Genomic DNA, 72,089 nt, shown 5'->3' with positions numbered 1-72,089 from the left:
CCCCAAACATCGAACCATGGTCGAAGCGAATCATGAAATACTATGGGAGTATTTCTCGAGCCAATCCTTTGTAGAAATCCTCATTCAAGCGTTGTTCCTTGATCATTCCTTTAGCGATAATTTATCTGTTTTGATAACTCTTTCCTGCTTTATCGCTTATTCGGAATATATATCTGTCATATCTCTTGATTCAATTCGGAGGACTTATCATCCTCTCTTTCCTGATCTTATTAGATCAAGATGCCTCCAAGAAAGAGACCCAGCACAAAGACCAACAACCCTCCGCAACCACCTTCTCCTCAAATTGATCTTGTAATGCTTCAGGCAGCTGTTACTGCTGCAGTGATAGCCGCCATGTCACAAATGAACCCCGGTAGTTCAGGAAGTGGTCCCCAGCCTCAAAACCAGGAAGGTAGTCAGGGATACCGAAAGGATGGTTCTTATAAAGATTTCATGAGCGCAAAACCCACGTCCTTTGACGGCACTGGAAGTGTCATTTCCCTCACCCGATGGTTCGAGAAAATCGAATCCATTTTTGAAATCTATGCCTGTTCGGACTCCGACAAAGTAAAGTTTGCCGCCTGCACCTTTATCGATAAGGCACTGACTTGGTGGAATGGTCGAGTCAAATCCTTGACCTTACCTGTAGCCAATGACATGGGGTGGGAAGCCATGAAAGAACTGCTTCTAGCTGAGTACTTCCCTCGGGGCGAAATAAAGAAGTTGGAGCACGAGCTCTGGAACCTAAAGATGAAGGGTTCCGATATTGCCGCATACACTTCGAGATTTGATGACCTGGCACTGCTCTGTCCGGGATTGGTTACCCCGGAGAGTAAGAAGATAGAGAGATTTATTTGGGGGCTGACTCAACCGATAAAAGGAAATGTCTTAGCTGCGAGGCCGGATACATATGACAGCACCAAAAGTTTAGCCCAGACCTTGATTGACCACAGTGATGATGTTGAGGAAACAACCGCCACCCCTGAACCGACCAAGAGGAGTGGTGAGAAAAGAAAATTTTGGAAGAAGAAGAAAGGCCAACCATCTAAAGGATCCTCAAAGAAACAGCAAACTGTAGCAGTCCATGCTGTTACTACCCCTGTTGCTGATGCTTCTGTTGTGGGATCTACAGCTCAAACACCTACTAGTAGGTATGCTGGTAACCTTCCCCAATGTGAAAAGTGCAAATACCACCATAACCCTGGCCCTTGTCGTGATCTGTCATGCACCAACTGTGGTAAAAAGGGCACACAGTCCGATTCTGCAAGGCACCAGCCCAATCCGCAAACCAATCTTCTGGAGCAGGTGTTGGTCAAGCCTGCTATAATTGTGGAGAAGTTGGGCATTTCAAGAGGAACTGCCCCAAGAAGGCGACAGCTGATAATACCGGAAGAGTCCTAGCCATGGGACGGGAAGAGGCAGTCGCCGATCCCACTGTTGTTTTGGGTACGTTCCTTCTCGATAACTCTTATGCTAGTATTCTTTTCGATTCGGGTGTTGAAAGAAGCTTTGTTAGTAATTCGTTCAAACATAATCTAAAACCTAATCCCCACCCATTAACCGAAACGTTTACCGTCGAGATGGCTAACGGTGAGAAAGAAAGCACTCGCGATATATTCATAGGTTGTACTCTTACCTTGAACGATCATTCATTTCCCATCAATCTTATGCCAGTCTCCATAAAGAGCTTTGATGTTATCATTGGCATGGATTGGTTGAGTCCCAATCATGCTGATATCCTTTGCTACGAAAAAGCTATCCGCCTCAATCTTCCTGCGGGTCAAACTCTCATGATCTATGGCGATAAACTTAGCTCCAACCTTCGCATCATTTCCTGCATCAAAGCTCAGAAACTCATGCGAAAGGAATGCCAAGCATTCCTAGCCCATGTAATTAACGAGAAACAGGAAGTTAAAGACCTCGCGAGCATCCCCGAAGTCTGCAACTTTCCTGACGTCTTTCCCGAAGAGCTCCCAAGAATTCCTCCCGAACGTCAGGTCGAATTTTGCATTGACCTAATTCTTGGAGCTACCCCCATAGCCAAGTCTCCATATCGTTTAGCTCCAGCAGAAATGCAAGAGTTATCTAGCCAACTCAACGAGTTACTCAGCAAAGGGTTCATCAGACCGAGTTCCTCACCCTGGGGAGCCCCGGTTTTATTTGTAAAGAAGAAAGATGGATCCTTCCGGATGTGTATCAACTACCGTGAGCTGAACAAGTTGACCGTCAAAAACCGATATCCTCTCCCGCGAATAGATGACCTCTTCGATCAACTTCAAGGATCCAACTATTTCTCGAAGATAAACCTTAGTTCAGGGTACCATCAGCTACGAGTTCATGAGAGTGATGTTTCCAAAACAGTTTTCAGGACTCGATATGGACACTACGAGTTGGTAGTGATGCCCTTTGGTCTAACCAATGCACCGGCAGTGTTCATGGACCTGATGAACCGGGTGTGTCTCCCTTTTCTGGACAAGTTCTTCATTGTATTCATTGATGACATACTTGTCTACTCCAGAAGCGAAGAAGATCATAAACAACACTTGAGGTTAGTGTTGGAAACCCTTAGATCCGAGAAGTTGTACGCGAAATTTTTCCAAGTGTGAATTCTGGATTCGGAAGGTGACTTTCCTCGGTCACGTGGTAAGCGAGGAGGGTATTCATGTGGATCCTTCCAAGATTAAAGCAATAGAGAATTGGTCGGCACCGAAAACACCCACATAAATCCGTCAATTCTTGGGTCTCGCCGGCTATTATCGGAGATTCATCCAGAATTTTTCCACAATCGCCAAACCCCTAACCACTCTAACACAGAAAGGTGTACCCTTTTGTTGGAGTGAAAAGCATGAAACAACGTTCCAGACATTAAAGCAAGCCTTGTGTAGCGCACCTGTTCTGTCCCTACCCGAAGGGATAGAAGACTTCGTGGTCTATTGTGATGCGTCTAATCAGGGCTTAGGTTGTGTGCTTATGCAAAGAGGAAAGGTAATTGCTTATGCCTCGAGACAGCTAAAGGCACATGAGGTCAACTACACCACACACGACTTGGAGTTAGGAGCCGTAGTCTTTGCACTGAAGATTTGGAGACATTATCTCTATGGAACCAAGTGTACGATCTTCACTGACCATAAGAGTCTGCATCACATCCTCAATCAGAAAGACTTAAACATGAGGCAATGGCGATGGGTAGAGCTGCTCAGCGATTATGAGTGCGAGATTCGCTACCATCCCGGCAAGGCCAATGTGGTAGCAGATGCCCTTAGCCGAAAGGAAAGTTCAAACCGTAAAGTAAGGACACTGACAATGACTATCCATTCCCATTTATCCATGCAAATCCGAGATGCCCAGATAGAAGCCCTCAAAACCAAGAACAAATCAAGCGAAGCCTTGAGGGGAATGGATAACAAACTTGAGATCAGAGATGACGGAGTCTATTGTTTCATGGACCGAATTTGGACCCCAAAGTTCGGAGGATTTAGGGAAGTTGTCATGGAGGAAGCACACAAGACTAGATACTCTGTTCACCCAGGTTCGTATAAGATGTACCTAGATCTCAAGAACAATACTGGTGGCCGAACATGAAAGTCGAGATCGCTACATTTGTGGGCAAGTGTCTGACTTGCGCCGAAGTGAAAGTCGAATACCAGAAACCCTCGGGTCTGCTCCAGCAACCCGAGATACCTGAGTGGAAATGTGAGATGATTACTATGGATTTCATCACCAAGTTACCCAAGTGTCCGAGTGGGTACGACACCATATGGGTAATTGTCGATCGTTTGACAAAATCCGCTCACTTCATCCCAATTAAAGAATCGTTCAAGATGGAAAGACTTGGGCGGATCTACATCTAGGAGGTAGTCCGACTGCATGGTGTACCTGTGTCCATTATCTCTGATCGAGATAGCAGGTTTACCTCCAGATTTTGGCAGTCTCTTCAGAAGTCTCTTGGAACCAAACTAGACATGAGCACGGCCTATCACCCTCAGACCGACGGATATAGTGAGAGAACTATCCAAACCCTAGAAGATATGCTTAGGGCATGTGTCATCAATTTCGGAAAGTCGTGGGACGTACATTTGCCTTTGATCGAGCTCTCGTACAACAATAGTTACCACACCAGAATCAAGGCTACTCCATTTGAAGCCCTCTACGGTCGCAAGTGCAGATCCCCTCTATGATGGGCCGAGGTAAGGGACACGCAACTAGCCAAGAGTTGATTCCCCGACAGTGCTCTCACTGGTCCTGAAATTATTCGCGAAACCACCGAAAAGACCATCCAAATCCGGGAACGATTGAAAGCTTCACGATATTGCCAAAAGAGTTACGCTGATATACGACGGAAACCTCTGGAGTTCCAGGTTGGAGACCGTGTCCTGTTGCAGGTCTCGTCCTGGAAAGGCATGGTACGCTTCGGAAAGTGTGGGAAACTTAATCCGAGGTACATTGGACCCTTCGAGAACCTCACTAGGATCGGTCCGGTAGCCTATAAACTTCGATTACCTCACGAGCTTAGCAACATCCATCCTGTCTTCCACGTCTCGGACCTTAAAAATTGCTTATCCGATGAAACCCTCTTGATTCCCCTAAATGAGATCGAGATCAATGAAAACTTGAACTTCGTGGAGGAACCAATCGAAATCATGGATCGAGAGATCAAACGCACGAAACAAAGTCGCATCCCGATAGTGAAGGTTCGCTGGAATGCCAAGCGGGGACCGGAATTCACATGGGAGTGTCAAGACTCGATGAAACAGAAGTATCCGCATCTCTTCCCAGATCCATGAATTGTATCTTAATTCTGAATTTCGGGAAGAAATTCCCTCTAACAGGGGGATAATGTGACAACCCGAATTTCGTTCCATCATTTGTAACTCTTTCCGTTAACACATTCGTCATTTTCAATTTCATTTCCGTTTACGTTATTTAATTTAAGTCATAAATTTGAGATTTCTATTATGACTTAATGGGTGTCTAAACATGTTTAGAACTCATAATAACACTCCATATTAGTAATCGGAAAAATTTTAGAATCGACCATATCGAGTTACAGCAACTTAATCGGGTGCGACCAAAAGCCACGTCTAACATCGGTATCGAGTAGAATTCCACCGTGTCCCGAACTTGGAACATATTTAAAGTGGTTTAAGCTTCCATTTGAAGCTTTTGCTCTCTCTCACTACTCTCTCTCTCTAACCTCTCTCCTCAATCCAAACTTAAGGTCCAAAATCATCAAATTTAAGCTCCATTTCATCAAGGAACCTCGCGCGTTATCAAGCCCCGAACCAACACATCGCATCCAAACCGACACGTTTTCTCGTCTGGTGAATTCATACCCCTACCATTCAGGGGGAATACAAGCAAAGTACAAGGAATACTTGTACTCAAAACTTGTTTTATATGTGTTGTGTTTCATATTACATATGCTTTTAACACTGACAATCGTAACAAACAATCATTTGAACTTGCAGAACACATTATCATATTATTTGTGAATAACATTATAAATTATTGTATTTTATATTTTCACAAATGGTTTCCCACATCATAACAGTTGAAAGCATAACATTTGAACTTTGAACATGAAACTTAGTATATTGTTTTGTCCTCGGTAACACTCCACAGAGATACGTGAGTGGAGGATCGTCATTTGATCTTTCTGTATTATTAATAGTAAATTTGTTATTCCTATAAATTGGAGACACGTCCTCGGAGAACACTCCACAGAGATATGCGAGTGGAGGACTGCCCCTGTAACCAGAATCTCTTAGATAGGGAGCGTGACTTGAGTGTATAGATCTATACGGGGCTGACTACCCCGCACCTGGCTGCTAGCTACAGCCGAACCGAAAGGTTCAAGGGTGACGAAAGTCATAAAGTGTGATGGACTACTTATTGCCATATCTAGTCTATCGTATGGTTATGGAACTCGCAATTTGGATAACAAATATTTACTATTTAGTAATAATGGATTCAGTAACTAGTTTACTTTGTAGTTATTAGTTTTATATACGTGTTAAAACTAATACATTTCAGTATACATCTTTACATTTTATTTCGGATTTGTAAACTAACATACACTCTACAAGGATAACCAGGTTTTCAGTATACATCTTTTACACTACATTTCGGATCGGTAACCAACTTTTAGGAAAATATGGGATTTTCCTAGGATAACAATTGAACATAACCAGAACTGTGTAACATAACAGATAACTAAACTTTACATAAAAAAATATGGGATTTTCTTGGGTCGTAACTTTTTCAGAAACCGAAAGGAACTCGTACATTTTTAGAAAACAAAACCGCTTATGAACTCACCAGCTTTATGCTGATTTTCAAACTGCTTGTATTATTAGGTCCGCATTAGACAGGTACCCGATGATCCTTTTGGCGAAGACGGAGTGCGTTGAAAACACGTCTTGCTCTTGTTCATATATATACATATGTATCACACTTGTACAACTTTACTTCTGAACAAATGTAAAATTTCATATGTAATGTAATGGTTGTTTACTTTGTTTACTATGTGCATTGGCTTTGATACTCAACGTGGCATCCGCCCCGAAAATGTTTCCGCCTTGGTTTTCGGGGTGTGACAGGTAGGGACTGGTGATGTATTATTTTAATTGGTTTTATATTGGAAAAAAAATAAAAAAGAAAAAAGAAAAAGATTTTAGCAAATAAAAACCCACCAATGAAGTTTCTCTCTCTTCTTTCGTCTCGTTATGTCTACGACGAGACATCCTTAGCAAGTGTTTTAACATTTTAATGGGAGTGGAGCTAACACTTTTAGCGAGTATGGAGGAGACAAGGGTGGCGAGACCACTCCCTCAAGCCTAAGAAATTAAAAGTAAGAGACTTGAAAGAGGCTAAGACTTACCATAAGTTTTATGTGTTACACTACCACCCATCTATCAATTTCCACATGCTCAAGATCTCTATATAAAATAAAATATACTTTAATATGTAAACTACTAAGTCATAGTGTGATAACTTACAAACATTTTACCACTAATCCAAAATAGAGTCTTATAACCGATCATATAATTGTATTTCTCTTAGACATTTTATCAAAAATCTTTAGACATGCATGGATGGTCAAAAAAGACTTAAGTTACCGACCCCTTTTTCCTACTCACATAAAGTGATTAATTACATATGAAGAAGAAAAATATCATTAAAGGTTCTAGTTTGAAGAACTAAGTGAGGTTACCAACCCCCTTTAACTAATGATAATTAGATTTAACAAATGCCTAAATCAACTTTATATGTAAAAAATAAAATGATTATTTCTTTTACAAAATCTTCAAACCTACAACTAAAAATCAAAATAAAAATATAATATTCATTCAAATATGGTTTCCAGATGTGATATAAAACCCGTTACCTTAATAAAACTGATATCGATAATAACATCAACACTTCGATTCTGAGCATTGATTGAAGCGTAACTGCTAAACATGCCTAAAAATCAAGAAAAAAACATAAAAATTCAACTATTTTAAAGAGTTCTATCCAAATTCAACCAATTCAAACAAAAAGATTACGAATTAAAATGATTTCAAATCAAATGTATGGGAAAATATGAATAAAAGAATGTCTCGTCTCCTTTTTCTTCCACTTTGTGTGTCTATGGGTTGAAGTTGTTTCCACCCCTTATTCATCCTTATGAAGAAAAAGACTTATGTAACTGATAACTCTGGTGCAACGATAGTTGGGAAAGAATGGCCTAAAAAGAAGCACGCACAATCGATGAACATTTACAAACATAATAATCGAGACTGAGAAATTAAAAAAAAAAAGGAAAAAAAAAACATAAAACAGATCGACATTTGCAGATTTAAACATAACATACCTAATATTCGAATATGGGAAATCAAATAAAATCATAAAATCGATGAGAAGGCGTCCACCTATCGGTTGAAAGGAGTACCGTTAAAACTCCTTTTGATATCACTACCATCCGTAAGAATCCCTAAGCTATCGACTGAACCCCGAAAAATATGGTATAACTCTGCAATTCACTTGTTTGGCCTAGCTAACTGATATGTTGCTTCCGGTAGAATGAAAAAACACAATTTCAAATTTCAAACAAAATTGAGAAGCACAGGAAATGAAGAACGGGGAGCAGTGTGTAGGTGTGCATATATCACCAAGAAAAAACACCACCATCACGATCTACACAACCAAATTAATTAATCGATATTAGAAAACCCTAATTTACTTACTTGGAGCGAAGAAATCCACAGATGAAAGAGACGAAGACGAAGAAGTAAAAAGGAGTCGGTGTAAGAAACTTCAAAGGCTTATTAGGAGACGGGAGGGGATTGATTTATGTAATCAACAAATCAGTGCGAGATTGTCGTGATATGCCAGCTTCTAAGGTTTTTAGAAAGAAGTGGTGACAGCCTTGCGAATACTCAGAATGATTTGGAATTGATTTCAAAATTTGAAGGGGGGGGGGTAAAAACGATATTTAACTTTGGAAGAAATGAGTGTTTTTGAAGGGACACATGGCAAATTAGTTTTGTTTATTAGATAGGGAGATATTTTTAAAAGCTTAGGACGAACAACAAAAAAAATGATCATTATTTTTATTATAGTTTTGTATTTTTAGATAAAAAAAAATTAGGCCCCTCCTCAACGCCCCATGTATTCATATGTAATTATGTAATTACATAAACCTTTTAAATGATTATTAAATGGTAGTAGTACCAATAAAACTTTAGTTAGATGTTAGCAACATAAGTCGTGAAGCAGAGAGGGGTTGGTACTATTCTTAATGTAATTTTATAGGGAAATTGCCATTAATAGACATTTTTTGGGGGTAATTTTAGAAAACAAACACAAAAAATCAAAATTTCAGGTATAGACATGGATTCCGCACAGATAAGCTCTGAGGGTTCTGCATAATCAATTTAATCTCTGAGAAATCGAGTGGCAAAAAAAATCTCAAGATCCATTCCGTGGAGCTACCTTTGATGAATGAAGTCATTCCGCAGAGGTAGCTCCGAGAAATTGATATATAGATTTTTTTTTTTCACATCAAATCTTCAGGGCTTATACTCATTCTCCAACTAATTATTAAAAATTATTATTGATAGTATGAAATTTTATTAACAATATTTATAATGAATGTAAGGTGGAAAAAAATTATATTTCAATCACAGATCTTTGCATAAAAGAATGATAGGTGGAAAAAAAATTGTGAAGATCAATTCTTCAGAGATACTTCCGCGGAATGGGTTCATTCCTCGAAGGTAGCTCCTCGGAATGGATCTTCAACTTCTTCTTTTTTTACCACATCGATTCGTCGAAGATCAAGTTGATTCTGCAGAGCCCTCAGAGCTCACCTCCCTGAAATCCATGTCTATATCCAAAATTTTGATTATTTTATCTATTTTTTGAAATTCTCTACCAAAAAATGGCTATTAATGGTAATTTCCCAATTTCATAAGCTCATATGATTGAATTTACATTTAGTGCATTCGTTGAATTTTGGACCTAATCATGCTACTAACTCTATTTAATCAACTTTTATTAATGTTGGTTATTAAAATTTAAAAGTATGACTCTCTTCATGAACTTTGATACAATAGTATACTATACCAAGGCATGTTTATCACGAATGGTCCTTATAGTATACTCATTATAATAAAACAAGTAAAGTGTTATACACTTGTATCTCATAATTTATAAAGGTGTTTTTACACGTTTTTTTTTTCTGATAAAACAACACCTTTATTACAACTTTATTCTCTTGTAATTTCATAATTTCATACCATGAAATTTAGGCCTTGATTAGATCGGTTTTTAATCTAAGTTTAAATTGGTTTAAGACTTATTAATTCTTACCGTTTAAATAAAAACACATATAAACAATTTCCTTTATTGTGGAAGAATTTAGAAAAATGAATTTATACTAAGAAGTTATTCTAAGTAAACAATAGAAAAAGAAGACCATACAACATTTTCTCTAGTTTTAGTCGAGCAAAATTAGTGGAAAAACACTCGAAGTTAAATAGTTTTCAAGAGGCCCTATTTGAAAAACAAAAATCCTTGAGGTTCATATTGTCAATCATTAAAAATTAAGGGACTCTGTGTGATAAAAACAGAAAAGTTTATTTGTTTTTCATCAGCTTTTGTTGACAAAATGGGCCCACGTCAGATCCAACATACACTCTCTTCCCTCGACCTTCCTCCCTCAATTTTAGCGGCAATCACTCGCCGGAGATTCTCCCCCCTCCGATCACCGGCTTAACTTTCTCATATACGGTGCTTCTTTCTTCGTATTTATAAATTAGTCGGCTTATTTATGTTGATAACAAATATCTTGACTATTAGTTGAGAATTAGGGTTTAAAATGTGCTGCACAGTTCTGAGTTTACTCTGTGAAAAGCTATAAACGAACTAAACTGATCACATTCATATCAATCTCTCTTCAGACAAACACATCCATATAAAAAATATGCCGGCGTGGAGGAGGAGAAAGGGCGGCGGTGTCGGCAATTCCAATAGAGCAACAACTTCAGAGCAGCAACTTTCCCCTAAAATTGACGGTGAATTCGAAGATCAGAAGAGCGAGAAAGAGAATATAACGAAGAACTCCAATAATAAAAGTATCAAAATTTTGAAAAAAGAGAGAAGTAAACGTTCTTGTATAAATAGTTGTTGTTGGTTGATCGGATTTATATGTTCAACTTGGTGGTTTTTGTTGTTTCTATACAATGCTATGCCGGCATCGTTCCCGCAATACGTGACGCAGGCGATAAGGGGGCCAACGCCGGATCCGCCGGGTGTAAAGTTGCATAAAGAAGGGCTAACGGCGAAGCATCCGGTTGTTTTTGTCCCCGGAATAGTCACCGGTGGACTTGAATTGTGGGAAGGTCACCCCTGTATGGATGGCTTGTTTCGAAAGCGACTTTGGGGTGGCACATTTGGTGAAGTATATAAAAGGTAATGTACTGAATTTTTCTCGTTTCTTTGATAATTTTCAATTTATTCAACGCAATTGGGGTTTCATCATTGCATTTAATGCATCTTTAAGCTCTAATCAAGTATCCCTCTTGATTCTTTTTTTCACAAGCTTCATGTTACTTTCTATATCATTTTCAGGCCATTATGCTGGATTGAGCATATGTCACTGGATAATGAAACTGGGTTGGATCCTCCTGGTATTCGGGTCAGACCCGTATCTGGACTTGTGGCAGCGGATTACTTCGCTGCAGGCTATTTTGTATGGGCAGTTTTGATCGCCAATTTAGCCAGAATAGGATACGAGGAGAAAAACATGTATATGGCTGCTTATGATTGGAGACTCTCATTTCAAAACACAGAGGTAAATAAATCAACAAATTTTCAAGCTTTAACCCATTTATATGAAAACGGGTCAATTACTAATATGATAAACAAAACAGGTTCGAGATCAAAGTCTAAGCAGGATGAAAAGCAATATCGAGCTCATGGTAGCAACAACCGGTGAAAAAGTGGTGGTGATTCCACATTCCATGGGTGCTTTGTACTTTTTACATTTCATGAAATGGGTAGAAGCGCCACCTCCGATGGGTGGTGGTGGTGGGTCGGATTGGTGTGATAAGCATATAAAGGCTGTGATGAATATAGGTGGACCATTTTTAGGGCTTCCAAAAATAGTCGCAGGGCTCTTTTCTGCTGAAGCTAAAGACATTGCTGTAGCCAGGTAATTGTTTACATTACAAAAATATTGGCAAATCCAAAATCCAAAATATAAATTTATTGATACAGGGCTGTGGCACCTGGTGTTCTTGATTTGGATATATTTGGATTTCAAACTTTACAACATGCAATGAAAATGACAAGAACATGGGATTCAACAATGTCGTTAATACCAAAAGGTGGAGACGCGATATGGGGTACACTTGATTGGGCTCCTGAAGCAGATCATGATTGTGTTGCTAAAAACCTTAAAAAAATGAACAATACTCAAACAAGAAGTGAAAATGGTTTCATGTCTTTGAATTATGGGAGAATAATCTCTTTTGGGAAAGATGTTGCTCAATTGCATTCATCAAAAATCGAGAGGGTGGATTTCAAGGTAATCTTTTTTATCTTTTATCCTGTTTCTTTTTTTATATTTGTATTTTAATTTTTTTTTTTTTTTTGGATGTGTAGGGTGCTATTGAGGGTGGTAATTATGTAAATAGATCGTGTGGGGATGTATGGAATGAATACCATGAAATGGGATTTGGAGGGATTAAAGCTGTTGTAGATTACAAGGCTTTTACTGTTGAATCTGTTTTAGAACTTTTGCAATATGTGGCTCCAAGGATGATGAAGCGTGGTAGTGCTCATTATTCATATGGAATAGCTGATAATCTAGAGGATAAAGAATATCAACACTATAAATATTGGTCAAATCCCTTAGAATCTAGGTTTGACTCTTTGACTCTCTTTACTCTTTACTTCCATGTCGCAAGAAATTAAACTACATTTCTATAATTGTTCTTTTCATCTATACACAGATTACCAAACGCACCCGAAATGGAAATCTTTTCAATGTATGGAGTCGGTCTCCCAACCGAAAGATCCTATATTTACAAATTCAGTCCGTCATCCGAATGCTATATTCCTTTCCAAATTGACACGTCAGCAGAGGGTGGGACCCACCAGACTTGTTTGCGGGGCGGGGTTTATTCGGTTGATGGAGATGAAACGGTCCCGGTTTTAAGTGCCGGGTACATGTGTGCAAAAGGTTGGAGGGGGAAAACACGTTTTAATCCCTCGGGGATTAAAACGTATGTAAGGGAATATAACCACGCCCCTCCGGCAACATTGCTGGAGGGACGTGGGACCCAGAGTGGAAACCATGTGGATATAATGGGGAATTTTGCTTTAATTGAAGATATTATACGGGTGGCAAGTGGAGCTACGGGAAATGATTTGGGAGGTGATCGAGTTTACTCTGATATTTTTAGATGGTCTGAAAGGATTAAGGTGCGGTTGTAGATGATGATGTGGAAATGAGGTTTTTGTGTTTGTTAATGTGTGTTATAATGTATTGTAGCTCTTAAGTTGGTTTAGATTGTAATTAGGTACAGTTTGAAGTGTTATTGTGAAAAAGGAATAGGTCATTAGTTTTGGTGTAGTTACATTTTTTTTTGGTTATTTTATGAATTAGTTATGGATACCTCATGCCTTAGTGTCATGAAGGAGTTGTTTTTTTTATTTAACCACATTTAATGTGACAACTGTATTGTTTATGTTTTACTTAATTGGAAATAGATCGACCGTTAAAAAAAAAAACAAAAAACAAAAAAACAAAACAAAAAAAAAAGGTAATTTCTACAAAAGTCATGAAAATTCAATTTTGACAATTTGTTATTTTTTATCTCAAATTGGATAGTGTGTTTTTCATTTTGTTACAATTCTGATCATTTGACCGTTTAACCCGGTTGTCTGTTGATGTGTCATAATAGCTTGTTGCTGATGTAGCATGCTGACGTGTCAAAATAAAAAAATAAAAAAATTGCACAAAAAACGTTAAGTTTTTATTTTTTTTTTTTCAGTTGTGACACTAAGTTTTAATTTTATGTTTCAATTTTGACATTCAATTTCTTTATTCCAAATTGAACATCATTTTTCTAATATTGTTTAGTGATGACCATTTTTCATTTGAAACTGTATAATTTCTTTTTTACTAAATATGAGAAACCATACATGGAAAATCAACACGCGTTAATACCATTTGCATTTGATACGGTCGGTTTCCTTACGCTGAATTCGGTGGAGCTTCTTAGTAGACTACAACGGATCATGCATAACAATGTTATATCGCCTAGATCTATGGATGTAGTCTTCAAAAGAATTGGTTTTACCATACAAAAGGGCTTAGCGGCGCAACTCGTTGTTCGTTTACCTTCTCATTCGTTGTACGATGATAACTAAAAGTAATAGTTCAATTTAAAAGCCATATTTTTTTGTATTAATTCAAGGTTTTTTACATTCAAACTATAATTTTATCTATAAATATGTATTAGTTATATTATAAGCATGTTTTCATTAAATACACCACTTTAAAATGAGTTTGGAGATATGTAGTACACAATCACATAAGCTCATGTGATCACGAGAATGCGAGGGTCCGGAGGTCGCTTTAATTACCAATGGACCGTTCATTATATATATACTAGTTTATAATCCGTGAGAACCACGGTTATAAAATTAATTAAATTTTTATATTAAAAAATTAATTTTATTAATCAATTATTTTAAAAAATTATTACTTAAGAAATATTTTTTTAGTTATATAAAGGGAATTATAATCAATGATTTAAATAAATATGTGAAGTTATATCACTATATAATCTATACTAATTTTATTTTATTTTCAATCTAATGTTATTAATTTAATATAATTAAAGTGAGAAAATTAAAATTTTGAAATTTAAAATGAGGAATCAATTATTAATTTAATGTAATTAGAGTGAAAATTTAAAATTGATAATTAATAGATTAACAAGTGGCATGATAGGTGGTATATAACATTAATGAGGAGTCGTAATTGTATGACACTTGTCAATAAGAGATTAAACTTATTCTTTTATTAGAATTAGAATATATATATATATATATATATATATATATATATATATTCATTAATTTTTGTTTTTGCAGATATACTTGTTTTTCACTTTAACATTACTATGAAAAAATCTGCTCACAAAGAACATCAAACAAAACAAGGTATTCTATGTTTTTGAATTTTAGATTTTGCATAAAATCTAAATTAAGTTTTCTTGGATTATCCCGAATATGGTTTCGTGTTACTCCGTTATCATGTCATGTTAGGGCCACATAACTAACTACTGCATTCAAATATTGGTTATAATATAATTAATACATATTTATATATAACATTATGGTTTGAATGTAAAAAACTTTATATTTATATAAAAAAAATGATTTTTAAATGAAAAAAGTATTTATATGATTTCAAATGGAACAAAAAAATAATGTCCGAATTGGAACAAAAAAATGGAGTGTTACGTCATTAAAACTAAACAAAATTTGCTTAAAAGAGACGATCCATTTGGAACAAACAATTGATTGTCAAAATTAAAAATAAAAATAAAAACTTAGTATCAAAATTGAAAAAATAAAAACATAGTGTCTTTTGTGATATTTTTTTTCCAATTTTGACATGTCAGCATGCAATCGGGTTGATTAGTCAAACTGTCAGAATTATAACAAATTGAAAAATACAGTTTCCAATTTGAGACAAAAAATAACACAATGCTAAAATCGAATTTCTTTTAAACTTATTGACTTCTATAGAATTTACCCTAAAAAATGATGTGGAAAATTTTGATTTTATAATGTGAAAATGTTATAATAGCTCATCCAACTTATCACATTTGTTTTAAAAGGTCACATAACTATTGTTTTATACATTAAGGGAATGAAGTCACATATGACCGTTTTAAGATATCCTTATACCCTTGATAGCTGGTGTCAACGTAGAAGATGTCACGTATAAAACTTAAAAGTCAAAATTACGATTATTTTGACTTTTTTTCGTATGATAAAGCTCACATTGTCTTCTTTGCTTTCAGTTTCACACTCTTTTTCTATATATATTTTTTTGAAACAACTAACATTGCATTAAAAGAGAAACTCTAGCAAGGAGCTAGAGAGAACAAAAACTACAAAGAATTCAAGGGACATTGCAACCAACAAGTCCAATTAACAGAACACTTCCTATTTTTATTGATGAACTGTCAAAAAAAAAAACTCTAGAATAGAGTCTAAAATATCTCCTTGTTTCAACTTACCACTAGCAAAAACCTTATCATTTCTAAATCACCAAATGTACCACAAGGTAGTACCCACCACTGCATCAATAACATTCTTCTCTGTAGTTCTTAGCTGCAAAGAGTCCACATAATCGAAGATAGAAGTCACCAAAGAAAATTGACCACGTGTAACGTGGCAAACAAATTCATTTAAAGACTTCATACCATGTTCTAGCCGCCACCTCACATCTAATAAAAAGATGACTAGGTTGCTCTACTTCCGAATTACAAACTGGACAAAGCGTAGAAGAATCATCCACTCCCCGATGATCAAAATTAATAATAGTATGAAGCTTATCCATTCGAATACGCCATATCAAAATATTAACTTTCCAAGGAAGGTAATTATTCCACCTAGTTTTCAAATGAGTAAAAGGAAGAATGCAATTATTAATCTATCTTCTTATTTGAGAAACTTTAAACTCACCTGAAGAATCTAAATTCCACGTCCACCTATCAACCCGATCCGTAAGAGAAACATCCTTAAGAACAACCAACAACTCTTTAAATTGAGATTCTTCCTCGCCTCCTCTTATATCCTACCTCCACTACCAAGACCACCCAACACCCATTGTAACATCCTAAAAATACAGGCCAAAAATTTCATTTTTAATTACGTCATCTTAAAACCAACAGTGTAATAAAACATCTATAATATCATGTCATGTCAAAACCAAAGTAGAAATAATCAAACATGTTATCATAAAACAATATCAGAGTGTAATCCCAAAGATCTCTTGTGCGGAAAACCATAGTGTGATGCGTTGCGATCAATCTGGCTCCTTTCCTTTAAACACGAAGTACCTGAAACCAAAACTAAAACCGTAAGCACAAAGCTTAGTGAGTTCCCCCACCATACCACATACGATACAATCACTTAGCATACATATTGTCGGGTAATTCTGGGGTGCCCGACCTACCCGGTACGGCCATTCTGGGGTGCCGACCTACCCGTGTCAAGCCATTCTGGGGCGCTGACCTACCCATGTCAAGCCATTCTGGGGCGCTGACCTACCCATGTCAAGCCATTCTGGGGTGCTAACCTACCCGTCGGTCCTAACAACCGACCCTCGGGGACTATTCCACCCCCTACTGCTAGTATCACATATATCATAACATAAACATACTATCAGACATATCTGGGGTATCCGAACTACCCTTCGGTCCTAACAACCGAACTTTACTACTATCACATATAACATATCATGCGAACATATAATGTATCAGGTAGTAGCAAACCTAGATGATATCACAAAGACAATCATCTAACATACAACTCCTACTGGTGGGCCGACATTGTGGCCGTAGACCCACTGCTACTGGAAGGTAACTCACCTCACAATGTTGAAGTCCCAAAGACACAATCCCACACTTGCTGAAGTCCTGCAGACTCGACCCACCTCACACTGTTGAAGTCCCAAAGACACAATCCCACACTTGCTGAAGTCCTGCAGACTCGACCCCAGCTGCTGGCTAAAAGATTCCCGAACTGTCAACACCAAAATAACACCCAATTAATAATTGGGTCCCACTACATAACCATAAACACTTACTTTGGATAATTATATTACCCCAAGCTTGGCTTATTCAAGCCCAAGGCCCAATCCGTAGGCCCAAAGTCAACAAGGAATCAAAGTCCAACACATGGCCCAATTTTCCAAATTGGGCCTGGGCCTATACATGGTCTCATTCTAAGTCCCAACATCATATACTCATTAAGGCCCAAACTATGGCCCATCTATGGCCCAATTTTCCAAATTGGGCCCAAGCCCCTTACATGGGACTTACCCTAGGCCCATTAAATTATTCTAGTCTAATTGCTTGACTTTAGATGGCCCATTAATAACCCGATCATCAAAGCCCAAAAGGAAGGCCCAACAATAAACCCAAGTGAAATTAGGGTTTCACATAAAATGATGATTAGGGTTAAGTTTCCTACTTAACACATTAACGACTTAATCCATTAATGACTTAATCCATTAAGTCCATTATCGCTTAGATTAATCTTTGCCAAAGTTTATTATTTAATATTCCAAGTTATTAAATAATTCTCGTGTGTCTCGATTAATTCCCCAAAATTAGGGTTTTGATGGCGTTAAGGTTTTTAACCCAAATACTAGCCCATTTATTAATTTGTTGGCCTTTTATGTCAATTCGGGCTTTATGGGCCTATTAAGCCCACTAAAATATTATTAAGCCCATTAGCGTTTTATTGGGTCCAATAGAGTCCATTAAGCTTCATTAGGCCCATTAGAGCTCCTTTGAGCCTATTAGGGTTTCACTAAGCCCAAACGAATCAATCACAAGAGGCAAAGCGCACCACCACCCGACACGGCGGCCGGAGGCGGCAGCCACCACCCTAAGGTGGTGGTTTTCAAGTTCTTTTATTATTCCAAGTTGTGATTTACATTTTACACTGCTAAATATCAAAATAAACACACACTAAACAATTAAACACACACACACACAGCCACCTTGTGGTGGCCGGTGGCGGTAGATGGTGGCAGCCACCCCTCACAGTGGTGGCTGTGGTGGCTTTTCTCACTAATTTCGGCAACCACAACACCCAAACACACATATTGCTAATGGAAATACAGCCAAACACACCTATACACGAAGTAAAACACATACACAACCACCACCCACGGTGGCTGGTGGTAGCAACCGGCGGCACAACGAAACCCCAATGAAACAGTTGTAGCGGCGACGACGGCTTAGCAGAAGGGAAGAAGAAGCACGTCCGAGGGTGGCAGCATACCACCATGGCGTCGTCTATAGCACTCTTGGCCTCGTCAACAACACTAGCGACGACAATAGCGGTGGTTTACGACCACCACAGCAGCAACACCCACCCGGTGGTGGAACATCGAGCCCTTCACGATGGTAGAAGGCAGGAGGAGAAGAATAAGAAGATACAGAGGGACGGTGGCGGTGGCACTGTCATGCTTAATATCCGTCGATGATTCTCGGCCTCACCACCCGCCGGAAGGCAACAACAAGGCGGAAATGGCAGGATCTAACGGATGGTGGTGGCGACTGCAACCCGCTTCCCTCCGTTACCAACTGAATGGCAGCATTACACAATGGTCTCCATTTTCAGTAGCACCGGAGAGACACAATGGAGGCTCGGTGGTTGGAGGAGCAAGAGAGAATGGGTGGCGGCCGGCGGTTGGGAGGCATATGGGGGTGTGAGTGACGGCTGCAACATAAGGGCTTAGGTTTAGGGTTTGACGGGTAAGGAGACTATATACCCGGTCCCTCATCATGTCTTTTCCATAATGACAGTTCAGACCCCTCCTCCATAGAATCCCTTCAAAACAAGTCTATGATATTCCATTTAAACCTTGCCCCCTTCAATTCCTTTACAAATTAAGTCCATCTTTCACAAAAACGACCCCCAATATCTTAAGTATGACATAATCATCCCCTCCACCTCATTTCCTTTTAAATTAAACTCAATTAATTACTACGGAGCCCCTATCTTTATAAATATTTATAAAATGAGTCCCAAACTCACGCTTTTAACCCCCGACTTCTAAAAATGATAATTAGCCCTTCGAACCATCCTTTGGTACATATATAATTATTATTTTAGGACTACTAGCCATTCATTAATTAATTTATTTATTTAATAAATAAACGGGGTTTTACAACTCTCCCCTACTTAAATTAGATTTCGTCCTCGAAATCATTCCATGCTAATCCTTACATACCAAGCCACTCTAATAACATAGTCATCATCATGGGCACGCCCTAGCCTTCCCAGGGTAGCTATGACCAATCTTCACAAAGCCATAATATCCTCATATGTACGAATGCCTCGCAACAGGATCACATCTACTTCATCTAAATCTACTATCTCGAGATGGTCTGATTCCTCGACAGACCACTCATACTGAATCATTATCATTGAATCTAGTATGTTTATCCCTCAACTAACTACTCAACTTCTGATAACCTGTGGTTCCCATTATAAACAAGGTCATAGGCCCAATTATCCTCGCAGACCACTAATACTTGGCCAAGGCTCGGATACTCTCGCTGTGAGTGACTTGTCACTCCTCAGATCATCTAGCTATTCCGTCCATACTCGGAACCTGAAACACAATTGCTAACACTGCCCATTGCTAAAACTGCTTAAACATTGAACTGCCGGAAGCAGTATGCTGCTACATAGCTGCTTCCCATAATCTATCGAGACTTTCCTGGTCTCAATTTATCCATTAATCATTTGAATTTTCCGGGTTCCAGCCCGGTTGCGGAGCCAAAGGACTCCCACCTAGTCGCCTCTCACGACTCCTGAACGAAATACTTCCCTGGAACTAGTTGCCACTAGTTATCATGCCACAATGACTCAAACAACTTTCGGGTCTAACCGATCGGGTCCTTGCGTCGAATCCTGTCATCATCAAATCCAAGACTAAAAGTGATTGCTACTTGACCATTGGTAGCCTTATCTCACATGACTTCTTATACAGTCCATTTCTTTCCTGATCCCATAACTGTAGTGGCGCTCCTACAGTCCTATCACTGGCTCAACCAGATCCAATCCATCTGGGTAATTCCGAAATCCAATCCGTGGATTTCCTTATCCTTACCGCTACACCCGAACTGGTGGGTACGACTATTCCTTCTACGTCCTAACAACGCGCTCACACTATCTACTAACCTAGTGAATGCTGCGGCTACACCCGCAGTCTCACAACACTTTATCACTATCTGGCTGCTAGTGAATGCTACGGCTACACTCGTAGACTTACAACACTCTAATGCTATCTGCCAACCTGGTGAATGCTACGACTACCCCCGTAGTCTTACAACACTTCCCACACTATCTGACTGCTAGCGAATGCTACAGCTACCCCCGTAGTCTTACAACACTTTCCAAACTGGGTGGAACACACACTCGACCAAACACACCACTACACTTGAGTCCTAACCAGAACTCTAACCTAATTCCCGAAACCTGCTATCATGTGAGCCCATTGTATCAGTACCGTACCCATGCTCGTGATCAGAGCGTCACCATAAACCACAAAATCATCTACACCCTCTAGCAGGGTGAGAATTGGTGCCTCGTACAACCGCTGTCTGAGAGCCTCGTAGGCTGTCTGCTGCCCAGGCCCCTAATGAAAGGCCACCGACTTCTTGGTCAGTCGGTTCAAAGGAACCTCAATCTCGGAGAAGTCCCATGTAAATCTTCGGTAGTAACCTGCTAGACCCAAGAAATTCTGAATCTCAAATGGAGACCTCGAAATCTCCCACTGCATCACGGCCTCTATCTTGGCCGGATCAACTAGAATACCCTTCTGATTGACAAAGTGCCCAAGAGATTGCACCCCGTGCAACCAGAATTCACATTTGGAGATCTTTTTAAAAAGTATCTCCCCCACTTAGATTTGACTAAGTCTTCACATTACATGAGAATTGAAGGATTTCTAATCCTTCTCGCTTTCTAATATCTCACCGATGACAACATGTACCTGCCAATGTTAGCGTTTAATCTCCGATTAAACCTTGAGATCTCCCATCCTCGGAAATCTCGATGAGTACTCTTGAAATTTGATCTAGTCTGACACCTCAATCCATCTAACATGTTGTCGATTGAAGACCTCAATCTTCACTCTAGCTGACGAATCCTCGTTCCCACTCCCGATCTTGCAGTACCACTAAGCTCTAACCGAACACAACCCATGCAAAAACACAATTCTCTTGAACATCCAGTGACCAACCACTTATGCATCTAACACCCGTGACTGACACTACGCTCTTCCTGTCACCAGTTCTGTCCTAGAAACGGTAGTGCCTTGAACTCCAAAGTTCATCCATAAACAATTATCGACCATACCCGAACAATGATAGAACCTCTGAATGCTGACTTCATTGGAGAACAATCACTCCAACCCTGATCGAGTATCCTCTAAATAATACTCCTGCATAGATCCCGACAAAGATCCAAAATGATAACGGTATGCGCGGAACCCACTCCGCAATACGCATCCCTCTTTGGGTTCATCAAGGACCTTTCGGCATAGGATGGCATATATGACCCTTGATAACCCAAACACTAGCAGGAAAACCAACCCGAAGTCTGAGTTATCCGACTCACTCACAATTCCAAAGCGATACATATTCCCAACATCCAACTAGTAGCAGTAAAATATGACATACCCACAACATCTGGGGGAATCCGAGTCACCTCCAGCTGATATGATCAACCCTTCCACACCTGTAGCATCCTAAACCCTTGGAGTGAAAAACTCCCTCGTACACTTTCTTGTACGCGTTGCACTGACTCCGACCCTACTGGCCTTTCACCCGATGATCAGAAATCATGGGTCTCTTCCCGAGACCCCTACTATACGCACCTTACACACACCTCTCTTTTCAGGGTACTCCCAAATCGATCCCGCATCTGCAATCCTTGGAAATCATATCATTCAGGGTCTGACACCCTGTCACCCTCACTAGCTCGCTTGCCAATGGCTAAGCTGCAACAACTAGAACATCCTCTGTCCCCAAAATGGGTCATAAACTCTTTCCTGAAGCTTCTTAGATTCTCCAAGACTCTTACTGATTCGAGTATGGATCCTGTGCTTTCAGTAGTACGGGCCCAATACTACCTTCCATACCTATCCATACTTTCCTCAGCAATCCTCCCGGATACTCCAAGTCACTTCCTCAACTGGTACACCCAAGTCTAACTAAGCCTCACTACTAACTCACTGAAATATATCCTAGGCTTCCCTAGGTTCCCGAACTCACCCAGTCCTCAGCTGCTGAAAGATTCCCGGTAATGTCAACTAGCTACCTCATGAATATAGCCACATGCAACAGAGATCAGATAATCCTTCAAGTAACAGACTCATCCCTATAACGGTTAGACTCAAACGAGAGCTGCGCAATAGGGTCAAATCTATCACTCTGAGATTATCCAGCCCGTGCCACATGTGACTTAGTATATTCACTTAATAGCTAACTCACATTACTAAGAGTCCTACAAAGCACAAAGCAAGCAGCATTCAGACAACGGAAAATCTAACCATCATATTCCAATCAAATCATTTTATCCTCTAATCAGGAATCTGTACATGCAATTAAAAGGCTCATATAATCAAGCATAACCTAAACAGGATATCCTATCGCTGACTGATCAGTACTAGCATGCAAGTCTACAAGCACAAATAATAAGCATATAAGGCATCCTCCTAGATCCTTAGCCCTAATCTAGCATGCAGTTCTCATAATCATAACATATCATATCATAACATGTATGGGTATCTTGGGAAAAACTTACTTGAGATCGGCTGATTGCACGCATCACACACCTTGTTCTTTTCAAAGTTCTTTTCTCTTTTCAAACTTCTTTTATAAAATGATTTTAGTTTTGAAACTTTTCATACCAAGTCCTTAGTTTGAGTTCAGACACACCCGAGAGTGTGCCCGAATCCCTCAAACCAAGGCTCTGATACCAACTTGTAACATCCCAAAAATACAGGCCAAAATTTTCATTTTTAATTACGTCATCTTAAAACAACAGTGTAATAAAACATCTATAATATCATGTCATGTCAAAACCAAAGTAGAAATAATCAAACATGTTATCATAAAACAATATCAGAGTGTAATCCCAAAGATCTCTTGTGCGGAAAACCATAGTGTGATGCGTTGCGATCAATCCGGCTCCTTTCCTTTAAACACGAAGTACCTGAAACCAAAACTAAAAACCGTAAGCACAAAGCTTAGTGAGTTCCCCCACCATACCACATACGATACAATCACTTAGCATACATATTGTCGGGCAATTCTGGGGTGACCGACCTACCCGGTACGGCCATTCTGGGGTGCCGACCTACCCGTGTCAAGCCATTCTGGGGCGCTGACCTACCCATGTCAAGCCATTCTGGGGCGCTGACCTACCCGTCGGTCCTAACAACCGACCCTCGGGGACTATTCCACCCCCTACTGCTAGTATCACATATATCATAACATAAACATACTATCAGACATATCTGGGGTATCCGAACTACCCTTCGGTCCTAACAACCGAACTTTACTACTATCACATATAACATATCATGCGAACATATAATGTATCAGGTAGTAGCAAACCTAGATGATATCACAAAGACAATCATCTAACATACAACTCCTACTGGTGGGCCGACATTGTGGCCGTAGACCCACCGCTACTGGAAGGTAACTCACCTCACACTGCTGAAGTCCCGAAGACACAATCCCACACTTGCTGAAGTCCTGTAGACTCGACCCTAACTGCTGGCTAACAGATTCCCAAATTGTCAACACCAAAATAACACCCAATTAATAATTGGGTCCCACTACATAACCATAAACACTTACTTTGGATAATTATATTACCCTAAGCTTGGCTTATTCAAGCCCAAGGCCCAATCCGTAGGCCCAAAGTCAACAAGGAATCAAAGCCCAACACATGGCCCGATTTTCCAAATTGGGCCTGGGCCTATATTGTTGGAATAGTGTCTAAGGCTGCAACTATATTAGGCAAGTATTTGATCCAGTTGTGCATGGTCCTTTTGGGTTGCCTTCACCATAGAAACTTGATGGATGATTTGTTAAGAGAGAGTAAATATTATAAGGAATAATATATGGTTATTTGATTAATATAAGTCATAGATTAATTGGAATTAATTTGGTGACTTAAAGAGATTAATTAAATAAGAGGTTATAAACTGTCAATTGTTTGATAGTTACACTTTAGACTATAAATCCTTATCCAAGATAGGTTGGACGATTTCTAGGGCTTGGATAAGCCAAAAATCATCCATAGGGTTATCAAGGAAAGGATATGGATTAACTTAAAGTCTAAGTTATCCAATTAGGGTTAAAGCTGTAGTCCTTAAGGAGTCTACAAGTATAAATAGACCCTAGGGGTGAGGGAATTCGACACACCATCTAAAGTAGAGATACTCTGGCCGAATTCCTCCCCTCTCCTCTCTCTTAAATCATCTTTCTTGCTATTGGTGTTTGTAAGCCATTAGAGGAGTGACATTTGTGACTCTAGAAGCTCCAAGACAACAAGATCAACAAGGAATTCAAAGGTATGGTTCCAGATCTGTTTCAATGTTGTTATTTATTCTAATTAGCCATTAGAAGTCTTGGATTCAAAGCATGTTTAATTAGAAAGCCTAGATCCGAGCATTAGGGTTTTGCATGCGCACATAGGAAAGTTCTTATGGCTAAAACCCATCAGTGGTATCAGAGCCTAGCTTGGTTTTCTTTAAATTGTTGCTTGATTAACTGAAACAAACCTGCAAAATTCGATTTTTTGGGTTCTGAGTCATGGACTCGGCGAGTTCCAAAGTGGACTCGACGAGTCCCTTTGTGTCCTCGGCGAGTCCGGGCGTCAGGATTAGTCAAAACCGGGATTTTTTCATGTTTATCTTATGGAAACTTACCTTAATCATATTAGATCAACCCTAATCCGATTTTTTGATATATATGACTATAATCTTGATCTAATTAAAGATATTTATCATCTAATAAAATATTTAATCTCCTTATATGATAATTGATTAATTATTTTGATAATTATCTTAAAATAAATCTTGGATAAATCAAATATAGATAATTAGGATATTAATTGTTAATTGGAATTATTTGTTATTTGATCCTCCATGTTTTAAATGTTTAAAACTTGCCCTCAAGTTTTGAAATTTATATTTGTGATTAAAAGGTTTTAATTTAGACAACTTAAATTTCAAACCCTACATTTTAAAAGGTTTAAAACACAACCTTATACTAATATGATATTACTAGAATAATATATATATGTATAACTAAATGCTAGTCTTACCGTTAGTAGGCCTCATTCACGAAGCCGATCTATAAGGTGGGTATAAGGTTGCGGCCTATAAAATGGCGCTTAATGGGTGTACACTCACACCCACCGCTTGCTTGATTGGTGGAGGGTCGTTAGCCGAACGGGTAGGATAGGGCAACCTCATTCTCTCATTAAAAGTATAATAAGTAATACAAAGTAACTACACGTTTTAAAAAAATTTCCCAATCTTAGTTACTTTAGGAAAAGTGAATTGATGCAATCCCATGAAATTACACTTTGCACCCTTGCTAAGAAGTTAGTGGAGCGTGTGTGGTTTACCGGCACACTAATTGGTTCTAATCAAAGGTGGCAAAGGGTGATTCATTGTTTATCATAGTTCGATGGAGCGTGTGTGGTTTACCGGCACATCGAATAGGTGATCGTTACAATTAAGGCACCATGTGAATTTGCATGGTAATTCACACCCGCTTTGTGATCCTCGGCATCCCAGTCACAAACAAGAGGGGCATATCGAGATTTAAACATGCCATTGAATAGTTTCAATGAATCTCATCCGAACCTAGGAATTCTCAATACACTTAGGACTAATAGTCTAGGTTTTGTAATGGAGAATTAGTGAATCGTCATTCACTTACCTTCAATTTATTTTCATGTTAGATTACGGCATCCCTTTTCTAATATGAAAATGTTATTGTTGGATCCTAACCCTAATTTTTCTTATTGGGTGATAATTAGGGATTCTTATTCTAATCTATCTTTGTCCTTTCTATAGACGTCGAACGCAAACAACGCTGCTGCGAGTTCATTCACGTTGATGAGCCTTTGCCAAAAGGTCACCTTCGATGGAACGAACTTTAGCGAATGGATAAGATACATTCGCACCATTGCTCGATGAAAAGCTTGAGAAAATCAACCCCGAAATCGCTACTCCGGCCGAAATCACCGCTTTTGAGACTCATGAGCGAGATGCAACGAAGGTACATTGCATCATGATTGCCACCATGAACTCTGAATTCCAAAAGTCCTACGAGGACATGTACCCATACGAGATGCATCAAGACTTGTTGGAGAGATACCACCAAAACGCGAGACAAGAGCGTTATGAGATTTTCACTAACATGATTTCCGCTAAGATGGGTCATGGAGAATCTCTTACCGTGCACCTGCAAAAGATGCAAAGGTATGTCGATCGCCTTCGCAAGTTAAATGTTGACTTTGGGGAAGACTTGGCGATCGACATGGTGCTTCACTCTTTGCCTCCGATGTACAACCAATTTAGGATGACCTACCACATGAACAAAGAGGAGGTCACCCTAAGCAAACTCCAAGGTCTTTTGAGGGTCGCTGAGACAACTTCAAAGACAAGTTTGTTGCACCTACTCCCAATCCGTCTGCTGCTCCTGTCTTGGCAGTTGGTCAAGGAAAGGGAAAGAAGAGGAAGGCTTCATCGAAGAACTATCGCATGGTTAAAGCCCGAGATGGTGCCTCTTCTAGTGGGACCAAAGTTGATCCCTCTAAGCCCTATCCTAACCCGAAGGAGGCAGAGTGCCACCACTGCCACAAGATAGGACATTGGAAGAGAAGCTGCCCAAAATACCTGCAAGCAATCAAAGAAGGAAAGATCAAGCCATCTTTCGCAGGTATATACGCAATTAAATCTAACGATTCTAATCATGCTATTTCTTGGGTTCTTGACACCGGGTGTGGTTATCACATTTGTTCAAATGTGCAGGGACTAAGAAGAAGTAGGGATGTGGAGCAAGGAAGGATCAATCTAATCATGGGGAACAGAAGATCGTCGCATGTTACCAAGATTGGAGTGTATTCTTTAGTGCTTAGGAATAATTTATGTTTAGATTTGAACAATTGTTGCTATTCGCCAGAAATGGCTAGAAACATCATTTCATTTCATGGTTTATATAGACAAGGATTTAGATTTTCTTTTAATAATGAAAATGGTTCTATTTTGGCTTATCTAAATAGTGTCTTTTACTTTGAAGCTATACCATGTAATGGAATATATGAAACTGTTATGATTGTTGATAACTTAGGAAATGATGTTTTGAATATTGATTCTTCCACTAGTATGGATAAAGCATCCTTGTGGCATTGCCGTCTTGGACATGTCAACAAGAAACGCATAGCCCAACTCCAAAAGGATGGAGTGTTGGAGTCATTCGACCTTAGGGAAGATGACACATGCGAGTCTTGTTTACTTGGAAAGATGACTAAGTCACCCTTCACGAATACTTGTGAAAGGGGTGAGGGGCTATTAGACCTAATACATACCGATGTATGTGGACCCTTTAGATCAACCACGAAGGATGGGAACCGCTTCTATGTGACTTTTACCGATGATTATAGTAGATATGGGTATATCTATTTAATCAAGCAAAAGTCAGAAACCTTTGAAAAGTTCAAAGAGTTCAAGAATGAAGTGGAGAATCAATTGGGCAGGAAAATCAAGATGCTTCGATCCGATCGAGGAGGAGAGTACCTAAGTCTTGAATTCCACGATTATCTCAAGGAGTGTGGAATAGTTTCGCAATTAACGCCTCCTAGGACACCGCAGTTGAATGGTGTGGCAGAAAGGCGTAATCGAACCTTATTGGATATGGTTCACTCTATGATGAGTCGTGCTTCACTACCTATCTTCTTTTGGGGGTATGCCTTAGAGACTGCCGCCCATATCCTTAACCGAGTCCCTACTAAGAAGGTTGCTAAAACACCTCACGAGATGTGGACGGGGAAAGCTCCCTTGTTGGCACACATCAAGGTTTGGGGTTGCGAGGCTTTCGTAAGACGAGATACTCACGACAAGCTTGAACCTCGAAGTAAGCGATGTATTTTCATCGGCTACCCGCAGACATCCTTTGGATATCTCTTCTATAGACCGAAGGACAACGTTGTCTTTGTTGCGAGGAGAGGAGTTTTCCGAGAGCGAGAACTCATAAGCCAAGGAGACAGTGGGAGGCAAATCGAACTTGAAGAGATTCAAGAGTCGATAGATGAAGGAACCTCTACCGCTGGCACTCAACCCGAGGAGGAAACTCCGGTTGAACCGATTGACGAGTCCTTACCTCTTAGACGTTCCGATAGAGTTAGAGTTCATCCCTAGTTTTATGGTTTTCATATTACTACCAAAGGGGACATGTATATTAGTGATGGTACACTAGTAAATCTTGATGAACCTAATAGCTATAAGGAAGCCATGGCAGGCTCGGAGTCTGCAAAATGGAAAGAGGCAATTGATAGCGAGATCCAATCCATGTACGATAACCAAGTTTGGAATTTGGTTGATTATGTGCCCGGACGTAAGACCGTTGGGTGCAAATGGATCTTCAAGAAGAAGACCGACGTGGATGGGAACGTACACACGTATAAAGCGCGATTGGTTGCGAAGGGCTTTACTCAAACTCCAGGAGTTGACTATGATGAGACCTTCTCACCAGTTGCGAAGATTAAATCTATTAGAGTGATGCTAGCAATTGCCATATTTCATGATTATAAAATTTGGCAAATGGATGTCAAGACCGCCTTCTTTAACGGAAAGTTGGCTGAGGATGTTTACATGGCTCAGCCATAGGGGTTTGTGGATCCGAAGCATCCAAATAGAGTGTGTAAGCTTGAGAAGTCTATTTATGGACTTAAGCAAGCGTCTCGCAGATGGAATCTTTGCTTCGATGAGAAAGTCAAAGAGTTTGGATTTGTACGAAGCGAAGACGAATCTTGTGTATATGTCAAAGCCAGTGGGAGTATAGTAAGCTTCCTCGTTCTATATGTCGATGACATATTACTCATAGGAAACGACATCCCCAATCTGCAGGAAGTCAAGTCCTGGCTCGGGAAGTGTTTCGTTATGAAGGACCTCGGAGAGGCTTCTTACATTTTGGGAATAAGGATAGTAAGAGAAAGAAGTAAGAGACTAATTGGACTTAGTCAGAATACTTACTTAGAGAAGGTACTAAAACGTTTTAGTATGGAAAACGCAAAGAAGGGAGAACTACCGATACAAGGAAATTCCAAGTTGAGTAAGAATCAAAGTCCGAGTACCGAAGCTGAAATAGCAGAAATGAGCCGACTATCGTACGCTTCTGCAGTTGGCTCAATCATGTACGCTATGACTTGTACTCGCCCTGATGTAGCCTTCGCTTTGAGCATGGTTAGCAGATATCAAGGGAATCTTGTCAAAGCACATTGGATTGCAGTGAAGAACATCCTTAAGTACCTTCGGAGGACGAAGGAATGGTTCTTAGTCCTTGGAGGGAGTGATGACTTGAAGGTGCGAGGGTATAGTGATGCCAGTTTTCAGACCGACGGGGACAACTACCGTTCGCAGTCGGGCTGGGTCTTTACCCTAAATGGAGGAGCAGTAACTTGGAAGAGTTCCAAGCAAGAAACCGTAGCTGATTCAACGTGCGAATTAGAGTACATCACAGCGAGCGAAGCGTCGAAGGAGGCAATATGGCTAAAGAACTTCATTGGAGATCTTGGAGTTGTACCTGCCATAAAGGAGCCCATGGAGATTTTCTGTGATAACGAAGGTGCGGTTGCCTTGACCAAGGAACTAAGGGATCATGGTAGATCAAGACATATCGACAGAAAACATCACTTCATTAGACATCGTGTAGAAGAAGGACAACTCATAGTTAGGAGGATATCATCAGAAGATAACCCAGCAGATCCGCTTACGAAGGGACTGAGTAGAGTTAAGCACTTGCAGCATGCTAGGAGTATTGGGCTGAAGGATGATATTAGTATAGATTAGATAGTATTAGAAACGTATAATAGATAAATGTAATTAACATTTGGCGATTAAATAAAGGAGTTTTATTTATGAGTAATGTTACTGTCTTATGTCAATCGTTTAGCTTTGCATGTTTTGACTTCCAGAATAATTGAATTTATTAGGAATAAACAAATTGTTCAAATTGTCCACAATCGTTCATATGTTGGAAGTAGATATGAATGAAGATTGTCATGAATTGGTGTGTAGATTGTCTAAATGGTGTTAGACATAGCAAAGGGTTGCTGCAACGTTCATGAGTGCTTATGAACTGGTTTTGAGCATTGGAATAAACCCGCGCTTGCTGGAATCACTTTGTGGAATACGATATAAAAGGTGATCGCAAGACGATAATATCATATAGTCTTAAAACCTAGATATATGGTTTATTATTTGTTAATTGATTGTACATTGATAATGCGAAAACGCATCAGTAACTCGGTGTTATAAAACGCATTGTTGTGTATAGTTGGTTAATGAATAAGTAAATGCATATAAGTCGAAGTTTATCTGTAACTTTTATCAAAAAGGTAAAAGCGATATCTCGGCCGCTCGATGATTTGATTTGACTTATGTGTCGGGCCCGGTCAGAACTGAATTGATGTGTTTGATTAAGTTCTATGTCGAATAAATCGGAGATCGAGAAATCAAATGCTAGACTAACCATTCCATAGGATTGTCAGCATGATATCTAACAGAGGACTGTACGATCCCTTATCTAAAGGACAAGATTGATTAGATCAGAGTTTGACAACGTCTTTGAGAGCTACGATTGCAAACCGAATTGTACTTGTATAGTTACTAGACTTATCCAAGTGGGAGACTGTTGGAATAGTGTCTAAGGCTGCAACTATATTAGGCAAGTATTTGACCCGGTTGTGCATGGTCCTTTTGGGTTGCCTTCACCATAGCAACTTGATGGGATGATTTGTTAAGAGAGAGTAAATATTATAAAGAATAATATACAGTTATTTGATTAATATAAGTCATAGAATTAATTGGAATTAATTTGGTGACTTAAAGAGATTAATTAAATAAGAGGGTATAAACTGTCAATTGTTTGATAGTTAAACTTGAGACTGTAAATCCGTATAGATATGGATTGGACGAATTCTAGGAGCTAAAGGATAGCTCAAAATCGTCCATGATGTTATCTAGGAATGGATTTGGATAGCCTTAAGAGAAGATTATCCAATTAGGGTTTAGATTGTAACTCTTAAGGAATCTGCAAGTATAAATAGACCCTATGGGTAAGGGAAATCGGCATCTCATCTAAAGTAAGATAACTCTAGCCGATTTCCTCCCCTATCCTCTCTCCTAAATCATCTTCCTTGCTATTGGTGTTTGTAAGCCATTAGAGGAGTGACATTTGTGACTCTAGAAGCTCAAAGACAACAAGATCAACAAGGAATTCAAAGGTATGGTTCTGGATCTATTTCAATGTTGTTATTTATCCTAATTAGGCATTAGAAGTCTTGGATTCAAAGCATGTTTAATTAGAAAGCCTAGATCCGAGCATTAGGGTTTTGCATGCGCACATAGGAAAGTTCTTATGGCTAAAACCCATCAATAACTAGGGGACCCAAACACCGTAATTCGAGACCCTAGCCTTAGATAATAAAAATAATTTATATTGAAACGTTTTTTGGGCGGTAATAACAACTTTAGGATGATTTGCTTTTGAATGTTTAAAAAGAATCTTTATCGGCAACTCTGAACCCACAGAACACGGTCCTATTTGTTGACACGTGTTACCCCCGCGGTAACAGAGAGCTTAAGTATCAGACCCACACAGTCAAGAATGAAGGAAGGGTACAACTGTCATATCTAGTACCCTAATCAGAATTTCAAATGCCAAAATGAAATCTAAAGAAATTCCAAAAATGAAGATTGAAGCATCCAAATTCAAAACGAAGTACAAATCAAAGTTCAATCAAATCAAAAGCCAATTAAAGTCAAATATGGCGAATGAAGAACTGTGTGATATGATACTTGTGGCTCTCGAAAAAGTGAAAGCATAGGAGCTGAGCCCCTTCGGGTGGGCTCACTGTTTCAGTGAAAGCTGATTCGCCGTGACGGGTTCTTAAGGATGCATCGATTCTGATTCTTGGCCATCTAGTCTTAAGGACATGAAAGGACTATGTTATTTTCTCCCATAAAGCTTAGTAAGGTATAAAGATTAAATAAAACTTTGGTTGGATTATTGGGTTACACCGTTTCGGGTCTTCCTCACATTGAGAGTCTGTGATATGTGGAAGGAAACAGGATGGTTGCCAAGGTATCAATGATGGGAGCCCTATCGATGTAAAGTCTGATCGTACCTTTATTTAGTTACAAAAGTACATATTTTATGTTTGTTCTTAATCTTCTTTTCTTTTGCTTCATTTTGTTTCTCAAGTGCATTTTGTACATACCTTAATTTTCATGGCATTACATTGCATGCATTCATTCTTAACCTTTAGGATCCTTCATCCCCTTTTCGTTCTAAGTTTTTCTTTTTGCCATCTAGAAATCGTCCTGTTTGTCCGGTTCTTGTTCTTTCTTGAGGACAAGAAAGGTCTAAGCTTGGGGAGATTTGTTAGGTGCTATTTGTGCACCTTTTTGCGCACCTTTTAGTCCCATTTTATGCATGTATTTAGTACAATTGTTCTTCCTTTTCCTTGCATTTTATCATATTCATGTTAGTCTCTAGAACAACCTTATTTGCACACTTTTATATCTTTTTCAGGTAAACCGGAGGTTGGAACGCGCTTTGAGAAGTGTCGGGAAGCATTGGTGAAGATTTCGGGATGATCGGGCGAAGAACGAAAAAGTTGGAAAAATCAAGTTTGGAATTAGAGTCAGAGAGGTACACGTGGCGTGTTGAATTTACACTGAAAAGTGGGCACGGGGCGTGTTTGACCAAAATGGGAGCTGTTGACCATGCTGAACACGACCCGTGTCAGTTTAGTCCAAATCAACACGAGGCATGTTCCCGTGTCAGTTTAGCCTATTTTAACACGGGCCGTGTTCGACCCAGAAACCAACTTTTGGCAGTTTTTCCTATCTTTCATATTACGGGTTAAGGGTCATTTTTATGGATACGGAACATATCATAGCACCATTGGAGAGGAGAATTCGAAGGTTTTTGCAAGGGTTTGTCCGTTAATCATTTGGAAACATTAATTCTTGTTTTTGTAAGTTGTAATTACACTTAATTTCATCTTTTAGACTTGTGATCTTGTTCTAGCCATGTGTGGCTAGAACCCTAATTTCTCAAATTTCATGTTTTGACTTCTTGGTAGTGACTTCAATCATATGACATGATATTTGTTCTTAATTTCTATCTAATGAATTTGATTTTGCTTCAATCGAATGTTTGATTCTAATTATGATTCTTATTGGTCATTTGAATTAGGGTTAGGTCATTCAAGTTATCTCTTTCACAAAATCCGTAATTGTTTTGTGAAATTGAACAAGTAACAAGCATTAAATTGATCTCTATTGAATGAATTTAGTGTATATCTTATTTATACACTTTTACACTACCGAGCTTATGAGGAGTATTGGGTGTTGTTGGGAACATTCACATAAAGCTTCATGCAATCTTATAATCTAATTCTAAGAGCTTGTTTAGATTAGGTTAATAAGATTAGGGTTAATCAAAGAGCTTGTTTTGATTAATTAATATGGTGAATGGGAAGTGTTAACTTATTAGCACTTTCAAGTACCAACTTAGATAGAATTGAACGAATATTGTGTCATCTTTGAGTCACATTGCTAAATTGTCATACATGGGGTTGGAGTCCTTACAAATTCTGAATTTAATTCACGCATTTAGTTGATTGCTTATGTTATTAATTGTTTGTTTAATCATTACATTCTAAACCCCCTCTCTTTACTATTGGTGACCATAGTATCTTGTGCAAATAGGTATAAACCAATTGTCCTGTGTCTCTTTGGATGATACAAACTTCATATTAATGAACATGAATGAAAATTTTTTCATCAATTTTAACCAAATGTAACAGATAAAATACGATTTGTGGTTGTGTTTTAACGACTATTTTAATGTGTTTTGTTAATTATTAAGAACATATATATATATATATATATTATATACATATTTCAAATCATTAATTAAGTATTAGAGTGTAATATAAAAATTAGAAAAAAAAAATGTATTTTTTAAAACTTACATCTAAATTGAATAGAGTAAAATAAAAAAACATAAAGGAAGTTGAAATTCTTGATTCAACGAGGGAAGATCATGGGATGGGAACACGATTTTATTTGTGTATATAGAAGCATCCTTTTGATAAGGTAGCTACTAAATAAACACCCTAAAAATACCATAAACATCCTAATAAAAAAGTCAAAAGTATTTTTTTACATTGAACACTATGTCTTTCTTGAAGTCCGTATATTTCTAATTCAATAAATGTACAAATCAAGACACTAACCCAATTTTTTGTTTTTTTTTTTTAATTCACGTGCCTCTTCTTTTGATTTTGATTTTCTTTATTTTTTATTTATATTTTCTTTTTTATTTTATGGTTGAATATTAACATTTTTTTTGTAGTATATATTTTGTCACGTTGTTTCAACAATTAATACTAAAATATTTTATTTGCTATAAAATAAAATTTATCTTGTTTTTATTATAATAAAGTAATATACATGCATATGTTTTTAATGTAATAAGAATAACAAAACTTATATTATATTATTATATACCTATAAATAATACTAATAATAATAATAATAACTGTTAAACAACAATAAATGATAAATATAATAAGTATATTTTTTCTTCAAATTGAAGTAATATTATTAAACAAAATAAATAATAATAATAAATATAGCTTTTATTTATTATAATAAAATAAAATAAATAATTTTATATAATATTAAAATCGAGGGATGATTAGACTTTGTGATGGATATAAATAGATTAATCATTCCCTAATTAATAGGAGTGTTTTTTTAGTAAAAGTTGTGTTTATAGTAATTTGGGGTGTTTATTTAATAAAAGTTGTGTTTATAGTAATAATGTGAAAATTTAATATGTAATTATCATGTAAGTCACGTCAAAAGATTAGAGTTTACTAGAGTCAAAGCGGTTTTAAATTGAGTATCTTTAGAATCGCATTAAAAACCATGAAATCGAATCGTTAGTTGGATACGCGAAATAAGGAAATAAAATATGTTACCGTTAGAAACCTACATATATCATATACTATCAGTAATCAATCTGCACTCCCTTCGATCGTTCTTCTCCAACAGCAAGCTACCCATGATAAGTCTCTTCAAGTACCCATGTATGTCTGTATTTTGCATATTTTAATTTTCTCTTCTGTCGATTGTCTTGTTCTTGATTCTTCTTTGACAGATTTTTTCCGAGGGTTTTCATTTTGAAAGGCTAACAGTTTCTTATACAATTTTTTCCTACTTGAAAATTGGGGGGTTTTCCACTTCTTGGTTATCGATCAGTTTCTTGTTTTTTATCTATCATGTTCTTCATTTTATGCATAGATAATCTTTTGAATCTTTTGGTTTTGTTTATTTGAAATAGTTTTTGATAGTCGATTGATCCTGCTCTTTAATCTTCTTAAGTTCATTGTAGGGACTGGGCAGCTTGGGCTATGGCCCAGGACATTAATATTGAGGGGCATAAATTCAGGTTGAATAATATCAATAATTATATATAAAATGTCTGCCCGAATTTGATTATCTTGGGTCCCAAGTGTCTCCTGCAGCAGGAAAGGAAAAGACGTTAGGCGGCAAAAAAAAAAAAAAAAAAAAAATTACGATGGGGATATATCGCTGATATTGGCGCCTGGCAAAAGACGAGGAGTCGAGACCTAGGGAAGAGAAATCAAAAAAATCCTTTCGTTGGCAGCAGATTGATGATTATGTGGTTTCTCCTCCCCCCTCCCCCATCGATTGACATTAGAGACATCAATCTATTTTTTTTAACATTGGCTCTATTTTCATGATTTTATCATTAGTTTCGTATAGTTCAAAATCAAAATTCTCATCTCAGCATCTCTTTCTTTGATATCCTTTGCGTTTTTTGATTTTCTGGAGGAGTGAAAGACAAGTTAGCATCTGGTTCACAATCTCTCTAAGGTATATAATTTCTAATTACAATTGTTACCCTGTAAATAATTTCTACAAGGCATCTAACTTCTAACTTCTAATTTTTGGTTTGTTTTGAACACCACTTTTTAGTTTTCAGACGACTTCTATTTTGGTTGTTAATTCTTTTGTTTTTAAGTTTGGTGGTATTTAGATTTATACATTGACACAGTGAAGTTACAAGTTAGTTGTTGCTCCTGGTATCTATGGATTGTTTACAAATTGGTTAATGGTTATTCCTGGTAATACTCAGAAAGTAGGATGTCATTATTGGTGTTTCAGCAAAGACAAAGTTTATTGGTTTTGTTGTATCAAAGTTTGTTAACTTTTGTTGTTGTGCTCCCAAGTTTGTTGCTATATTGGAGATGTCTATTGTTGGGGGTTTTCTTTAGGTTTTTTACATGATTTGATTGTTTTTAGTTCTTCCTTGTGGCTGATATCTTCTACTGATGTGGTTGTTTTCTGTTTGTTTTTGGTTTAATTGTCTTGAGTTCCCTGTTTTCTATGTTGCTTTTGCAATGATGCATATGTTTCCAAATGTTTGTTTGTATATAAGATTATGTTGATTGTATTTGTTATTGTAGCATCCTCGTAGAAGAGTGTTTCAAAGTTGAAGTCATTTATGATGTACAAAGGCATAAGAGAGACTGAAAGGTGACAATTTTTAGCACTTAATGTTATTTTTTGCAAGTGTGAGATAGAATAATTAGTATTTTTGCTTCAAGAATGCGATAAGATGGGTTTGATGAATATTTCCGAAAATAGTTGAAAGATGTGTCTTGTTTCGTAATGCTTTGTTAGATGGCTTATCTGTCCCATATAAATATATTATTTTTTGAATTTATTCATCTACAAGCGTGTTTTCATTCTGGGTTTCTCTAGATGAGCAATTCCAAGTTATTTTTATTTGCTTTTGTTGTAGGAGTAGAAATAAAGGGATATCACTTATATAACAGTTATTTTTCTTCAATGATATTGGTTAAGTGATTATCTCCACTAATCTGTTTATTTTGTGGATATTATACATATACCTTACAGGAGACAGATTGGAATGATGATGATTTTGAAGTATCTTTGTTTCCATATTGGTCTTTATGTGCATGTTTTCTCTCTTTTGTTGCAGTCTAATGATTCTGTTCTTGAAATCTGAGATTATTAACAACCTTTTGATTGTGAATCTTAAGATCATCTCATTCAGTCATATTTCGTCTCTATTTTTACATGTTTCAGATCTAGATTATCTGTTTATAACAGTGTGTAATGAAGTCTAAATTATTAACTACCGTATTGAACTTAAGTTCACTTTCTTTTCCCTTATTATGCAGGCTTTTGTGTGGTCGCCTTTTTATAGTTTCCAGTTAAATGTTTTTCCTTTTCGAGTTCTTTCTGTGTTGCTCATATATGTTTGTAGACTATTTTCATGTGTTTAGGTTATTACTTATCTTTATTTTGTTGGCTAAGCTTTTAATGTATTCTGTTGTTGTTTAAAAGATAACGGGACATCAGTGTCACTTGTAGTTTTTACTAGTTTCCAGTTAAATGCTTATATGAATCATGAGTAGTGTGGTCAGGAATTTCTTTCTTTGATGCTATGGTTTTTTTTCCCCAACTGTTTGTGTGTTTTACACTATTTAATTAGTACCATATTCATGCTATGGAATGTATATTTTTTTTGGCTTAATGGGTTAAGCACTTAATCTGGAGAGCTATATGACTGTTTCTATTTTGTATCTTATGATGACCAAAATGTTTTTTACTCATATTTAGTTCTCATCAAGTCTTCATTCAGACCCTCGATTCATAGCAGTGTGTGTAGATTGTTAGCCTTTTGAATTTTAATATTAAGAGCATCTCATTCTTTTTCTACAGTTCCTATAGTGGCAACAAATGCATGTATGGATCCAAAGATTCAATTCTTGTCTGGGTTTTTTTTTCATTATGAATCTTAATAACTTGTAATTTATTTATTATGATACAGGTGTGCTATATATAGTGGAGGAAAATACTGAAAGTCAGCTCGTGTCCATCCTTTCTATTTTATGGTTTTTCCATTTATTTCTAGTAAAATTAATCTTCTTTAAATGGATTACTTATTTCATGTTAATATATATTCGATCTGTTCATTAGGAAGCAAGCCCAAGAAATGTCTATTCAACTATGTCTTTGTTTATCATATGTTGTTTTTTCATCTGTCACTTGTCTTGTTCTTGATTTTCTTTGATGGGTTTATTTGAAGGGTTTTGATTTTTGAATGTCAGAGGTTCCTTATATAATTCTTTACAACTTGAAAATTAAGGTCATTGAGTTTCTTGGTTATTGGGTTCTTTTTTTTTTCATCATGTTCTTCATTTTATACAGAGATAATCTTTTAATCTTTTATTTTTTTATTTGTCATTGTTTCTGATAGTCGAGTGATCCTGCTCTTAATTCCTTTTAAGTTTATTGGTCACTCATTAAGAACAAAGAAGATTCAGAATGAAGCATAGTGAAATTTTGGGGGCTTTTATCCTTCTAACTTTTTGGGGTCATGCAATTTCATTTTTTGTGTAGTTTCATTTAACTATCAGAATTCAGATATGGTTTGATATAAGGATATCAATGTGACTTATATAACAAATATTTTTCTTCTATGATTATCTCCATTAACTTGTTTATTTTGTGGATGCACATATACCTTACAGGATAACTAATGATGATGATTTTGAAGTATCTTCTTTTTTCTAATGGTCTTTATGTGCATGTTTCCTTTTTTGGGTTTCTGGATGAAAATTGGGGAGTTGTCTTCCATTTTGGTGAGATGTTTTCTCAATGTGGATATTCCATTCAAGTAGGTGTCTGATTTCAGCTCTTTCTTTCTCTCTTTTATTGCAGTGCAATGATCCTGTTCTTGGATTCTAAGATCCTCTCATTTTTTTTTTTCTATAGTTGCTATGATGACACCAAATGTACATCTGTTTACTTAGATTCAGTTCTGTTCAATTCTTGCATGCTGGTAAAATTACAATTGAGTTAGGTTGTCATTTCTTATTAGTAAGTAACCTTTTGATTTGACCTTAAATTCACTTGTTTTCCCTTCTTTTTTGGGTTTCTTTATAAGCTTTTATGTGCTCACCTTTTTTTTTTTTTTTTTTTTTTTTTTCTGTAGTTGCTATAGAGGCCCCCACCCAAAGTCCATGGATGTTTACTCAGAATCCATTCCTGTCATGGTGGTAAATTGCAATTAATTAAGCTTGTTTGCCTTTTCTTATACACCTTCCTATTCATATTCCTAGGCATCCTTCTTATTCACAGCATTCTGTGCTTGAAATCTATATCATCAACCTTTTGTTTGTAAATCCAAAGATTGATTATGTTCTTGTCAACTCTCGCACGTTGGTAAATTTCAATTTAGCTGGTTTGTCTTTTTCTTTTTTCACCTGATCTTTTTTTTTCATATCTCTAGGCATCCTATTATTTATTCATTCAACAAAATTGAGAGTTATTTAATATATGCAGAATTGATTATTTAAAGGCCACAATAATTTAATTTTTGGGTTTGCCCAGGGGTTATGAAATTGTTGTTATTGATGAGGTGCCACCAAAGAGAACTGTAAACAAAATAAAAATCAACATTTAACATTTCCTGTTAGGTGAAAGAAATAACTGTATGTTGAATATTAGAATATGACTATCCTACCCTTCATGTGCAGAAATATGATCATGTCTACAAATCATTTTTTGGATATCTTCAACATGTGTAGAAACTAAAGAGCACAAGGGTATCAAGGAAGTCTTTCATGAGGTTAACTTCTCTAACCTTTTCTATTTTTATTTTTTGTTTGATGTAATCATTTTTTGTGACAGTTAGTTTTATTCTTTTTAATTTGAATATTCTCTTGGACAGTGTAAGAAGATACAATTGAGTGATTCTAAACATTTGTTATTTTGCTGTGTGTTCTTAAATCTTGTAAATTATAGTGGGGATGCTGAGAAACAGCAAAATACTTCAATTATTTATCCAGGTATATATTTTGTTGTCTTGTGTGTATTAGTTTACTTTGATTGGCATTTCAAACCAAAATATAGCATTGTGTGTATTTTCAATGCATTTTACTTGTAATAAAAATCTATCAAGCTTTTTCCTCATCAAGGCATTTTTTTTTTTGAAAAAAAAAAAATACAATCTATAGCATATTAATTTCCCTCTGAAAAATCAACCCATTTATAGCTTCATACTTCTTTGTTTTCTTTCTGTTGCAACATTATTACATTCAAAATTTATCATCTTATCAAACCATTTTACTTTTAAAAATCTATCATATTTTTCATTATTATCAAGGCACTTTATTTTGAAAAATCTACCAATAATAGCATTGTACTTTCATTTTTTCTTATAATAAGCTTAAAAACGTTATGTTTACAAGCATGTTTATGTTTTTATTTTGATTGAATACAGTGTTTATGGTGGTTTAGGTTATTTGCTCTTTCCTCTTACTTTTGATCATTGATAATAACTGATAGTGAGTTTCTGCTATATTCTATTTTGTGCTTGATAATTGTGTATTCCTCTTTAAGAATGTAATCTTTTCTTTGATGCTTCCATTTTTAACCTTTCTATTATGAGTCCTAAGATCATATCACCTCATTTTTATAACATCGTGCATTTTAGTTTCAAAAATCTATCATATTTTTCAAAATGAGTTATTTTATTTTGACAAACTAATAAATTCTTTATGATGACATTTACTATACTTTTTTGGAAAGTGAGGGTAATAGGTCATTTATTCTCATTCAGAAAGAAACATGCTTTATATCTATACAGTATTTTTCTCCATACAAACCATTTCACCCATTCAACCACTTTACCATGTCTGTATTTTTTTTTTAATTTATTTGGATTTTGTTTATTGTTGATAACAGTCTTTTGGTGAACATGGAGGTTGTTTAAGTTGTTGTAGAAGCAAATCCTAAAGAATGAACTTTTTTCCTTTATTAGCTCTTTAATTTTGTTATGAATCTTAATATCACATCTTGTTTTTTTTTTGAAGGGTTTTGATATTTAATTGGCAGAGGTTCCTTATATAATTCTTTCCTACTCTCTATTTTTTGTAAGTTCCTTGTTTGAATTTGTTGGTCAATCATTTAGAATAAAGAAGATACATAATGAAACATAGTGAGTTTTTTTGGGGGTTTTCTCCATCTAGCTTTTTGGGGTCATGCAATTTCATTTTTACTATCAGAAATCAGATATGTGTATCATAGGGAGGGGGGTTTTGATAAAGGGATATGAGTATCACTTATATAACTTTTATTTTTCTTCAATGTGTTTCCTTTTTTGGGTTTCCAGATGATAGATAGTTGGGGAGCATAAGCATGAGGGTTCTCTTCCATTTTGGTGTTTGATTTCAGCTCTTTCTTTCTCTCTTTTATTGCAGTGTAATGATTCAGTTCTTGGAATTTAAGATTATAATTAACCTTTTGATTGTGAATCTTAAGTTCACTTTGTTTTCCCTTCTTTTTCGGGTCTCTCTATAAGGTTTTATGTGCTCACATATTTATAGTTTTTACTAGTATCCAGTTTATTATTTTCCCCCTTTTTGAGTTCTTTCCATGACCTTGTTTATGTTGATACATGAGCTATGCAGTAGTATATCTGCCTTCTTATCTGGAGATGGAAATTGTTCACTTCTCTTGAATGTGTACCATTTTTCTTGAAATCTTGAGATAGTTTATTCTAATTTTGTTCTTGTCGACTCATCAATGGTGTTAAATTGCGATTGAGATAGTTTGTTGTTATAAATTATTAACCTTTTGATTATGAAGCATGTATGTTTACTCATGTTGAGTTCTTGTTAACTCTTGCATTGTGTTATCCTATCTATTTCATTTGTTTAATAACCTTTTGGATTTGTTCATTAGAAAAGGTAGCCCATGTGTGTGTTCTTCAACCTTAGGAATCCTATCTAGTTATGTAGCTATGGTGGAACCTAATAATACATGCATTCATGCATGTTTACTTTGAAAATGAATTTTTTCCATTTTGCACTTGAAATATATATTATTTTACCACTCATCTTATCTTTTATAATTATTTTTTATAACTTTTTTATTATTATATAGTGGGTATCCTTAGTATGTTTATTACATTTTACTTCTAATTAATACATTTTACTTGTTTATCTATTAAATGACTTGACCTTATAGAGTTCTTAAGGGTAGTAGATGGGGAACTACATGATAATTTGATTCAGAAAATCAGCTATTCTATTACTCATTATATCTATTTATAGCAATGCTATAAACTTTCTTCATTTTGCAATTGAGCATTTATAGATTCGTAAACTTTCATCTTTTTTCTGCAGTTACCACAGAGGCCCCAAAGTCCATGCATGTTTACTCAGATTCACCTCTTGTCAACTCTTGCATGCATCCTGCATATTTAAATCATTCTAATCAACTATCACCATTCTGTGCTTCATATCTATATTATATTATCAACCTTTTAACTATAAATCTAAACATATTGCCTCATGCACAGGTTAGGTTATCTTCTTTTCAACTCTTGCAATTGAGCTTTTTGTCTTTTTTTTTTTTAACCTTTGTCCCATTTCTTTCAAACATGTTTATCCTTGATTTTCTTTTAAATTAGTTTGTGTCTCATGACAAGAGAGAGAGAGAGCGAGAGGGCTTATTTGAATGGCTTTACTATCCTATGTTAGTATATGTAATGAACTTTTACCATTCTATATAACCGAGAATAAATTTATGAAAGCTTAATTTATTTATTATGAATCTTAATATCATCTCATCTTTTTTCTGTTGTTGATATGGTGGTGCCAAATGTTTTATTCATATTCATAACTAGTCATTGTAGCTCCATGAACCATTTGAGCCATGCTTTTTCTCTGGTTGTGGAATTAGCAATTTCCCTCTTCTTTTAACCTAACTTGGGACTTGTACTCTAAATTTTTAAGAACCATTAAAATCAGTGCACTGTATGATTTCAGAGGAATCGACTAAAGATTGTTAATATTGTTCTTTTTACTTTGTTTGTGTATTTTTGCTTATAGTCTATGAATCAGGAACTGTAGGTTACATGATTATATGAATATGGTGTTTATGTGAATGATGATTTGTGTGTGTAAAATGCTTTAATCACTCCTGAAAGTCATGCTTTTAGCCCATTGCCTGATTGGTATGTTGATTTCAAGAATCTGTCTATATTTTTACTAACTCTGTACAAGAACTTTGGAGCATTTAAATGATATGGACTTCCATTTTACTTCTCATGAACAGAGAAACTCACAACCAAAGACATGTTTCAAGATCAGATGTTATGAAAGGTTTTAAAGCTCAAAGGTACACAATTTTCCATTCAACAACATTGACTTGGACCTAACTGAGAGTTATTTATCTGATGCAGAATATTTGATTATTTAAAGGCCACAATAATTTATGAAATTGTTGTTATTGATGAGGTGTCACCAAAGAGAACTGTAAACAAAATAAAAATCAACATTTAACATTTCTTGTTAGGTGAAAGAAATAACTGTATGTTTGAAGAAGCTATAAGAATATGACTATCCTACCCTTCATGTGCAGAAACATGATCATGTTTACAAATCATTTTTTGGATATCTTGAAAATGTGTTGAAATTAAAGAGCACAAGGCTATCAAGGAAGTCTATTGTGAGGTAAACTTCTCTAAGCTTTTCTATTTGTATTTTTTGTTTGATATAATTATCCCACCCCTTTTATTCTTTTTAATTTTGAATATTCTAAACGTCTGTTATTTTGTTGTGTCTTCTTAAATCTTGTAAATTATAGTGGGTATGCTGAGAAACAACAAAACACTTCAATTATTTTGTTGTGTTGTGTGTATTAGTTTACATTGATTGGTGGCATTTCAAACCAAAATATAGTAATGCATTTTACTTATAATAGAAATCTATAAAGTTTTTACCTCATCAAGGCATTTTTTTTTAAATAAAAAATACTATCTATAGCATTGTACTTTAATTTTTTCTTATTATAAGCATATTAATTTCCCTTGAAAAGTCAACCCATTTATAGCTTCACACTTCTTTGTTTTCTTTCTGTTGCAAGATTAGTATTCACCTACTTGTCTTCCATCCTGTTGAGATGCTTGGGGTCTTTTTCTTTATCTAATGAAATTTTCCATTATGAATTTTTAAATGTTACTTTGATCTTCTCAACTTTTAACATCGTGCATTTTAGTTTTCTTTCTGTTACAACATTATAACTTTCAAATATTAGCTTGTCAAGGCATTTTACTTTTAAAAATCTATCATATTTTTCAGAATGAGTTATTTTATTTTGACAAACTAATAAATTCTTTATGATTACATTTACTTCTCTTCAATCATATAGGTAGAATGATGTATACTTTTGTGAATATGTATTAATTTTTTTTGGAAAGTATTTAGTCTCATTCAGAAAGAAACATGCTTTATCTATACAATATTTTTCTCCATACAAACCATTTCACCCATTCAGCCACTTTACCATGTCTATATTTTTTAAATTTATTTGGATTTTGTTTTTTGTTGATAACATGGAGCTCTTTAGGTTGTTTGAGTTGTTGTAGAAGCAAATCCTAAAGAATGAACTTTTTTCCTTTATTAGCTCTTTAATTTTGTTATGAATCTTTATATATATATGATGTCCTAGTTTAATAACTAGTGTGGTTAGGAATTTCTTTCTTCAATTATATGGTTTTGTGCATGAGCTATGTAGTATTTAGTAGTATATACATTCATGCTATAGAAGGTATATTTAGTGTTCTTTGTTGGAGATATAAGTTGTATATATCTCTTGTATTACTTTCTTCGAAATCCTTTCATCTTTTTAATATTTTACTGTAACGAGGAAAAGTTCAACTCTGTTGATGACTTTCTTGCTGGTTTTCATTAACGACAAATTAAGCAGCTTTTTATGTTGTTTATTTGTTTGGTGAAGCATCCTAAAAATAAAAGTGTAGTGAGCTTTCAGCATTATATATATATATATAATTAAAAACGATATTATTAACCTTTTCCTTTTGATATTAATATTAAGATCATGTCATCTTTTTTCTACAGTTGTGATGGTGACACAAAATGCATGTATGTTTACTGACTCAGATTCAGTTCTTGTCAACTCGTGTATGTTGCTAAATTGCAATCTAGATTATTAACCTTTTTGATTATGAATCTTAAGATCATAATATTTAGTTATTTGAAAGCTATGGATGGTGTTTTTCTGATGCTCTCTATAAATATAATGGTCTTTATGTGCATGTTTCCTTTTTTGGGTTTCTGGTTGAAAGTTGGGGAGCACAAAGGAGATGAGAGTTGTCTTCCATTTTGGTAAGATGGATGTTTTTTCTCTTTTATTGCCGTGTAATGATTCTGTTCTTGAAATCTAAGATTATTAACAACCTTTTTGATTGTGAATCTTCAGATCATCTAATTTTTTTATTATAGTTGCTATGATGACATCAAATGCACTTTTTTATTCATCCACTCTACTCATATTCAAAGTCATCTTATATCTTTTTTATAACCGTGTAATAAACTTTCATGATATACTACTTGAAATCTAAAAATTTTAATGAGCATAAGTTCACTTTGTTTACCCTTCTTTTTCATAAGCTTTTAGGTTAATCTCACCTTTTAAGATTGTTTTTCTACAGAAGAAGGAAAGCTTAGTGAATTATCCGGATGTATATGTCAATTATCAGTGTCTTCCTGTAGTAAGTCTTAGTAAGTCAGTTTTATTCAAACAGTTAGAGTAGTATAACTGGATTTCTCCTAGGCAAGTTAGTTTTATGTCTATATTCAAACAGTAATTAAGGGTATCTTGGTCATAAATGTTTACACAACACTTATGTCCTCTTGAATGACATAAGTGTTGTGTAAACATTTGAGTTAATCCACTCATTCAGACACATTTCTTCTTCTCTATTTTACTTGTTTCATTACACCATCATCTGCTCAAGTCAGATTCCAAGGCATCCTATCTGTTTATAACAATATAATGTACTGTACTACTTGCAATCTTTATAGTTTTCAGTTGGATGTTTTTCCTTTTTGAGTTCTTACTGTGTTGCTCATATATATGTCCCTCTTGTGGACTGTTTTCACATGTTTAGTACCACTCAGTTATTAATTATCTTTGTTTTGCTGGCTAAGCTTTTAAAAGATAAAGGGACATCAAAGGCACTTTTTGTGGGGTCTCTTTCCTTCTTATTTGCCCCCTGTATTAGTTTTTTATCTGCTTTTGTAGTTCTTCGTACTAGCTTTTTATTTAATTGATATTGTAGGGCTTAAAACTAAGTGTAGGGTCTAATGTTTTGTTTTAATAAGAGGCTTTAGTGTAATTATGTTAAAGAATCTGGACAACTATATAGCATTGTCCTTTCTTTTTTATATAATAAGCAGATCTCCCTTTAGAAAATTATCCCATTTGTAGCAATGCACTTTTGAGTTTTATTTGTGTTAAAAACATTGTAACTTTCAAGTATTTTCTTATCAAGGCATTTTAATTTCAAAATCTATCATATTTTTCAATATGTTATGTCGACATATCTACCGGTTACAACATTGTATTTTCAGTTTTTTTTTTATAAAAAGTACATTTCCCTTTGAAAAATCAACCAAATTATAGCATTGTACCTATTGAAATTTTCATGACAAGGTATTTTACTTTGAAAAATCCAAGCTAAAATTTTCTTATCAATACTGTGTTTATTTTTGAAAAATCTGCCGATTAGAGCATTGTACTTTCTTTAATGTTGTAATCTCATTTTCATTTGAAAAATCAACCCAATTACAGCATTGCACTATTTAGTTTTCATTATGTTAAAGCATTTTAACTTTGAAATCTTATCTTCTTAAGGCATTTACAATTTAAAAATCTACCAATTCTTTTTTAATACAATTTCTTCTCTTCAATGATATAGGTACAATGATGTGTACTTTTGTACTAGGGACTTTATATTAATAACAATTACAATTTTTTGTCCCTTATATAAACACTTGCTTTTGGATATTGACCAAAAACGAATTTTGTGGCATTTTTTTAATCCTTTTTTGGATTTGCTCTTAGTTGAATATCTTTATTATCTGATGGTATGGTCCAACTTTTTGGTTTTATTTCCTTGCATGAATGTTTTCATGTATTTTCTTTTGGGGTTACAAATAAACAATATCGGCTTTACTTATATAAGCTAAAGGGATTGTTTCTTTTTTCCACTAATAAGCTTAATGGGTAAACTACTTAATTTGGATAACTATATCTGACTGTTTCCTTCTTGTAGCTTAATCTGGACAGCTATATCTGACATATTTGTGTTTTATTTTTCTCTCTTTTTGCTCATCCCCTGTTAAATTTGACAATTTATGTTAAAGTGTCGAATATGTATTTATTTTTTTGAAAATTAAGGGTAAAATGGTCATTTAGTCTCATTCACAACATCTTTACTCATTCAGTCACTTTACCTTTATAGAACTTATGTTTACTTTCTTCTCAAGGCATTTTATTTTGAAAAATATATCATTTTTTTTCTTTTCAAGGCATGTTATTTTGAAAATCAACCCATTGTTAGCATGGTACTTCTTTTTGTTTTCTTTCTGTTGTAACATTAAAACTTTCAAATGTTTCCTTAACACTATTCACTTTTCTTTATGTTAGAGCATTTTAAATTTCAAAAAATTTGTTATTTAACTTTTAGAAAAACTATCAATTCTTTTATTATTATCATGGTTTTGATGTATGTAATGTGTTCAGGGACTTGTTTTTTCTCTAGATTATGTTTTTGTAGATGAGCTATTTAGGTTTGGAGATAGAATTTATTTCTTGTCTGGAAACGAGTTTACTTTCTTTTTAATCTGAAAAATGTAATCAAGAATTTCAACAGCTCTATTATTGATAACACAATGGAGGGTTTTTAGGTTGTTTAATTGTTGTTGAAGCAAACTCAAAAGATAGCAGTGTAATTAACTTTTCCCTTTCTATTTTACAACTTTTATGCCCTTAATCTTATGCTAGTTTTATGGATCCTTGTTACTTACTGTAAGTTTAACTCGGAGTAGGATGAGGATAATAAAACGACTTTTAAAGCCCAAGACTTCTAAATTGCTTTCTTAATACATTAAAAACCTCTCTTATGTAAGTATAAAAATATATTTAATGTTATTTTTATAGCTCATTTTCACCTTGATGCTCTTTTTTGATTGACTATTTTAATTTTCCAACCTCTAGTTTGCATTTTGTTTTCGAATATTGACCAAAAATGAATTTTCTTGCATATTTGATTGTTGTAGTTTCATTTTTTTTGGATACAAGTTAGCTGTTAAATCCTTGTAGAATGACTAATTTGCCCACATGTTTATATTTTTTACTAAAAATGGACAAGAAACTCACAACAATGAACTTTGAAGCATAATTGGCACTAAGTTTATCCACATGTTTATATTTTGAAATCATCTTGTTTTTTTTTTCTACAGCTGTTATAACTTATTGTCAACTCTTCTTGCATGGTTATTTTCTGTACACAAGTTTTGCGCTTAGAAATTTATATCAATAGCCTTATACTACTAAATTACAAATTTTGTCCCTATTATATAACCACCTGTTTGCTTTTAATTCTTCATAACTGAGAATAAATTTATGAAAGCTTAATTGATTATGAATCTTAAGAGCATCTCATCTTTTTTCTGTTGTTGATATGGTGGTGCCAAATGTTTTATTCATATGTTTTCTCTGGTTGTGGAATTAGCAATTTCCCTCTTCTTTTAACCTAACTTGGGACTTGTACTCTAAATTTTTAAGAACCATCAAAATCAGTTATATGTATGATCTCAGAGGAATCGACTACAGATTGTTAATATTGCTCATTTTACTCTGTTTGTGTGTATTTCTGCTTATAGTCTATGGATCAGGAAATGTAGGTTAAAAAAATATCCCATTTGTAGCTTTGCGCTTTTCAGTTTTATTGGTGTTAAACATTATAACTTTCTTCTCAAGGCATTTTATTTTGAAAAATATATCATTTTTTTTTTCTTTTCAAGGCATGTTATTTTGAAAATCAACCCATTGTTAGCATGATACTTCTTTTTGTTTTGTTTCTGTTGTAACATTAAAACTTTCAAATGTTTCCTTAAACATGTATCATATTTTACTATATCAAGTCATTTTCTTTTGAAAAATCAACCCAATTACAGCATTGCACTATTCACTTTTCTTTATGTTAGAGCATTTTATAACACTTGTTTTCGGATTGTTTTACTTGCACTTTTTATCCTTTTTGGCTTCATGCTGCCATGTAAAATGACTATTTTGCCCACATTTCTATATTTTTACTAATTCTCTTTACAAGAACTTTGGAGCATTTAAATGATCTGAACTTCCATTTTACTTCTCATGAACAGAGAAACTCACAACCAAAGACATGTTTCAAAATAAAAATCAACATTTAACATTTCCTGTTAGGTGAAAGAAATAATTGTATGTTTGAAGAAGCTATAAGAATATGACTATCCTACCCTTCATGTGCAGAAACATGATCATGTTTACAAATCATTTTTTGGATATCTTATCTTGAACATGTGTAGAAATTGAAGGGGATCAAGGAAGTCTATCATGAGGTAAACTTCTCTAAGCTTTTCTATTTGTATTTTTTGTTTGATATAATTATCCCACCCCTTTTTATTCTTTTTAATTTTGAATATTCTAAACATCTGTTATTTTCTTGTGTCTTCTTGAATCTTGTCAATTATAGTGGGTATGCAGAGAAACAGCAAAACACTTCAATTATTTATGCAGGTATATATTTTGTTGTGTTGTGTGTATTAGTTTACATTGATTGGCATTTCAAACCAAAATATAGCAATGCATTTTACTTATAGTAGAAATCTATCGAGTTTTTACCTCATCAAGGCATTTTACCCATTCAGTTTTTACCTCATAAATGTTACTTTGATCTCCTCAATTGGGTCCCACTACATAACCATAAACACTTACTTTGGATAATTATATTACCCCAAGCTTGGCTTATTCAAGCCCAAGGCCCAATCCGTAGGCCCAAAGTCAACAAGGAATCAAAGCCCAACACATGGCCCAATTTTCCAAATTGGGCCTGGGCCTATACATGGTCTCATTCTAAGTCCCAACATCATATACTCATTAAGGCCCAAACTATGGCCCATCTATGGCCCAATTTTCCAAATTGGGCCCAAGCCCCTTACATGGGACTTACCCTAGGCCCATTAAATTATTCTAGTCTAATTGCTTGACTTTAGATGGCCCATTAATAACCCGATCATCAAAGCCCAAAAGGAAGGCCCAACAATAAACCCAAGTGAAATTAGGGTTTCACATAAAATGATGATTAGGGTTAAGTTTCCTACTTAACACATTAACGACTTAATCCATTAATGACTTAATCCATTAAGTCCATTATCGCTTAGATTAATCTTTGCCAAAGTTTATTATTTAATATTCCAAGTTATTAAATAATTCTCGTGTGTCTCGATTAATTCCCCAAAATTAGGGTTTTGATGGCATTAAGGTTTCCAACCCAAATACTAGCCCATTTATTAATTTGTTGGCCTTTTATGTCAATTCGGGCTTTATGGGCCTATTAAGCCCACTAAAATATTATTAAGCCCATTAGGGTTTTATTGGGTCCGATAGAGTCCATTAAGCTTCATTAGGCCCATTAGAGCTCCTTTGAGCCCATTAGGGTTTCACTAAGCCCAAACGAATCAATCACAAGAGGCAAAGCGCACCGCCACCCGACACGGCGGCCGGTGGCGGCAGCCACCACCCTAAGGTGGTGGTTTTCAAGTTCTTTTATTATTCCAAGCTGTGATTTACATTTTACAATGCTAAATATCAAAATAAACACACACTAAACAATTAAACACACACACAGCCACCTTGTGGTGGCCGGCGGCGGCAGATGGTGGCAGCCACCCCTCACGGTGGTGGCTTTTCTCACTAATTTCGGCAACCCCAACACCCAAACACACATATTGCTAATGGAAATACAGCCAAACACACCTATACACGAAGTAAAACACACACACAACCACCACCCACGGTGGCTGGTGGTAGCAACCGGCGGCACAACGAAACCCCAATGAAACAGTTGTAGCGGCGACGACAGCTTGGCAGAAAGGAAGAAGAAGCACGTTCGAGGGTGGCAGCATACCACCATGGCATCGTCTACAACACTCTTGGCCTCGTCAACAACACTAGCGACGACGATAGCGGTGGTTTACGACCACCACAGCAGCAACACCCACCCGGTGGTGGAACATCGAGCCCTTCACGATGGTAGAAGGCAGGAGGAGAAGAATAAGAAGATACAGAGGGACGGTGGCGGTGGCACTGTCATGCTTAATATCCGTCGATGATTCTCGGCCTCACCACCCGCCGGAAGGCAACAACAAGGCGGAAATGGCAGGATCTAATGGATGGTGGTGGCGATTGCAACCCGCTTCCCTCTGTTACCAACTGAATGCCAGCATTACACAATGGTCTCCATTTTCAGTAGCACCGGAGAGACACAATGGAGGCTCGGTGGTTGGAGGAGCAAGAGAGAATGGGTGGCGGCCGGCGGTTGGGAGGCATAAGGGGGGTGTGAGTGACGGCTGCAACATAAGGGCTTAGGGTTAGGGTTTGACGGGTAAGGAGACTATATACCCGGTCCCTCATCATGTCTTTGCCATAATGACAGTTCAGACCCCTCCTCCATAGAATCCCTTCAAAACAAGTCTATGATATTCCATTTAAACCTTGCCCCCTTCAATTCCTTTACAAATTAAGTCCATCTTTCACAAAAACGACCCCCAATATCTTAAGTATGACATAATCATCCCCTCCACCTCATTTCCTTTTAAATTAAACTCAGTTAATTACTACGGAGCCCCTGTCTTTATAAATATTTATAAAATGAGTCCCAAACTCACGCTTTTAACCCCCGACTTCTAAAAATGATAATTAGCCCTTCGAACCATCCTTTGGTATATATATAATTATTATTTTAGGACTACTAGCCATTCATTAATTAATTTATTTATTTAATAAATAAACGGGGTTTTACACCCATTTTACGATCAGAAATAAAGCAATTTTTTAGAAGCTCTAACTAATACAAGCGAGGAATAGAAATGGATAATATGTGATCTCCAATCCAAACGTCGTTCCAAAAAGATGTATCATTTCCATTACCAATATTTTTCTAAGAATTTGATCCGATAGGATTTCTTTTTCCTCCAATTTAGAGCATGAATCAATGATCTTTACCCATGGAGAGGAACCAACAACTCTACTCGTACCACCACCAAAACCACCATTATTACCATAAATAGCTTTAATAATTGAGACCCAAATAAGATCTTGATTATTTAGAAAATGCCAATGCCATTTATGTATAAGAGAGAAGTTCAAAGAAATTAAACTTTCAATATCAAGTCCTCCTTGATTAAAATCCGCCACCACAAAGTCCCACTTCACCCATGAAATTTTTCGATAATTCTCCTAGATCCCCCAAAGGAATCTAGCAGGGCCACCTCCAAATATTTTCCAACTGCAACAGGCATCATAAAAAGTTACATATAACAAGTTCCAATGGCATCCAAAATCAATTTAAGATGCACCATACAACCACCTATAGGTAGAGTAGATATTTCCACCTAGAGAGCTTCTTTATAAACTTCTCCTTTATTGAATTCCACCTTGACAACTCTAGACATATTTTGTCCTACCGGAAGACCTAGATAAACAAAAGGTAATTTATTAGGTTTACATCCCACAAGTTGAGCATAATCCACCACCTCCTCCCACCTAACACCAATATCATACAAATTCGATTTCTAAAGATTTATCTTCAACCTAGAGACAAGATAAAAGCACTGAAGCATAGTAACACTATTATAAATGTTACATCTATCCCACTCCCCTAAAAGAATCACATCATCTGCATAAAAAGGATAAGAAATATTCACATTCTTCCATCCCACTGAAACTCCTTTAAACAAATTTTCTCCAATTGCATCTTCAATAACAACATGTAATCCTTCTATAACCAAGATAAACAGAAAATGAGATAAAGGATCACCATGTCTAAGACCCCTTTGAAGTTGGAATTCATCTGAGGGGCTCCCATTAACAAGGACCGAAGCTCTCACCGAAATAAGAAACGTACGAATCCAAGACCTCTATTTAGAACCAAATTTCATAAACTACATAATTGAAAGCCATTTGTTCTTTACTTACCACCGTATCTATCACCTTGACAAAACGAAGAACAAGAATTTTAGCCAAAGTCTTGTATTGAATACTGATATGACTAATGGGTCAAGAGTCATTAATAAGCAAGGGACTAATGACTTTAGGAATCAAAGTAATAAAGGAGGAATTACACCTGGAAGGAATTCTTGAATTAGAAAAGAAATCCAAAACAAACTAAAAGATATCAGATTTGTACCCATCTGGCAAAATTAACCCATCTGGACTCGGGGATTTGTCACTACCACAAGCCCAAACAATTTGCTTAACAGTATATAATGGGCATCAAATTGTTGAACTAAAATCTTTGGGAGTTCATTGTACGTGGAACTTTTAGAAACGATCAGGATGGTATCATATTTCACAAACTTATCTTTTATCACTACACAAATTCCGAGCATTTGTGCAATGTATGTTAAAAATATATTGTTAAAATGTTGAAAAATATATGTTTAAAATGGTTATGTTATTGACATTAACTTTGATATAAAATATTGAACAATATTATTCATTGACATCAACACACCTTCCTCATTAATAAAATTAAATATAATTATCTATTTAATATTATTTTTAACAACTGTTAGGATTGATTAATTTAAATTTCTACTTACGCGATTATTTTCTAATTTCAATAATAATATTCATTCAAAATACATTTTATTTGTTGTTAACGTTATGTACTTTATAAATTGATGTTATTATCATTTAAAATTATTGTTCTTTAGTTTTAAACCACTTATTATTAATAATAAGTTAAAGAAGACTTTTAAGAAACACTTCATATTACTATTAAAATGTAAAACATACACCAAATAATAAACTGATAACATAGACAATTTGAATTTAAAAGAGACTTGCATGGATAATATGACATATCCTTGATTTTTATAATTTGATTTTATTATTTATAATTATGGGTCATTAGTTTTAAAACCACTTATTATTATTAACAAGCGCAAGAAAACTTTTAAAAGACACTTATTATTATAATTAAGATGTTAAACATATACTAAAATATAAAGTGATAAGACAGACAATTTGCATTTTAAAATAGACTTACATTATAATATTGCATATCCATGATTTTTAATTAATTATTACTTTGAAACAACACAAACTTACAAACATATATACAATATTTAATTAAATGTTATCTATATCACTTTCCATAATATATGATCGATAACATGAATCTAATCTAATTTACATTAAAGTTTTAACGACAACATATGATGATTGTCTTAAAAGAATACTTAAACCAAGAAAAAAAAAGAATTAATATATAACAAACTTACAAATTAAAAACTTTAACATAATAACATGGCTCGAAAAATAGTCCAAAGCCCTCAAACCAACATAAAACATTTAAACTTGTTTTCTTTGTGAATCTTCTGTGTGATTTTTATTTGTGTGTCTACTAAAAGAGAATGACATTTTTATAGTAGACTATCCATTAATTATTTATTAAACATATTATATAAGTTATAAAACCTTGATGTGCAATTAATTACTTTGAATGTGAAAATGTGTGAGGGTTTCAAATGCATTATGTACTTGGAAATTTATGTGGGGGTTTCAAATGCATAAGATGATAGGAAAAATGTCTCCTTTATAACCTGCGCATTGCACAGTGCAGGTTAAAAATATATTGTTAAAATATTCATTAACATCAACCCATCTTCCTCATTAATAGAATTAAATATAATTATCTATTTAGTATTATTTTTAACAATTATTATCATTGATTAATTATATTTTTACTTATGCGGTCATTTTCTAATTTCAATAATAATGTTCATTTAAAATACAATATATTTGTAGCTAAATATAATTTATATTTTGATGGTATTATCATTTAAAATTATTATTCATTAAATTTAAACCACTTATTATTAATAATAAATTAAAGAATACTTTTAAGAAATACTTAATATTATTATTAACATGTGAAACATACACTAAATAATAAAGTGATAAGATAGACAATTTGCATTTCAAAAGAGACTTGCATAGATAATATGACATATCCATGTTTTTTATAATTTGATTTCATTATTTATAATTATTGTTCATTAATTTTAAAATCACTTATTATTTTTAATAAGTAACAGAAACTTTTAGAAAGCACTTATTATTATAATTAAAATGTTAAACATATACTAAAATAGAAAGTGATAAGATAGATAATTTGTATTTTAAAAGAGACTTACATGGATAATATGTATAATATGACATATCCATGATTTTTAATTAGTTATTGCTTTGAAGCAACACGAACATACAAACATGTATACAATAGTTAATTAAATATTATATATATCACCTTCCATAACATATGATCGATAACATAAATCTAATTTAATTTACATTAAAATTTCAACCACAACATACAATTATATTCTTAAAAGAATACATAAACCAAGAAAATACAAAAAAAGTGTATAGCAAACTTACAAATTGAAAACTTCAACTTAATAACATGGCTCGAAAAATGGTCCAAAGCCCTCAAACCAACACAAAAAATTTAAACTTGTTTTCTTTGTAAATTTTATATGTGACTTGTATTTGTGTGTCAACTCAAAGAGATTGGTCTTTTTATAGTAGACTATCCATTAATTTTTTGTTAAATATATTATATAAGTTATAAAACCTTTGAATTTTAATCATTATTAAGAGACTTTTGAGTGATATTCATTAAAATAGGAGGTTTCAAATGTATGAGGTGTTTGCAAATTTTTGTAAGGGTTTCAGATACATGAGGTTCAAGGAAAAATATCTCCTTTAGAAGTATAGTATGATATGATATGATGAGAGCAAAATTCAAATTTAACAATTTTAGCATCAGTAATCCAATCACCATCAATTCTCACACCTTTTATTGAAATCTGTCTTTTTTCTTATTAAGCACACTATGAAAATATTTTGGGTTTTCATCTCCAAGAATGCTCCATTTTATTTTTGAAAATATTTTGAGTTTTAAGAGATTTCAATTTATTTTTGAACTTAATAAACGCCCCATCATCAGTACTAGATTGATCAAACGCCCAAGAAGACTCAACAATCTGATCAAACCCATCATCTAGCATCCAAGAATTAAAAATTTTAAAGGGTCTAGGACCAAAATCTTGAACTTGTTGACATACAAAAATAGGACGATGATCTAAAATGGAGAGATCCAGAGCAACAAAGGAAATATCCGGAATATAAGATCCCACTTCAGGACTCTATCTAATTTGCTTAATTTAGCATCATTTGCACTCACTCTAGTGAAAGAAAAACCTCCCATTTAAAGTTACAACAACCCAGTATTCATAATAAAATCATTGAACCCAGCAGTATTCTTTGATTAAAAACACATCCAAACATTTCATGACACCATCTAACCGCATTAAAGTCACCAAACAAAATATAAGCACCTTCATTTTTATTCATAAACCAAGAAAGATAGTCCCAGGGCAATTTCTTTCTACCTTTATCTTGATTGACATAAATAATTACCATAAAGCAAGGGAAATTGAAAAAATTCCAAACCCCTTCAACTATGAGAGCATTTTTAGAGGAATTAATTATCTTCTTAGTAAACACTACAGGATCCCAAACCGAAATAATGCCCCCTGAAAAGCCTCTAGCACTAGACGAAGAAATATCAAAATAAAATTTGTGCCAGGCACTCATTAATAAGAATAAATCAACTGAAAATAACCTTGTTTCTTGTAACCCAAGGAAAGACACACCCATTTGAGAACAAAGAGGGGAAATACGACTTATTTTCTCCTTATCACCCATGTTGAACACATTAATAGACATGATATTCGTTTACCCACTAGATACGCACCCATTTTTTTTAAGGGTTTAGGTCATTTTTGGTCACTTAACTTTTGGTTTTGTGCTCATTTGGTCACTTAGCTATTTTTAAGTTTTAAAAGGTCATCTAACTTTTGACTTTGTGCTCATTTAGTCACTTAACTTTTGGTTTGGTCACTTAACTTTTAGATTTGTACTCATTTAGTCACCTAACTTTTAAAATTGTGCTTATTTAGTCATTAAACTTTTGAAAAAATTTAAAAGTTTAGTGACTAAATGAGCACAATTTTAAAAGTTAGGTGACTAAATGTGACCAAACCAAAAGTTAAGTGACTAGATGTGCACAAAGCCAAAATTTTGATGACCTTTCAAAACTTAAAAATAGTTAAGTGACCAAATGAGCACAAAACCAAAAGTTAAGTGACCAAAACTGAACTAAACCCTTTGTTTAATTATATCTTCCATGTGCTCACTAAAACCTGTCATACCATATCCAAGCTTAGTACCCACCTCAATAAATCTAGCTATAGCCTCTGTTACTTCCTTCTCTTTAGACAATGTGTACTTCCATCCATATTTATGAGACCGATATCAAGATTTAGACCCATTCGAATCGGAAAATGATGCCACAAACCGAGGATAAAGTGTATTTTCGTCCCCGTTCTCTTTGTGTATATTTTCAAAACTAGGTGGTCTCAAAAAAGATTCAGAATTAACACTCTTTTGAGTTTTTCATTATCAGCTTGGACATGTTTCACATTCTCTTATAATCCACAATTTCCATCCAAATTAGCATCATCCCATCGCTCCTTCTTTTCAGTAGATTCTCTTAATATTTCCACAGAATCCTCTTCCAACCCACCTTATTTAGAGCCTTTCAACTGTGAGTTATCATATCCATTGTTTTTTTCGTGGAAAATAATATTTGTCTTCAATTGTATTATCTGTTTGATTATTATCCTCCATCTGAACACAAATATCTTGTTTTATATTGCTTCCTAAATTTAAATTTTCAAAATTTCCAAAAACCTCTCCCTCTTCATATTTAGATCCTAATTCTGATTAGCATTCCTCTCCATTTTCTTCTTGATCATCCTGATCAATACTATCGATAGAAGGAATTCAATCAGAAGTTTTAATAACGATACAACTATACTTTTTACCATCAAATATCAATGGATACTTTGGCTGAAATTTTTTCTTTATAGGTAGTTTTCACACATACCCTACCTGATCCAACTAGTGCATCTTCATCCTCATCTATAAACAAAACTTCACCACATGAAGAAGCAATTTTTTTTAAAGTTGATGGATTCTAAGCACATAATGGTAAACCAACAACATCCTCCCACATAACACAAGAATCAAGAGTAAAGTTCTTTTGTATTGGTCTAATTTCCTTAAACAATGATTTAGTTAACGTGCATTTCTAGCCTTTGCACTTCCTTTCCGCTCTAGCAACAAATTATACATGTAAAAGATAAATTATAAGTAACTTTTAGTTCAAAAATAGCATAAAAACATAGACTAAAATAATAAGAAAATGCAATAAATATCAATTTATAAAATAGACATTATCAATAGTATCTATAGCTACTTAATTCTAAGGCTTTAAGTTTTATAAAATGATTTGATATTTATAGCAATAAATATATTTTGATAAAACCTTTTGATAAGCATGTATCCCCCCCCCCCCCCCTACCCCCAACTAAAACATCTAAAATATTAAAATAGGATCGTGTACTCACGCTTGTAGTGTAATCTGAAGCATCTCATCCATTGCATCCGAAGCTTCATGTCATTGAGGGGGTCTCCAAAATAGCTTGCAAGGTACAAAGAGATTGTTTGGAAGAATGTTTGAGATGAGAAAATTAGAAAGTGAGCACCTCTATTTATAGGAGTTGTGTGCATGTATTACTTCATGTGCGGTGTGCACTCTTTTCTTGGCACCAACCAGAGTTTGCCACGTGTCACACTTCTAATGGTCCACGTCTCCCTAATCTTCAATGGCTCTGGGTGTCAAGTGTGCGCTTCGGGCATGAGGTGCACCAGGGGTGCACCCCTAAATATTTTTATAAAAATTCATATCATCCTCATATGAATCTTATTTCTTACACTCTTTATATATTTGTGTATCTCTCTACTAGTACTACAACTTTCCTTAAGGTCATGTTGTCAAATTTTGACTTTCGTTTTTAATCGATATTTTACATTTTTCTAAAAATTATATCTCCATCATACGAACTCTGTTTTTTTACCTTTTTCCTTTCAAAACCCTTATCTCATGGGTTACAACGATCTTCCTTTTAGTGACCTTAGCCGAAACTCAACCAATATCTTTATGTTATTTTGACGCTAATAGCGTTATTAATGCGATTGATTTTTATCTTTATAAAAATATAACTCTTCCCATCGATCTCAGACTTTTACAACACTTATATCATTGGGATCATGATGTTGTGTATTTTCCAAATACACTAACCATCATGAAAAGTAACATAACTTTTTGGTCACTCGTTTTTTACGCTAATCTTTATGAAAAGTAAAATACGATGGGAAGAGTTTTACTTCAATAGGAAAAGTTCTATCATTATCATCAGTTGATGCTAATCTTTAGTGACAATTGATAATGGGAAATTCCTGTTCTGTTCGCTTTTTTAACTTGATGTAGAAGCTTCTTTAACTTGATCATTATTCTTATGCAGAATCAAAGCATAAGATTTTGAATTTCCTTGATTATCTTTAGGTTGCTCTTGTACAACATGGGATTTATCTCCATTATTTTATTTACCGATTTGTTGCCTCTACCATCTGTATTCCTATTGAGCCTTGCCCATGATGCAAATAAATGGAAATTCCTAATCCACACACTGTTTAAATCCTCAACAACGTGTGCATGCTATTTTGCTTTCAAGAATTTAACAAAAGCAACTATTTTTCCAATTTTTTGAAAGTTTTCTAGCAATATAAACGTCTGCCACTGCACCATGTCTTTTACACAGGTTCTAGATGTCCTTAACTGTCATTGACTCATGGAAGTTCGTTAGATACACATTTATTGTGATCGCCTTAATGTTCTTATTCTTTTCCATTCCAATACGTTCTCCATTCCCGCTTCTATAAGGATTTTCAATTCGAATACGATGTTTTCCTAATCTCCACTACCACTCCTCTGAGGGGTTTCATTTGGAGCGCCTTCTCCAATCCGGAGAATGACACCGGAAAAACAAGTCAATGATAGGGTCAATGCGTCGCCGGAGGTGCAAGGGTTTCAATAAGCTACTTTCCCCCCTTTTCCATTATTCCATATATTCTAGACACATCTTTCCATTCAGTCTTGGTAGATAAGTACTGATGGCGAGATAAATATTTCTTTATTAAGTGTTTGAAGATTCCGAGTAGGCTATCGGGAATTATAAGAAAATAGTTGGATAAGAGAAGTGTATAAAGATTAAAATATTATATATATATATATATATATATATATATATATATATATATATATATATATATATATATATATATATATATATATATATATATATATATATATATAGGGAGCGAACATTTTTATCACGAGAAAATTTGAGAACAAATTTGGATCACACAATTTTTTTAATTAAAATTATAAAATAATATTCATATAAATCAAAAAATAGTTATAAACAATTAAAAAAACTCACTAACTAACACCACTCACCACCGAGCCAACACCACCACCCAACAATAACCACCACCACCCACCACCACTGCCTGCCACCACCACCCACCTCCACCGCCTGCCACCACCACCCACAACCACTACCTACCACCCATCACTACCCACCACCACCACCCGCCACTACCACCCACCACCACCACCACCACCAATCTCTACCCACCCCCATCACTACCCACTACCCACCACTAACCACCACCACCACCAACAACAACCACCACCCGCCACCAACACCCATCACTACCCACCACCACCAACCACCACCCACCACTCATCACTACCCACCACCACCCGCCATTACCACCACCACCCATCACTACTCACCACCCGCCACCACAGTCACCACCAACCACCAAACACCAAACACCACCCACAACCCATCACTACCCACCACCACAACCCACCACCACCACCACCACAATCACCACCCGCTACCATCATCACCAATCACCACCCATCACCACCGCTTATCACCACCACCTACAACTACTACCTACCACCATCACCACCACCCATCACTACCCACCACCACCAACCATCACCCATCCCTAACCACCATTACCAACCCATCACTACCCACCACCACCAACCACCACCCACCACCCATCACTACCCACCACCAACAACAACCACCACCCAATCACCACTAATTGCAACCATCACCTGCCACCCACCTATCACCAATGCCCATCACCACTACCAACAACCACTACCTACCACCCATCACAACTACTCGCCACCACCACCACCCATCACTATCCACCACCACCAACCACTACCCACCACCTATCATTACCCACCACCCACCACCACCCGCCACCCCCACCCCACCACAAACAACACACCCACCACCACCACCACCTGCCACCACCATCACCCACTACCTACCCATCACAACCACTACCACCTGCCACCACCATCACCACCCAACGAGCACCACCCGCCACCACTACCCACCTCCACCACCCATACCCACCCACCACCCACCAAAACCACAACCTATCACTATCACCACCACTTGCAACCACCCATCACTATCACCACCACTTGTAACCCCCTACCACCACCCATCGTGTATTAAATCACATGTGATTATATGTATTTAATCACATATGATTTGCATAGACAAAATTTGTTTTCACATGTTGATTCAATAGTTGCTCTTGTGTATTTAATCACATGCGATTATATATATTTAATCACATATGATTTGTATGGAAAATATTTATTCTTGCGTCGATTCAATAATTGTTCTAATATATTTAATCACATGTGATTATATGTATTTAATCACATATGATTTATGTGGATAAGATTCATTATTTCTTTCTCAATTCAATAGTTGTACTCATGTACTTAATCATATGTGATTATATGTATCAAATCGCATATGATTTATATTGATAATATTCATGAGTGAATATTTTTTCTTATGTATTTAATCATATATGATTGTATGTATTAATCACATATGATTAATGTGGAAAAAGAAAAACTATTTAATAAAAACGCGAAAATGAATCTTGCGTACAGAAATCATATGTGAAGAAATGTACAAGAACAACTATTGAACAAGAATGTGAAAATTGATATTGTCCATATAAATCATATCTAATTAGATACATATAATCTCATGTAATTAAGCACACAAGAACAACAATTAAATCGAGAACGCGAAAATAATTATTTTCCACATAAATTCTAAGTGATTAGATACATAATAATCACATGTGATTATATGCATTTAATCACATATGATATATGTGGACAATATTTATCTTTGTGTTCTCGATTCACTAATTGCTTTTGTGTATATAATCATATGTGATTATATGTATGTAATCACATATGATTTATATAGACATCGTTATTTTTTGTCCGTATAAATCATATATCATTAGATACATATAATCAAATATGATTATATGTATTTAATCACATATGATTATAGTGGACAAACAACAGTTATTGAATCGAGAATGTGATAATGAATCCCATCGACATAAATCATATATGATTGGATACATATAATCACATGTGATTACATATATTTAATTAGATATGATTTATGTAGATAATATTTATTTTTGCGGTTTCGATTGAATAATTGGTTTTATGTATTTAATCACATGTGATTATATGTATATAATCACATATGATTTGAGGTGGATTAAACAGATAATCACATGTGATAAAATACATATAATCACATGTGATTTGAGCTGTATTAAAATACATATAAACATATTAATCACATGTATATATAATCACATATGATTTGAGGTGTATTAAACATATAATCACATGTGATAAAATACATGAGAAAAACTATTGAATCGATAAAGCGAAAATGAATTGTGATTATATGTATTTAATCACATATGATTTACATGGATAATATTTGTTTTCACGTGTTGATTCAATAGTTGTTCTTGTGTATTAAATCACATGCAATTATATATATATATATATATATATATATATATATATATATATATATATATATATATATATATAATCACATATGATTTGTATGGAAAATATTTAATATTGCATCGATTTAATAATTGTTCTACGATATTTAATCACATGTGATTATATGTATTTAATAACATATGATTTTTGTAGACAGGATTCATTATTTCTTTCTCAATTCAATAGTTGTACTCATGTATTTAATCATATGTGATTGTATGTATCAAATCGCATATGATTTATATTGATAATATTCATGAGTGAATATTTTTTCTTATGTATTTAATAATATGTGATTGTATGTATTAATCACATATGATTAATGTGGAAAAAGAAAAACTATTTAATCAAAAACGCGAAAATGAATCTTATGTACAGAAATCATATGTGACGAAATGTACAAGAACAACTATTGAACAAGAATGTGAAAATTAATATTGTCCATATAAATCATACTAGTTAGATACATATAATCTCATGTAATTAAGCACACAAGAAAAACAACTGAATCGAGAACGCGCAAATAAATATTTTCCACATAAATTCTATGTAATTAGACACATATAATCACATGTGATTATATGCATTTAACCACATATGATATATGTGGAAAATATTTATCTTTGTGTTCTCGATTCAATAGTTGCTCGTGTGTATATAATCATATGTGATTATATGTATGTAATCGCATATGATTTATATAGACATCATTATTTTTTCTGTATAAATCATATGTGATTAGATACATATAATCACATATGATTATATGTATTTAATCACATATGATTACAGTAGACAAACAACAGTTATTGAATCGAGAATGTGACAATGAATCTCATCGACATAAATCATATATGATTGGATACATATAATCACATGTGATTATATATATTTAATTAGATATGATTTATGTAAAATATATTTATTTTTGCTGTTTCGATTGAATAATTGCTTTTATGTATTTAATCACATATGATTATATGTATATAATCACATATGATTTGAGGTGGATTAAACAGATAATCACATGTGATAAAATACCTATAATCATACATGATTTGAGGTGTCCACATAAATCATATGTGATTAGATTCATATAATCACATGTGATTAGATGTATTTAGTCGCATATGATTATTTTGGATAATGATTTGTTTTTGTGTTCTTGGTTCAATATTTGTTTATCATGTATATAATCACATGTGATTGTATGTATCTAATCACATATGATTTATATAGACAATATTCATTTTTTCCAAATAAAATTATATGTGTTTAGAAACATATAATCACATCTTATTAAATGTAATTAATCACATATGATTAAAGTGGAAAAAAGACAATTATTGAATCAAGAATGCGAAAATGAATATTAGCCCCATAAATCATATGTGATTAGATACACATAATCACATGTTATTATATGTATCTTATCGCATATGATTTATGTGGACAATATTCATTTTTGTGTTCTCGATTCAATAGTTGTTCTCGTGTATTTAATCACATGTGATTATACGTATCTAATCACATATGATTTATGTGAATAAGATTCAAGTTCTAGTTCTCAATTCAATAGTTGTTATCATGTATTTAATCATATGTCATTTTATATATTTAATCACATATGATTAATATGGACAAAGAACAACTATTGAATCGAAAACACAAAAATGAATCTTATGCATATAAGTCATATGTGATTAAATCATATAATCATATGTGATTTCATACACGAGAAAAATTAACGAATTGAGAATGCGGAAATGAATCTTGTCTTCATTTCACACTAAAAAACAAACTACATTTTGTCTTTCCTTATTCACTCTACTGGATTAGGGTAAACGTAAACAATATCATAAAACAAATAATACCTACATAATAGGAGAGTTAGTGTAACTCGCCTCCTTGAACTTAAAAATCACCTAGCATGAGAAAAATTGATCCTTTCCTTTCTAAGAACCTACACAACAATCATAACATCATTTAGCTTGTGCTTTGTGTTGGATTAGTGTCTAAGTCCATAACTATTTTGGTATGTACTTGACCCGATGGTGCATGGTCCTTTTGGGTTGCCTTCACCAAAGCAACTTGATAGGATGAATTATGGAGAGAAAGGATTAAATATGATTTATTAATATATTATGGGAATAATATATTAAAGGAGAAATCATATTGTTTAATTAATATTAGTCAATAATTAATTGGTAATTAGTTTTGTGATTAAAAGAGATTAATTAAACTTAAGGGACTGGAATTGTAATTATAAGATAATTGCAATTTGGGCCATGGATTGCTTGTATTAAGGGATGGACGAATTCTAATGGGAAACCCATAAGGAAATCATCCATGGGCTTAATTAAAGGAGTCTATGGGTTGCTTAGGGCTTAAGCATCCAAATTAGGGTTTCCTTATTAGATAACCCTAATAGCCCAACTATATAAAGACCCCTTAAGGCTCAAAAACGTGGCTAAGCTTATTGTAAGGGTTTACACATGTTTTTTGGCAGCCTCCAACCTCTCTCCTCTTCATCCTCTTGCTTATGGTGTTTGTGAACCATTAGAGGAGTGACACTTGTGACTCTAAGCCTTCCAAATTCAATTCAAGGAGGAATTGGGATTGCTATTGCTACATAACAATCAAGGTAACATTATAAACCTATTCTTATGTTAATATGATTACTTGAATGCTAGAATTAGGGTTTATAGTCTTGGATAACTTGCATGTACAATAGAGAAACCTAGATCCTAGCATTAGGGTTTGTATGAGCACATAGGATGTCTTATGACCAAAACCCATCAGTGGTATCAGAGCCTAGCTTGGTTTCAATTGTATTGATGCATTGTATAACTGGAAAATTCGATTTTTTGGATTCTGTAGGCTGGACTCGCCGAGTCCATGCAGACTCGACGAGTCCATGCCTGACTCGACGAGTCAACTCGTCAGATAATGCTTATCTCGGGATTTCTTGCTATTTTTGCATATGGATAGTTACCTTATCATGTTAGCTCAATATAAATCCGATTTTATGATATATATGACTATATTCTTGATCTAATTAAAGATAATTATCAATTAATAAGATAATTGATTAATTATTTTGAGTAAAATTGATAAATTGTTTTGCAAGAAATCATTAAACAAATCAAATATGGATAATTATGTAATTAAATGTTAGTTTAGATTATTTGTTATTTGATCCTTGTTGTTCTGAAAAGTTTCATATTTTCCCCTTTAGGTTTTATAGTTTAAATTTGAACCCAAAAGTTTTGAAGTTTTGAAATTTAAATAGTTAAAACCCTAATGTTTTGAAATGTTTCAAAACTTGCCCTCAAGTTTTGGAATTTAAAAGTTGATTAAAAGTTTAATTAGGAATGTTAAATTCTAAAACCCTAGTAATGTTTTGAAAAGTTCAAATCACACCCTTATGGTTTTATTAATTAATTAATGAGTATAATTAAAAGAGGTTTAATAAATCCATAAAAGTTTAGGTTAACCATTTAATTGAATTAAAAGTGTAATTGTTAAAGTTAACCATATAGTATTTTAAAAGTATAACATACGCCCTATACTATATATAACATTAAAAGTATAACATTATATATATGTATGAGTAAAAGTCAGTCTTACCGTTAGTAGGCCTCATTCACGAAGCTAGTCTATAAGGGGTGTTTAAGGAAATTGCCTATAAAATGGCGATTGAATGGGTATCCACTCTTACCCACCGCACTCTTGACTAGTGGAGGGTCGTTAGCCGAACGGGTAGGATAAGACGAAACCTTCCATTATAAGTATAATGAAATACAAAGTAACTAAATGTTTTTCAAATTCCCAATCTTAGTTACTTAGGCAAAAGTGAATTGATGCAATTCCATGAAATTACACTTTGTGCCCTTGCGAAGACGTTAGTGGAGCGTGTGTGGTTTACCGGCACACTAAATGGTTCTAAGCAAAGGTTGCAAAGGGTGACTCAATGTTTGTCATAGTTCGGTGGAGCGTGAGTGGTTTACCGGCACATCGAATAGGTGATTGTAACATGTGAGGGCACTATGTAGTTTGCATGGTTATTCACACCCGCTTTGTGATCCTCGGCATCCCAGTCACAAACAAGAGGGGCATATCGAGATTTAAACATGCCATTGAAATATTCAATGAATCTCAAAGGATCTAGGAGTTTTCATAGATTTAAAACTCAAAATTATTTTTCGTTTTTCATGGTGGAAATTAGTGAATCGTCATTCACTTACCTTCAAATATTCTGCAATTAGGGTTACGGCATCCCTCTCCCGAGTTGTAGAATATTGTGTTGGGTCCTAGCCTTAGTATTTCATTTGGGTGATTTACTAAGGACTCAATCTATCAACTAACTTGAATTCGTTTTTCTCCCGTTTTGTAGATGTCAAAGTTTGACAACTATGGTCTTCCCGAATCCCGTGGAACAAGTATTCCACATGAAAATGATATTCCACAATTCGATCGAGGAACAAGAAATCATGCTTCACTTCCTCCTCCTCCTCCAATTATTCTCCCTAACCCACAAGATTGTAAAATTGAAAGGTTCAATATCACTCAAGCCCTTTTGGCAAGTAAACATAAAAAAGGAAAATCGGTGTGTGCACACGTCTTAGGGATAAAGTCACACATTGATAGGTTAAGAATGATGGGATCCGTTGTCGGTGAAGAGATGGCAATTGATTGGGTTCTTCAGTCACTTCCTAACTCGTATAGTAAGTTCCTAAGAGAGTACTATATGATGAACCACGACGTAACCCTTATTAATCTCACCTACATGCTTATTTGCTGAATCAGCAATGGTTTGGCGCAATAGAAAAGCAAAGTTGATTGGTGAATCTACCTTCAAGAACTCTATGGATATAGACAATGGCAATGAAAGACATGCAATGATTGAAAAGTTTGATCATAAGAGAAAGGCGATGTCTGAGGTAGTTCCATGTGTTGTTCCAAAAGAGTCAGTTTGCTTTTATTACCAAGAGAAGGGGCATTGGAGATGAAGTTGCCCTATTTACCTAAGAGATCTAAGAGATGGGAGAGTCAAAAGTATGACTACGCTTTAGGTAAGAATCCACTATCTAACTCCATTAAGTTCCTATTCATTGATTCTTAATACATGATGTGATAAGATTGCATTTGAATGTTTTGAAGGATCGGTGAAAAGAAAGGAAGCTTGATAAGAGAGCAATATGAATCTAATCACAAGAGATGGATCTCGATCTCACGGACTTGAAGATTGGATTTTGAGCTTAGATAGTTATGATAGAGTTGTTAGAAATTTTCTTTTTACATAGTTTTCAATAGATTTTGCATTGTAAGGACAAATGTTTTTCCGCTGCTTTTATAAATAAAATAAATTTTGTTTGACTTATTTATTTATTTGTTTACTTCCTTGCAATGAAATCGTTATGAAAAATTGATGCTTACTGATATGTGCATATTTAGTGTGTATTAAGTGTAGTATTTATTCATATATTAGCTAAATTGTTGCATATTATGGACAAAAGGTACTTAAAAGTGTTAAATTATGTTTTTCAGTCCAAAGATGAAGCTCGGAAGCGAAAGGAAGCAAGAGAAGCGGTTAGGAGCTCAAGAGTGGAAAGAAGAAAGAAAACACCCATAAAAGGATTCTACTCGTCGAGTTGCCTCTTGACTCGACGAGTCCGGTCGCGGATTCAGAAAGATAAGCATTCGGAAGTCAAGATAGTTATCGTATTACGACTATTGTGAGAGGGACTCGACGAGTCACCATATGACTCGACGAGTCGGGATGCATATATAAAGATAACTCTACAATGTGAGAAGGGAGAATTCTGGGAAGTTTCAGAAGGGCTTAGTTGCGAATAAGAAGCCAGAAGAACCCTAGAAGTTGACCAAGGAAGCTAGAATCCAATCCCGGGAGTAATTAAGGCGTAATTTCACCATTCTACTTAATTCTTTTGTTTTGTCAACATGATTAAGCAACTTGAACTTATTTGTTTGCTGTTATTTACCTTAGTTATGAACTAATTTCTTTATACTTCTGTTTGGGGATACAAAGTTGACAATATGGTTTGATTGATTGGTAGGATTAATTCCAAGTTGGTGATTAATTGTTATTTTAGCTTGCTAAAGAACCTTGTGTATGAATGATAATTAATTTTCTGTTAATAGGAAGATAATTGATTAGCATGAACATCTATTGATTATCAACCTCATATGATATGTGACCACTATATCATATGTCTAGGATTAATGAATATGAAACTAGGATTAATAAGGAAATTGAGTAAACTTATGTGCAAGCTTGTAAGATGACCATCGAACAAGAAGTTAATTAAGAATAACGAATTAATTAGCTATTGCAAGTCTAACTTAACCCGAATAATTAATCTAGTAAATATAATTAAATTAAGCAATTGGCCACTGTTTGAATTAGTTTATTTGCTAAGGATTAGGGTAGTGAACACAACTTAATCACTTGAATCGGTAACCAACGAAAGAATTAATCCATTGCACTATTACCTTAAAATCAACCATAAAGTTAACCGAGTTGAACTAAACAGAAGTTTCTTTCCCGTTATTGAATCTAGTTAATTTGTTCTTTTCTAGTCTTGCATTAGTTTTAGTTAGTAAGTTTCTAGTCTTGTAAAACTAGAGAAAAAACCTTTATTTGCTAAATTAACTTAGATAGAATTAGTTTTTAATTTAATTTGCCGTTCCCTGTGTTTGATACCCTGCTTATTTAGCTATACCACAATTGATAGGTTCACTGCCTTTTGTGTGTTATTTGATAATTAAAGTAGGATTAAAACTAAGTGAGTTTTACACACATCACTTACATATTTCTACAACGAATGGATATGATTCTTAGTTATGTTATTTATGGAAATGTCGAGAATTTACCAAATAGGGAGAGTTTCTCATCGCCTAAAGTTTCAATTGGACTGAAATTTGGAATCACGCGACTTGGTTGCATGATGAATGAGAGATTTCATATTTGGAAATTAGACAAATTTGTTGACAAAGTGTCAAGTGAAGGATTAGGAGATCGAGTACACAAAGTTGTGTGTTGATCAAGTTCACCATAAGAGTAACAAATATATTCGTCATGATTTACTAAAGGCTTAGTAAATATGATTACACTTACAAGATTAAGTGTAATTCTGAATTGATTAAAGGGTTTAGATCAATAGTAGAACGAATAAGAAGAATCAAGTAGGCAGAAAGATAAAAGTTTCTCCATTCTAAGAAGAAGGGAGAGTAGCTTTTATGCTTTATAATGGGTCTTAATGATTAAGAAGCATATCTCAATTGATCCTCTAAGTAAGTCTTAGTACTATTGTATGAGGTATCAAGGATTGAAGAAATGGTTAAATCAAGAAGTCTATCATACTTCGTTCCAATAACAAGTCTTAAAGTTAAGATTGTGACAATGAGTGAAAAGTATTAAAGGTTTATAACATTCATCAAATGTGGAAAGTTGTGATGTCTTGAATAAGACAAAGATCGACTAGGACCAATTTATGAAGTGTTTTGATAAAAACTACACTAACTCGTGAATATTTATTTGTCAAGAAATGTTTATTGACAAAAGAATCTTATATGTCAAGGAGTTAGTGGGAGTCTTATTGGTCTGGAAAGGTTTCAAGAACAAATCAAATAAACCTTATCGATCATCACTAGCACACGAGTTGAGGTTTACAACCTATCGTGTTCACAATATTTTGATTCTGTACTGTTCCAATTGAGTTAATTATGCATGTGAGTCCTATGAGTTCTCATCTTGAACGCATAAAAGGCAAGGCACCTTAATCAATGAAAGGTACATTGATAGGAAAAGGTGAGCTGCTTAACTACTTGGAAGACGTGGTGGGCAGCTGTGCTACCATAAGGCAAGAAATCAAGATTAAGAAAGTTCGATCCATATGAGTTTGAATTTGTCGTAAACTTTGGTTTTAACAAATTCACATGGATAGGAACACATACACCGTTTAAATCTAAGTGTCATAAGATTTCCTCGTTCATGAAAATGATTGTGAGAAAATGCCTTCACTAAGACAGATTTTAAAAGATAGTGATTGTAAAATTGCATTCTCGAATTCGATCATGGTTACGGCATCCCTTTCCATAATTTGAATTGTGAGGTTTGGCAATTAGTCTTAGTTGTTAAGACACACATATGAACTATCTAAGGCAAAAGTGTATAAGTTCAAGAAGCCTTGATAAAAGATTATCAAAGCACTAAGTATTAGAAACATG

At 34.9% G+C, this 72,089-nt stretch overlaps 1 protein-coding gene and 2 long non-coding RNA genes across 23 annotated transcripts; 2 read left to right on the top strand and 1 right to left on the bottom strand.

The window, feature by feature from the left end:
- Positions 1-7,465: 7,465 nt before the first annotated feature.
- LOC144997303 (uncharacterized) lies at positions 7,466-8,441 on the bottom strand. Of its 2 annotated transcripts, XR_013659766.1 has the most exons (3): positions 8,229-8,441; positions 7,856-8,053; positions 7,466-7,729 (listed from the first exon to the last, which is right to left on the bottom strand). It is a non-coding gene; the product is annotated as an uncharacterized LOC144997303 (long non-coding RNA). The 2 variants fall into 2 exon arrangements; XR_013659765.1 differs by having other exon boundaries at positions 7,856-8,441.
- A 1,722-nt stretch (positions 8,442-10,163) lies between these two features.
- Positions 10,164-13,208, top strand: LOC145044907 (phospholipid:diacylglycerol acyltransferase 1-like). Of its 2 annotated transcripts, XM_078993257.1 has the most exons (7): positions 10,164-10,275; positions 10,446-10,956; positions 11,116-11,338; positions 11,418-11,698; positions 11,764-12,073; positions 12,151-12,410; positions 12,501-13,208. In XM_078993257.1, the coding sequence occupies exons 2-7, from the start codon at positions 10,469-10,471 to the stop codon at positions 12,982-12,984; spliced, it is 2,046 nt and encodes a 681-aa protein (XP_078849383.1). In that variant the 5' UTR covers positions 10,164-10,275; positions 10,446-10,468; the 3' UTR covers positions 12,985-13,208. The 2 variants fall into 2 exon arrangements, with proteins under 2 accessions (XP_078849383.1, XP_078849384.1); XM_078993258.1 differs by having other exon boundaries at positions 10,170-10,956.
- Positions 13,209-35,581: 22,373 nt separating this feature from the next.
- Positions 35,582-69,871, top strand: LOC145044905 (uncharacterized). 19 transcript variants are annotated; one of them, XR_013681700.1, is made up of 20 exons: positions 35,582-35,739; positions 36,035-36,550; positions 37,144-37,213; positions 38,538-39,386; positions 39,485-39,589; positions 39,705-39,768; positions 40,249-40,340; positions 40,517-40,560; positions 41,587-41,646; positions 41,886-41,974; positions 42,901-43,076; positions 43,835-43,897; positions 43,962-44,034; positions 44,141-44,232; positions 45,640-45,663; positions 45,867-45,906; positions 50,099-50,187; positions 50,322-50,365; positions 66,346-66,480; positions 69,387-69,871. It is a non-coding gene; the product is annotated as an uncharacterized LOC145044905 (long non-coding RNA). The 19 variants fall into 19 exon arrangements; XR_013681705.1 differs by lacking the exons at positions 42,901-43,076; positions 66,346-66,480; positions 69,387-69,871 and having other exon boundaries at positions 35,583-35,739; positions 41,587-41,610; positions 50,322-50,484; XR_013681702.1 differs by lacking the exons at positions 42,901-43,076; positions 66,346-66,480; positions 69,387-69,871 and having other exon boundaries at positions 35,583-35,739; positions 50,322-50,484.
- Positions 69,872-72,089: the final 2,218 nt, after the last annotated feature.

The sequence above is a fragment of the Lactuca saligna genome, chromosome 5 (assembly GCF_052625555.1).
Source record: "Lactuca saligna cultivar CGN05327 chromosome 5, ASM5262555v1, whole genome shotgun sequence".
Lineage (NCBI taxonomy): Eukaryota > Viridiplantae > Streptophyta > Magnoliopsida > Asterales > Asteraceae > Lactuca > Lactuca saligna.
The sequence above is the reverse complement of the archived record's forward strand: the minus strand, read 5'-3'. Positions and strand labels throughout refer to the sequence as shown.

Coding starts and splice junctions, on each gene's coding strand:
- LOC145044907 (XM_078993257.1), top strand. CDS start 10,469: ATGCCGGCGTGGAGGAGGAGAAAGGGCGGCGGTGTCGGCAATTCCAAT. Junction 10,957..11,115: donor TTTGGTGAAGTATATAAAAG/GTAATGTACTGA, acceptor TATCATTTTCAG/GCCATTATGCTGGATTGAGC. Junction 11,339..11,417: donor TCTCATTTCAAAACACAGAG/GTAAATAAATCA, acceptor TAAACAAAACAG/GTTCGAGATCAAAGTCTAAG.